This window comes from Bidens hawaiensis, unplaced genomic scaffold, assembly GCF_021521415.1.
Source record: "Bidens hawaiensis isolate Kalapana, Puna unplaced genomic scaffold, B.hawaiensis_p1.1 tig00015193_1, whole genome shotgun sequence".
NCBI classification, from domain to species: domain Eukaryota; kingdom Viridiplantae; phylum Streptophyta; class Magnoliopsida; order Asterales; family Asteraceae; genus Bidens; species Bidens hawaiensis.
This window is the reverse complement of record NW_027492348.1, coordinates 395,027-467,115: the sequence shown is the minus strand read 5'-3', so window position 1 is coordinate 467,115 and position 72,089 is coordinate 395,027.

Genomic DNA, 72,089 nt, shown 5'->3' with positions numbered 1-72,089 from the left:
GAATTGCAAATAACATTCTGTTGCGCATGAATTTGACTGTTGTGAGTTTGCTGTAATGATTTGATTATTTTGAGAAAACTATGTGGAATAAAAATATAATAAAATATGTTCTGGAAACCTAAGACATATATGCTTCTGTGATTATTTTTGGTAAATTAATTGAGATGCTATGATTGGTGGAATAGTACAATCTTTTAAGTAGAATTTCTGTCTCGGTGAAACTAGCTGCTGAGTTTTGTGAAATTGCATGAAACATGATACTTGCTATATAATTGTTATGTTTTGACCAAATTACCCTTGCGGGGAATAATTGCTAATTGATTGTCATAATTTGACCAAATTGCCCTTATGGGGAATAATGGCTAGTTAATTGTCATGATTTGACCAAAATGCCCTTACGGGGAGTAATTGCTAGTGATGTGCTTTATGAATACATGACACGTATATGATTGCTTACACATGTAATGTATCACAAATACATTTGTTAAAGTCACACACGATTCACAAACGAAACACGAAACATGTTATGTGCATAGGTATTATGTGCCGGGTCTAGAGACTCGATAATATTCCGACACTTAGAAAAATCTCTTTGTTGTTTTAGAACGCTAGAGAGAGTTTTTCTGTGACGCGCATCTTGGTGATTTAATTTGGGAATTTCTTCGCAAACAGTGAGTTTCACTTTCCCCTTTTAAACTTTTTAAACGCTTTTCTCTTGGGGGAGATAACATACTCCGAACGCATTTAAGATTTTGTTAATATAGATTATATATCACTTGTAAATACTAAGTGGCAAACGCATAAACTAAAGTCCTTCATAACATCGAACCGGTTAATATTTGGATAATAGCGAGTCACTGTTGAGTAATACTACTGGGTTTGACAAACCCCACCCAACGCTAAACTCGACTGGATGTCGAGCGGGTGTAATCTTGGGTAAACACATACCATGGTCTGGATGACCTGGTGGCAAGGCAAATTGATAAACAGTCAGCTTCGGTGTCGAACACTTAGTAATACTTGCTTTATAGGCTAGCTACCAATAGATATATAATTGACATAACACTATCTGGTAACGCAAAACGCTGTAACGCAAAACGCTTAACGCAAAACGCTGTAACGCATAACGCTGAACGCAAACGCTAAACATTTATTTTCATATAACTTGTGAACTCACCAACCATGTGTTGACACTTTTAGTATGTTATTCTCAGGTAGTCGAGGCGGGCGCGCGGTTTAGGAACATGCATTGCTTGAAAACGCTTTTGTTATGCAAACTTATTTTTAACAGTTATCATTGGTTTTAAGTCGTCCTGCGTGACGCAACTTTTGGTTAAAGGTTTTTACGCTTCCGCATTTAATTAATCGTAAACGTTTTCATGGTATTGAAACCTTATTTTATGGTTTGATTATAACTGATGATTCCGATCCTGTTAGTTCACACCCTCTGACGGTAAAACTCCGTTAGTGGATTTTGAGGGTGTGACATGATTTAAGGCTTTCGGTTATATATTTATAAGATGATGCATGTTTAATGGAGGACCTTAGGGATATCGATGGGTTGAAGATGATTACACGAATTTCTAGGTGGAATCAAGAAGTTCTCGGTTGACTTTGGTTGACCGAAAACCCCATATCTTGACAGAAATCATTGTTCTCGGTCTTGACAAGAACACTCGTTCTCGGTTAAATGTTGACCGAGAACTTATTTTTCGGCTAAATTTTTATTGACTTTTATTGACCCAAAAACCATATGTTGACCGAGAACTCACATGTTTGACCGAGATCCCCCTGCTGGGCCTAATTCTCACTGATTGGGCCAAAACTTTCACTATGGTGTGAATTTGGGCCAGTCTAATGCATTTTGGACTGTCATATAAGTTTTATCTGGGCTCACGTTAATAATGTGATATAAATTTGGATCCGCTACAGTATTATGGACCGTATCGTTTTATAATCCATAAATGTGTTCAAATCATTATCAAATTAGTATATTGGCTATCTAACTTGATCTGTTTGGTGCAGAATGGCTGACCAAAACCCGTTATAGTTTGTGGAAACTCATAACATAGCTGGCCACTTGTATGATCCACCAATGGCTCACAAGGAATTCAAGTCGATGATAGTTGACTCAACACCTGCAGGATCTCTCAAGGTCTTCGGGAGAACCATGTTATTTGTAAGAAGATGGTTACCGACTTTTGGAACAATGCAAAGATCAATTCACAAAGGCCAGATGTTGTCATTTCAATCGACTCCAAAATACAGATGAAGCCGGTTGTTGTTACTAAAGCCATCATTAGAGAGGTGCTCTTGTTTGGGGATCAACCTGACTACCCAAAAATGGGTTATGAAGGCACCTACCCTCCTGCAATCAAGAAATTATTTCACCCGTATTGGAGATACTTACTTCACACGTTCGTTACATGTATCTCGGGAAGAAAGGGAGGTTCGGATGAGATCAGTCACATTCAGATGTCCGCTATTACTGCTCTAATCATGGATTGGAATTAAAATTATTCAAAATTCGTTTTCAATGAAATGATGAGCAATCTAAGAGCAAAGAAGAAAGAGATGTTCCTGATGTATCCGAGTTTCTTACAGATGATCTTTGATTCACATTACACCGACCTGGTTAAATCTGTTGAGACCTTGGACATGAAGTCTATAGGACCCAACTCCTTTGGGTTGATGAAGCAATCAAGAAAGGGAGCCAAAGTGGTTTATCGAGGATTACACACTCTAGTAAAATTCAGACGATTTGCTGAGACAAAAGATGAGCCGGTTTTGACTCAGGTTGCTGATAAGCACGCAACACCAGTTCAACCGTGTGTTTCTACTTTCGAGATTTCCGATGATGAAGATGATGAAACTGAACACCGTTAGTCAAATACCCTTCCTAGTACTGAAAATTTAAGTGCTTTGGAAGCTGTGAAAGCTTTGTTACAGTCAACTGCTCTGAAACCTCCTCAGACTGTTGCTGGAATTGATGAAGAAGACATAGCTGAAGATCCAACTACAGACCTCGGTCCTCGTAAACGAGGAAAGAAAGATCTGAGGCCTGAAGTGCTGATAAATGAGTCTGAAACAAGCGCTACACCAACAACAAACGAAACAACAGCAACACCAACAACAAATGAAACAACCAACCCAGTTCAACATTCCATTCAACCTGTGACACCTGCTCCAGAGACACAAGCTGAACAAGATATACCTGCTGATGAGCCATCATTGATTTATTGACTAGTGAATTTGGTGATGATTTTGACTTTGATACAGATATCCCACAATTCAACACTGGTGAGCTTACCTCCGGTTCATCTGGCCTAGACACTCAGGGTCAGTCAAGCGCTAGTACCTCAGACAAAGTAGACCAGATTCTGGCGATGCAGGAAACTTATCTTCAGAATAAAGGTAAAGGTGTGGTTCTTGAAGATGCTCATGTTGATGTTCATGCATTACAATGTTGGGTTTTTGAACTCGAACAAGATTCGGTAGTCAAAGATGTTCATATTCAGAAATTGGAGGCTGGTAATTCTGATAAAGACTCCAAGATCAAAGAACTACAGTCCAACATGGGAGAATTAACTGCACTATATCTTGACCTCCAAAAAAAGCTATTTCAAAAGTTTGGAGATGAATTTAAAGGCAATGATAGCGTAGCTTCTAAAGTACCCAATGTAGTCCAAGGAAATAGTTCTACTGCTCGTCCCGTTAACAACATTGATGAGTCGGAGTCACTGTGACAGTACATGGATGCCCCTCCCATCTCCAAGGAGAAATCTAACAGAATTAAGAAGAATGTGCTTGAAAAGGGAAAGAAAAAGCTGCTGGTCATGAAAAACTCAAATCAGAATGTCGAATCGTCAGATCATCCAGACAGGTTTTTTATTGAATTTCAAAAGGGTTTTAATAGTAAATATGGTGATCGATCGGGAGTTTTATCATGGGGCTTTGATGCGGATAAAAACATGTGGTGGGTGAAGAGAAAGTCGGGAGTCACCGAAAACTATAAGAAGATGAAAGATTTTGGTTCCTAGACTAAAGTGGATTTAATTGATTTAATCAATTCTCCATTCACCAATCCAACTAATGATAAAAGAGGTATAGACTTCTGGGAATTTCTGAGAAGACAAGTTCATCCAGGCTTCCCGAATATGAAGACTGCCGAATCCTTCCTAAAGAAAGCATCGAGGGTTCAAGATCCGAAGACTGGAAAAACTATGGTTAACGTCATGTGGCCTGCAACAAACAAAGCCACTCACATTCCTGTTCCTGACCATATTCCAGATGGCACCTTGGATAACATGAAATTCTGGATATATGATAGTGTTTCTGCCACTGTCGTTAATAAGCTGGAGAAGGGAATGGGTCAGTACCGATTTGTTGAACCAAGAGACTCATTAAATCTGGGAGAAAGAGACATCCACACTTAGTAATTTTCAAATAGTTGCTGACCTGATTTTCGAAACGGATGCTAAAAAATTCACAAGTATGGTATCCACTATTATTCGCTGCAAGTTCTAGGCAGGTGCTTTGAAGGATGCTGACGTTGATTACATGGAGCAAGATTAGAAGACAAAGCTACAAATCAAGGGGGAGATTGTTGGGTTAGTTTTATGGTTTGAGCTTAGTTTGTATGTAGTTTGGTTTATTTTGGGCTTGGGCTTGGTATGTATGTAAACCGAGAACACCTTTGTGTTCTCGGTGGGCTTCTGTTGGTTTGGGCCGGCCAGTTGGTGGTGTCCCTATATATAGATGTTGTCATGTGTAGGGTTAAGGTTGGTCATTCTTAGTCTTGTGATCAAGTATTTGTAAGTGCTTAAGCACCCGACGTATTCAATAACATACGTGTGTTTTGAAGCAATTCCGTGTTACTTTTCATTGCTATATCGTAATCATGAATCACCGAGTATAGGTATTCCGCTCCTATATTTGTATATTGATATCATAATTGTAGTGATCCAGATTCGGGACATACAATATCATGTGTGGCCAAAACATTCTAAAAGGTTTTCAAACATGGTCAAAGACCTTTTAGCCACACATTTAAGCCGAAGTGTGGCAATTCGCCCAGACCACATGTGTGGCTAAAAGGCGATATTCACGTAATGTGCCGATTTCATGTCAATGTCTGTTGAGTCAAAATTTAACCTAAGAGAAGCATAAGGAAGATTGGAACCTTCTCAACCTCCTCAAAAATGGCTAAGTATTGAATCCTAGCACACTAGGATTCTCGGGCAAGGTTTTCTTACCCTAGCAAGGTATTTTTCCCATCGGGGCAAGGTTATCTTTTAGAACTCTTCTTTAGTGCATATCCAAGCAGGGTTCACTATGTCTAGCAAGATTGTTCTTCATTGCCAAGCAAGGTTTGCCTCCGAGTAAGATCTTGGCTATCCAAGCTCTTGAAGCCAAGTGATTGGAAGATCGGGCAAGGTATTCTTTAAAAAAACAGTGGTCCTAGCATGCTTGATGTAAGTAATGAAATATCTCAAGTAACATCGGGCAAAGTTCAACTCAAGCAGGCTACAGTGTTACCAAGCACACTTTGCTTTGCTAAATAAGCTATTCCTAGCAAGGAGTTGAAAGGACCATTGAAGAATGAGGTTACTCGTAAGGTCATGTCGGGCAAAGTCTGATATGATCATGACTATTGAAGTCTGCTAGGTGAGTATACTCTTTGGAGAATACTCTAAGTAAAGTCAACCCGGAGAACGGTTCCCGAACACACTTCAAGGATACCAGATCTACCCGTAGAGGACAAGAAGGCACAAAGCCTACTCGGTGAAGACAACTTATGCAAAGTCTACCCGGAAGACCTGTTTTTACACTTAGTATAGTTTTGAATATGTAATTTGAATATGTGTTATTTATTTAGGGTTTCTGGTTGGAATGACAGCTATCTGGAGGTTTCAGGCCTGTAAAAGGAATACTTTAGGGCACGCCTCCTACGGACAAGTCAATTAATTCAGAGAGAATATTTGTGAGTGTGACGGCTGTCATAGAATCATATGGATATAACTTTCCAACCAAGAAACCCTAAATCGATTAACATTTGTGTGATTCGTTTATATGAATGGAAATCTTTTGAGTGATTCTTGTGTGTTAGTTACTTTTCATTAATCCTTTAGCAACTACACTATTTGTATCTGATTCCGCCGTTAACAAACAGTTTTCTTTCCAAAAATAGCAACCGTCATTAACTCTCTTGTCGACACATTTATTGTGTGAGTTATGACTTGATTGTGACTGTGAGTGATTATTCAGGACCGACAAGTGGTATCAAATCTTGTTCGTTGCTGATTTGGGTAAAGAATTTGTTGCTGATTGAATATCTGAAGAAGAACAATGACGTAAACAGTACACTGTTTCATTGAAGAGTGACGTCAACTGCTATGTTCTTCATTTCCGTCCAGATCTACATATTACAGGTGTCTTCTTTTACTTATTTTGTTCAAAGTTTTCATATTTATTACTGAATCTTGCTCTAATCGAACCAGACACATCAGATATGAATATTTTCAGAATCTGTTTTTACTGATTAACTGATTCTGCTTTTCAAAAATGTCTGGTTTTGAAGAACAAAAGGTTTCTACTAATAATATTCCTAGACTTTATGGACAGGAGAACTTTACCAAATGGATGGTATTATTTGAGGCTGTCGTGTGTTACAATGATGTTGACAAGTGGAATTCAATCAAGAACGACTCTCAAGATACAGATGGTGCAAATGCAACTGCTGCTCTACGTGAAAGGATGAGGAAAGTTGACGACAGGGCCTTAGCTATGATCAAGCTAGGACTGTCTTGGGAGATCTTAACAAAGGTTTCACATCACACTACAGCCAAGGCTATGTATGATGCAATCCTTGAGATGTATGAAGGTAACACTGAGCTGAAAAACATTAAGAAACAAAGACTCAAACAACAGCTAGAATGGTTCAAGTACAAAGAAGGAGAAAGATTGAAGTCATTCCTAGAGAGATTTATGGCCATTGTGAATGAGCTAAGGACTACTGACTATGTGATGACCGAGTTTGATCTGACCACAAAGCTGCTAAAATCTATGCACAAAGAGTGGTACACAGCTAGCAAATTCATCCTGCAAAAGCCCAACTTGGAAACACTTAAGTTAGATGATGTAATTTGCTTTCTTCAAGCTGCTGAAATAGAGATGATTGAAAATGAAATGATCAAATAAGAGAATCCTTGTTTTCAGGTGTCCAATGCCCTCATTGCACCCTTGGGAAACTTGTCAACCAAAAACAAACAACAGATTCCCATTATTGAAGAACCAATTGAACAAGGTATTGATACACCTAAAGCTTTTTTTGGAGTTAGAACAAGTCACCAAAGAAATCAGTCAAGGTTCAATGTCCAACTCTTGGAAGACAATGACTCAGCCTCTATGGCAAATAGACGCACACCTTATGCTGGTGGAAGCAATGGTCAAGGAAGTGAAACACAGGCTTTGTTTTCAATGTTCACTGAATCATATAAAGCTTTTGTGGAAAAGAACTTGATTCATACCAGTTTCATCCAGGATGTCTTAGAGCAAATTGACGCAGATGATTTGGAGGATATGGATTTGAAAAGGCAAGTTGCCATGTTGGGTTGAGAAGTAAAAGGTTGTTCAACAGGACTGGGAGGTCACTGGTGTCTGACCCTAATGAAAGGATTGGGTTTGACAAGTCAAAGGCAATTTGCTACAATTGCCAACAGCCTGGACAATTTGCAAGAGAGTGCAATCTGCCAAGAAACTTTCAGATGAATCAGTACCAGAATTAACAACCAAGAAACCAGCAGAAATATCAACAAAATCAGCCAACATACAACAGCAACAATCCAAACTACTTCAACAACTATAATCCCAACTTCAACAATTTCCAACAACCTTAAATGAACAATCAACAGGTTGTGACCCAAAATCAAAACTTTCAGAGAACCAACCAAAACAACGAAAGCCTTCAAACAGCTCCAACCAACTCAAACAGAACCAACCAAAATCAACCAAGGAATCAGGGAAATGTAGCTTTAGCTGCACAGCAAGATGGTGATTTTGATTGGAGTAATCATGAAGAGGACATCTCAAGAGCACAAAGTTGCTTTGATGGCTATTGTTGAAAGGGAGTCTGGAACATCATCCCAGGTACACTCTACTCCTACAGTTGATTTACATGAAATTATAAATGAGTTAACTATAAAAGTAGGCAAGCTGGAGGGTAAGTATTTTAGAATACAAAGTATCATCAATGGGTATGAGCCAAGTGATTTGATTAATGAAGAGAAAATAAAGAGTTTGGAAGATGATTGTATGATCAGCTATAGAGCTGAAAAGAGGTATATCACTAAGATAGAAGGATTGAAGAAGATGATTGTTGAGGAGAAAGTGCAGAACACAAAATTAAAAATTAAGATTGAATTTCTGAAGAATTTGGTTTTCACAGGAAACATATGTGGTATCTGAAACCAAGTGAAAGAAGAAGACAAGTACAAAGCTGTTCCACCACCATTCAACAACAAATTTGAACCTAAAGTTGACAAAGAAAAGAGAGATGCATATATACAACAATTCAGAGATGTCTTTCAAGATAAAAAGGAATTTGTTGATCTCTATAAAAATGTTGATGTAAGTGAAGATGGAGAATTTGTGGTCAAAGAAGAAGTTAGAGAAGACAAGTCAATAGGAGTACAAGTCTCTGAAGATGATTTTGATTATGATGATTTGAATGTAGATGACTTAAGTGACTTAAGTGATCAGATCACAGATGAAGAAATTAGAGCTGCAGAAAGGGGAAGCCGATTGAAGAAACCAGAATCAATTGACAAACTTCCATTGTACCCACCTGTAACACCAAGGATGAAGAAACAAAATGAAAGAATGAAGAGACAAAATGTGTCTTTTGACATATGTGAGAAGAAAAAGGTGAACTACAATGCAGTTAGGCCACCATGCAAGGCTGTATTGGAAAGAATAAAAAGTAACAACAAGAAAAGGATGACTGAAACAGTTGATGTTTAATACTTTATCCAAGTTTACCCAGTTTTCTCTAGTCATGAGGTGTTTGATATTGGAGAAGTGGAAACTATGAAAGAATATGAGAAGAGGCAGTCAAGACATAAGGAATGCCTAGATGAAGAACCTTTGATTATTAAGAAAATTGTATTTGTTAAAAGCAAGATTGAAAGACAAGACATCAAGATTGAGGAATTTGTTCATTTCTAAATTGATTTTGATGGTATGAAGAATCAGAAGACAATTGGAGTCAAAGAACCTAGACCTAGTGAAAGGTTCAAGAAAGGAAGTGATCATGAAAAATACAAGGGAAAGGTTTGGTGCAAGAAATGTGATGTGTATGGTTACCACACTGATTCTTGTAATGAGAGATTCAAATTCAAGCATTTTCATGTCCTAGATGAGACAAAGTATGTACAAGAGTTTGTTCTGTACAAGAAAAAGTATGATGCATACCTGGGTAAAGGAAAGGTGTGTGGAAAAGAGACCTAGAGTGAAGATGGTTTGAAAGCTGCAGTAAAGACTAAGAAAGAAAAGAAAGCTAATGAGAAGACAAAGAAACATGTGACTGAATCAGTTAGAAGAAGCAAGTCTCCTAAAAAGTCTGAGAAAGCTGTCAAGAAGAATTTTCAACCATTGAAAATTATCCTCAACCAGACATAAAAATCAGTTAAGTCTGATGATTCTCAAGGATCACCAAGTGGTGAAAAGTCAAGATTCAAAGGTGTCTTTCCTAGAAAGAAACCAATTGAACTAACTGGTGATGAAAAGTTCCTTTTGAAACATGGTTATGAACCTCAAGGATTCCTTTGGAAACCTAAGGTTGACACTAAAGTGGAAGAGATTGCTAATGTATGAGATTACTCAGAAAATAAAGACTATGTTGTTCAAGAATGTGACAGTGTACTAAGGGATTGCAAGAACACAACTTCATTTGTGAAAACTCCAATAGAGTGTGGTTATGAAACTGACAATTCAGATAATCTTGAGTTAACACAGGAAGATCCTGAACCCATAACACTCACACCCAATGCTGCTACTGAACATGAATCTGATGATTTGCAAGTTGAAATAGCTTGCACTTCATCACTTAACTAATCAACTTCCTTTTTTTTATGCAGGAACAGTCCACTCCACTGAATGAAGTGTGGTATATGGATAGTGGATTTTCTAGGCACATGACTTGTGACAAGAGGTCACTTGTTAATTATGAAGAGAAGTTTGAAGGCCTGGTGGCATTTGGCAGTGATGAGAATGGAGGAAAGATAGTTGGAAAGGAAATTTTGACAAATGGAATAGTCTCATTTGATAATGTGTTCTATGTTGAAGGACTAAAATATAACCTTTTGAACATATCCCAGATGTGTGATAAGGGGTATAAAGTTGGTTTTGATGATTCACAATGTTTCATTTTAAGACCTGAATTTGTGATCCCACCTGACATTATTATGATGATGGCACCAAGAATGGCAACTTATATGAGCTTAACATGAAGAAGCTATTTCAAGGGTGGTACATGTTTTGTTTCCAAAGCCACTGAAAATGAGTCAAAATTGTGGCATACGAAATTGTGGCATGTCAATCTGAAGAATATGAACAAGCTTGTGAAGGGTGAGCATGTAATTGGGTTACCTACAAGGGAGTTCAGATTGGATGACAATTGTATTTCATGTTAAAAAGGCAAGCAGCACAAGTATTCTCATAAGACAAAACTCATCAACTCAATTGATCAAGTGCTTGAATTATTTCACATGGATCTTTTTGGTCCTGTGAGTGTCCCAAGCATAGAAAAGAAAAGATATTGTCTAGTGATCATTGATGATTATTTAAGATATACTTGGGTTTATTTTCTGAGTAAAAAAGATAAGACTGCAGTGTTTATCAAGGGTTGTGTGACAAGGATTGAGAACCAACTAGATAAAAGGGTTAAAGTGATTAGAAGTGACAATGGCACTGAGTTCAAAAATGGAGTAATTGAAGAATTTTGTGCTGAAAAGGGTATACTACAACAATTCTCAGCTCCTAGAACTCCTGAACAGAATGGTGTTACAGAAGTAAGAAACAGGACATTCATTGAGGCTGCAAGAACCATGTTAGCTGATGCTTTTCTACATGGCACCATTTGGGCAGAAGCTATTAACACAGCATGCTATGTTCAGAACAGAGTACTTCTCAACAAAAGACATAACAAGACTCCATATGAAATTTTCTTTAATAGAAAACCCTACATCAAGGTTCTCAAGCCTTTTGGATGCAAATGTTCACTCTTGAATACCAAGGACTATTTAAACAAGTTTCAAGCTAAATCCTTGGATTGCTTCTTTGTTAGATATTCTACACACTCAAAATCCTATAGGGTATAAGTGAAAGACCATTTGATTGTCAGTGAATCATCTAACATAATCTTTAATGAGAATCAATTCAACACAGTTGATGGTGCAGCATGGCTGTTTGATCTTGAAAAATTGATAAAGTTATTCAAGATTTATCCTGAAGACTTTGACGACTCATTCTACAAGACCAGTGTAATAGAAAGAAGAGAAAGAAAACATTGGACTTGGAAAAGCTGTGGAAGAAGGTTGCAAGTAAAGAAACTGAATACCTTTTTATAAAAGATCCCACAAGTGCAAATGTTGAGCAAGTTAAAGACAATGATCAAGTGAACACTCAAAGTCCATAACAAGATCATGCAGATAACGTTCAAGACAATCAAGAAGTGCAAAATAATCAAGTTCAAAATAAGGGAAACACAAGCGACCAAACAAGTGTAGAGGAAGCAGTTTCAACAGCAAGGTTTCAAGATCTGTTTGAAAGATTGAATTTGGAAAACAATGGTGCATCCACTTTAAGATAGAATACTGAAGAAGCACCAGAATTTCATGATGCTGAAACTGAATTGATCATTGAGGAACCAGATCTCAATGAATCAAATCTTTACACTAATGTATCTGCTGATGTGATAGTTCAAACCCCTTATGTTGAAAAGAATCATCCTTCTGAAAACATCATTAGAAATATATATGAAAGAGTTACAAGAAGTCATTCTGAATCTGCAAACATCTATTTGTACTCATGCTTTCTATCCCAGATAGAACCAAAGAACATTGTTCCAAGTACTAAAGGACAACAGCTGGGTAGTAGCAATGCAAGAGGAGTTGGCTCAGTTCAGATATCTACATGTTTGGGAGCTTGTGGACAGGCCAAGAAACACATCTGCAATTGTAACAAAATGGGTTTTCAGAAACAAAAGGGATGAGAGGGGTATTGTGATTAAGAATAAAGCCAGACTTGTTGCACTTGGATGCCTGCAAGAAGAAGGGATTGTTTTTGAGGAAGTCTCTGCACCTGTTGCAAGACTAGAAGCCATAAGAATTTTTCTTGCTTATGCTGCTTCAAAGAGTATCAAGGTATTCCAACTTAATGTCAATCTGCATTCCTAAATGGAAAGATTGATGAAGTGGTGTATGTAACTCAACCACCAGGTTTTGAGGATCATGTGTATCCTTACATGGTGTATAGGTTAAACAAAGCCTTGTATGGATTGCATCAAGCTCCAAGAACATGGTATGATGAGTTGTCAAACCATCTGCTTGAAAATGGATTCAAAAGGGGAGCTATTGACAAGACACTCTTATACAAATGGAGAGGATCAGATTTGCTATTGTTACAAGTTTATGTGGATGATATCATCTTGGGGTCAACCAATGAATAAATGTGTATGGAGTTTGAAGAGGTGATGAAATCCAAATATAGTAAGAGCTCTATGGGAGAAATGAACTTCTTTCTAGGACTGCAAGTGCAATAGAAAACTGATGGGATTTTCATCTACCAGACTAAATATGTGCAGGACATTTTGAACAAGTTCAAATGTCATGAATTCAAAACAGCTTCAACTCCAATGGACACAAAAGAAAAGATGTTAGCTGATGAAAAGGGGGAGCCTGTGGATGAACATAAATATGGAGCCAAAATTGGATCCTCGATGTACCTAACTACTACTAGACCTGACATTATGTATGTTGTGTGTGTCCGTGCAAGATTCCAGTCAAGTCCAAAAGTTTCTCACATGAATGCAGTCAAGAAAATTTTTAGATATTTGAAGGGAAGACCGGACTTGGGGATTTGGTATCCAATGAACCAGTCTTTTGATTTGATTGACTACACAGATAGTGATTATGATGGCTGCAACATGAGCAGGAAGTCAACCTCAAGTGGATGTCAATTCTTGGGAGACAGGATAGTATCATGGAAATGCAAGAAGCAGACCATTATGTCAATATCAATAGCAGAAGCTGAATACATTGCTGCATCTGCTTGCTGTGCACAATTTCTCTGGATTTGGAACCAAATGCTAGACTATGGTTTGAATTTCTGAACACCCCAATTTTCATTGATAATATTGCTGCATACTTTACTGTTAAGAATCCAGTACAACATTCTAATACTAAGCACATTGAAATCAGACATCACTTCATAAGAGATTGTAGTGAAAAAGGTTTTATTGAAATGAAAAGAGTTGATACAAGTGACAACTTGGCTGACCTATTCACCAAACCACTTGATAGAACCAGGTTCAACTTTCTCCTGAAAGCCCTGGAGATGATCAACTCTGATAAGTTCTGATTGAGGATGTGTGCTTAACTGTACAAACTGACTATCTTTAGAATACTATCTTGAAAGATGTGTGAATATGTTTGATTATGATACTTTTAAATGTTGACTGATATGTGCTAAGGTGATTGTCTGTGCTGATTTGATATCATTGATGCTTATGTTTGTTTATCAGTTGACTAATAGGATGTTATGATAAGTAGTTTGAATTGTTTAAATTGATTAAATGCTTATCTGATGTCATGATTGTGTGTTTGATTATATGTTTAATCTGATTAGGTGATGTTGTTAGGATTATTTAGACTATGAATTGTGTGAAGACTGCTTGTTTTAATTACATTATTGATGATCATGATTTGAGCATGATATGCTTGTGATTGTGTCAAGATGTGTTTTTGTGTCAAAATGACATGCATGACTGATAATTGTTAACAAACATGTTTGATCAAAATATCTTTTGAATATGCAAGAGCAAGTTGTTAATGGTGTAGAGACATGATAATACTATTCAGTTCAAAGCTTTTTAGAAGCTTAAAAGAAAATTTTCAATGAAAATCCTCAAAGAGTTACTTTTGCTGAAAATTATGTCAGTTGCTCAAGTTGGAAAGGCATATACTTGTATAAGTTAGGTCCTGTCATCTGTTTTAAGATTGAAAGGATAGCCATTAACCTGAAAACTGAAAGCATTTGGGGCAATTGTAACTTGTTTTCTATTCTTTCACTTAAAATTATGTCAACAACTCTGCTTTGAAAGGACATGTACTCACATATATGTTTGGTCCTGTTGACCACTTGAGGTCAAACAGGATTGCCATTTACCTGTCAAATAGGAGATATTGGGGTGTCTGAATTTAAAACTGTTTTGATTTGCGAAATGATAGTACATTGACTACTTAGCCAATCATATGGATTTAATAGGCCAAAAGGGCACTTAGTACAGTCATTAACATGTATGGTTGCTTTCCCATGATGTGTAAAATATAAGGTGATATAAACATAAAGAAACTGCTATTTCTTATGTGGAGTTACATTGATGTCTATGCATGTTCCTATAAATATCTTTCCAAATGATAGGTAGACACGTGATTATCCACTCTTTTTGCGTAGAGTACACTATTCTTCTTACTTTCAGCAAGCCTGATATTTATGTATGTTTGAATATGATGCTTTCTAGCAAGCTTTTATATAGTTAAGACTTTCAAGCATACTTTAGTGATTTGTTTGAAAGTACATCTATTTCTAGCAAACTAGTTGATATGATTGATTGCACTGTTCCCTAACAACCTTTGGTTGATATCTAAACCCTCTAGCAAACTTACCTGTTCTATAGGATGTTTTAAGTTAATATAGCAAGCTTTGTGATTTGCTGTGATACTCTAGCAAGCTTTAGTGATTTTGAACTCTCTAGCACAATTAGTTATTTGTTTATGTTTAAATTCATTTCTAGCAAGCTTCCCGGGCTTGCTAGAAATTATGTGTTTTCGGGCAGACCAAGTTTCCCGGGCGCACTTTATATTTCGGGGACATTATGAATTTTCAAATGCTCCCTTAATATACTTCGTAATTTCAAATTGACTTTCCGAGTAAACTTTGTGTTATGAAATCACTCCTAGCACACTTTGTATTTCTTGAAAGTTTTCGGGCATACTTTTCATCAAAGTATACTTGACTGAATATTGTGAACAATTTTCGTGTAAGGTTTGCGATAGGTTAAATTATTCGAGTAAGGTTAGAAGTATGAGAAACTTATTTAGGCAGCTTAACTGATTACTAGCAAGGTTGCCTACTTGATATTTTATACTTGATTATTCATCTTGTGATTCAGTTCTCAAGCAATCCTGTATTTCAAGTAAGCTTTCTTCATTTTTGTCAAATTTACTTTTAAATTCTTAATTGACTTAATCGAGCAAACTTTGTATAAGTGGAGGAGACCGAGCAAACCTTGTCTAATCTATAATGAACATGTCCGGGCAAGGTTTGATACTTGATCTTTATCAGGTAAGGTTTTTAAGTGTTAAAACTTTTAATGGATAAGATTATTGTATGATAGCTATTAATTCACTAAACGATAAAAAGCATTTAAAACTCACTTTCAAAAGATATATAAGAGGGAGTGAGACGTTTTTTCAACATTATATCTCCCCTCTCTCTCCTTCCACTGTTTGCTCTCTGAAAAAACCTAACCGACTTATTTCATTCATCATAATCCTAACCCTAATTTATCAGCCCTCACAATCTGACTCGGTTATAAACTTGTCAAAGATCAGGTTCTTAATGACCTTTCTCTATTTCTTCTTCAAATTTATAACTTGAAATTAGTTAAAGTTATGAACATTAGGGCTAATTTCTACTTTGAATGTGTTTGATTATGTTTTTCAGATATGGCGGATGATAACCCACCAAGATATATCTTTGAGCACAAGCACAACATGTGTGCCCTGTTGCAAGTCAATACGACTAATGAGGAAGTTGCAGTGATAATAAGACGGCTTCAACGGTCCAACATCAATTTTGCTTTGACACAATGCCCTATTATCTATAGAAATCATTCACTTGATTTTTGGCAATCGGCGAGACAGTTTGATGATGTCAACGGAAGGAGAATAGAAGCAACTGTTGCAAATAAAGAGATACGGATAGACGAAGGAATTATTCGCCCTTGCTTGCAGTTGAATGATGGTAACCCAGAATCACTTCACTTAACAACTGACCAACTTTTTAGGATATTCAGTCAGATGATGGATTATCAGGGAACAGTACATGAAGGACAATTCCAGAAGGGAATGTTCCCCAACTTATATCGATTTTTAATTCATCACATCATTCAGGGTTTTGGCCCTCGAAAAGGCTCATGGACCCTTATGAGTCGGGATCTAGCAAATGCCATAGTTGCTGTACTGTTCAGATATCCTTTCAATTTTTCAAAGATGATATTTGAAGGAGTTGTGAGCAATCCTGTATTTCAAGTTGGAGGAATTACCTGTTATTGGGATCACTCATTTATTACAAGATCTAGATACATACAAGAGGATTGCAACATTGAGTAGTACAAGCAAATTCAATTCGGAAGTCGTGTATGAAGATCTACCATGGCTGATATTGAAATTCCTTGATTGCATGAACTTTTAGCAGAAGAACAGGAAGCGGAGGGTGAGAATGAAGAGGACGAGAGTGATGGAGAAGATGATGATAATGATGTTGATGGGAGTGATGGAGGAGATGATGATTCAGATGATGAAGGGGATGACAATGATGATGATGCAGGTAATGCAGAAGGAGGTGATGCAAATGTTGAACACATTGTAAAACCTCAGGGGGAGCCTATGATTACACAAACACCACCTTCCTCTCCACTACAACATGACCAAACCACCCAGTCCTCACCTACTCAAACACCCATCCTAACCCTAAGCCAAACTGAACCATTACACCAATCTCCACCTCAACCCACAACCTAATCACCACCTCAAACAACAACCCAAACCCCACCTGAAACCACAACACAACCAACATTTACCATCACCCATACTAGAACACTCTTAATTCCAAACATCAATCCCTTACCCTCAATAAGTGAAAACATCTTTGAAGATGCCAACCCAATCATTACACCAATCACCAAACAAGACCAATCTGAACCTGAACCATTTAACATCTCAACTAGCACTACACCTTCCAATATTACCAACATTTACAAAAGAAATTTCGATCTAATAATTGAAGCAGTAAGACTGACAGGTGAAAATGCATATTTGAATAATGAGAATTAGGAGCTAAAAACTCAGTTGGCCCTAGCCAATTCAAGAATTCAAACCCTGGAGAAGGAGGTTGAGAAGACCTCAGCTGCCCCAAAACATGGGGAGAATATTACTATGCCAACTGATGATGTGATTGAGAATGTTATTGTGCCAACACAATATGAGATTGAAGTTGCAGTTGTAAAGACAACTGATGGTTTGGATTGTATTATAAATGCTTATGATGATGATGACAATAGTGAAAGAAGGGTAACTGATGATGAGTATGAGGCTGATGAGTCTGAAAATGATGAGCAGAACTATGATGTCATTAATGAAGTGTTAAATGTTATGAACAGAGATGATAATGAGGTTAGAGGTGAAAAGGAGAAAGAGGATGAAATTGAAAAGATAAACTTGGATGAAAATGTGGCTACTACTAATGTGGCCACTGATATGCAGACTGATGTGTTGACTGATATTTTAAATGCAACAGAAGCTCAAACTGATGTGATATATGATGAGAATGCTGCTACTAAGGAGCTAACACTCACTGAACCTGAAATTGAACAACCATAAAGCTCCAAGAGGGTAGTGCATGATAAAGAAATGGATTAGTTGGATAGAGATATTGATGATTTCCCACCAGAAACCGAGGAAGATTTGAAAAGAAGAATGGATAAGTGAAAAGAAAGGTTAACGAGGATATTGGGGAAGAAGAACCTGTTAAGGCAAATATTGGTAGAGAGGAGGAGGAAGAAGATGAAGCCACTGATGCTTCCAGGAAGTCTTTTGAGTCTGTTATGAGAGAGACAAAGGAAAGGGAAGTAATAGCCCAAACCTTGACTACTGAAGAGCTGGCAGAGAGAGAGTCACTGATTGAGCAAGCCAACATTTCAAAAGTTCTTATTGAAGAGGAGGCTGATGATCAAGTTGTGATTGAAACTTTAATCAATTTGAAAAAAGTTGAGGAAGTTGATAACTCTTTGGCTATGGTAGTAAGTATGTTTGCACAATCCTCAAGCCAACCTCAACAGGAACCTGAAAAGGAACCTGATAAATAAATTGAAGAAACATTTGAGGAAATGATGGCTAAAGCTTCAAAAATTCATGAGAATGTAAGCAGATTTGAGAAGGTTTAATCAAGAAAAAGGAAAACTCATGATCAGGCCGAAAAAGAAAAATCTGCAAAAAGAGGAAAATGTGATGATAAAAATGAATATTATGTTGAAGATATGGAATGCCCCATAAGGCCTGTTTCGCTCAAACTATAAGGCATGAAGATGTACCTAATTTGAAAGATGCTAGATGGAATGATGAATATGAATACTTTGCTGCAAGCCCTGACGATCAGCCAAGTCCAATAAGGCTTGTTCCAATATAGATTTATAGGCCTGAGGATTTACTCAACCCTGATGATGAGAAGTTAGTTGCTGTCAATGAATCCACTGAGAAAGAAGACTCTACTGATGAATCTGATGATGACAATGACAATGAACAGGGTAAAGCTAATGAAAATGCTAATGTTGTGTCCCCACAAGTTACAATAACTAAAGAACAAAGGGAAAACATTCAGCAGAGTTTGATCGATGCTAAAAGGAAAAACCCTTTGGTGATAAAAATTGATGGGTTTTGGTATAAGTTTTGAAAGTTTACCTTCTTTGAATGATGATGAGTTGCAAAGAATATTGGACAAAGAAAGAGATATCATTGACAAACAAATGCAAAAAAAGAACATGGATAGTCAAAGATTCAGAGATTATATGAGAAAACATAATTTCTCTGAGAAATACTTGTCACATTTCAAACTTGAGGATCTTGAAAAGCTTTACAACACAACAAGAGAAGATGTGCTGAGAAAAGAAAAGGAACAACTTGCAGGAGATGCTGAACTGGCTGAAAAGCTTAATGAATTAAGAAAGAAGTATGCTGGAAAGTGTGGATACTTATTGGACAAAGGGATGGAACCGATGGTAAATAGCCTATCAAAGGCTGTTGTTGAGTCACACTATAACAAGCTTAAAAAGAAAGATCAGTTAAAGAGAGTTCAACCTGAGTCATCTATCAGACAATCAAGGGAAGAGCAACAAGAACCCCTAATAAAGAAAAGAAAGATCATGACCCTAATGGAGAAACAAAAGGATCAAATTGAAAAAGAAAAATCAAAAGGAGAAACAACTGATGATACACCAATCACATCGGAAGTGAAACATGAACCTCTTGATGTACCCATAGTTCCATGGGAGAATGAAGAAATGATTCAGATTCTGAGAGGCATAATGGTAAATGAAAAGGGAATGGATGAGAGCGCCTTTGATGCACTTGATAAAGATCAACTGAAGGAACTATTTTATATGCAAAAGGCTGAATGGGAGAAAGTCCTCTTGGAGGGTGAAAATCCCAGGAGTTTCGTTGAGGGGAGATTTATGCCTGTAGGATTAATGAATAATCCAAGGGTAGTTCAAATGATTATAAGACTTTACAAAGATGCATGTGAAAACTTTGAAGATCTGATCATTTGCAGATCTGAAGGAACTACCCTGTTGAAAACTTTGCAGATCTGATCATGTGAAAACTTTGCAGATCTGAAGGAACTACCCTGCTGAATTGATTGAGTCAATGTATAAGAAATCATTTGCAGTATCAAGGCCTAGCAAACCCATGAAGTCTATTCCAACTAGGCCCTCTGCCTCAAGGGTACATCCATCAAGAGTAAGGGGTGAGTCAAGTAGAGCCGGATCCCAAAGAACTACAAGACCACAATCACATGTGGATCTATTAATGACTTTGTTCTATGACTTAGTCTCTCAGTCTCTGAAAGTAATCATGCAAAGTAGACAATTAAGAGACATCATTTTTAAAGATGATTTTGCTGGGTACACAAGAGAACAACTGGAGATAATGACCAATTTCACTTTGTATGACTATCATGACAGCAAAAAACTGGCCGGCAGACAGCAAAAAGACAGCAAAATGATCTATCAAAGTATATGAAATATGAAGCTGAGAAGGGTTTTCCTCTACTGTGTCAAAGGAAGAAATGAGAGATTACCCAGCATGAAAGAACCAGAAGAATAACCCGAATGAGGAAGATAAGGGATGCAGAACATGCTTATTTCTCAGAACTCAGAAAAGCCAATCCTTTGTCTAACTTGAATACTTGTATCAGTATGAGAAGAAGGATGATCAGACCCAACTATGAGGTCCAAAAGAATAGTCGAATAGCTATGCTTGAATACAAGGAAAATGAAGGCCATTACCTGTTACTAAACTCAGATGGACTCATCTTGGACATCATCAAAACTGACAATGATCTGACCTTTCTGCATGAAGAAGATTTGAGGGATGTTGTTGGACTAACAATTCCATAAAACCACCCTCATTATCGAATTTTGTCAATCTTTCAGCAAAGGGCAGGAACGGTTAGAGTGGAGAGAAGACAAGCAGCCTATAATGCAAGAAGAAGATGATCTTTAGAATAGGCTTTGCTTTGTAATATCTATGGACAAAATTTTGAATATGTAATATTTTAACTTTTTATGTGTAAAAGTTTGACTTTGATTTGAATATGTATTTTGACTAAGTGTATGTAACCTTAGAGATGTTTTGGGACAGCTGAGGTGTTCCAAACTAAGGGGAGATTGTTAACTCAATATTTGACCTAAGAAAAGTATAAGGAAGATTGGAATGCGCTCAACCTCCTCAGAAATCGCTAAGTATGGAATCCGAGCACACTTGGATTCCGGGGCAAGGTTTTCTTACCCTGGAAAGGTATTTTGCCCATCGGACAAGGTTATCTTCTTGAACTTTTCTTTGGTGCATATCCGACCAGGGTTCACTATGCCTACAATATTGTTCTTCATTGCCAATCAAGGTTTGCCTCCGAGTAAGCTCTTGGCTATCCAAGCTCTTTAATAAAACAGTGGTCCAAGCATGCTTGATGTAAGTAATGAAATATCTCAAGTAACATCGGGAAAATTTCAACTCAAGAAGGCTACAGTGTTACCAAGCACACTTTGCTTTGCTAAATAAGCTATTCCCATCAAGGAGTTGAATGGACCATTGAAGAACAAGGTTGCTCATAAGGTTATGTTGGGCAAAGTCTGATATGATCAAGAAGATTGAAGTCTGTTAGGTGAGTATACTCTTTGTAGAATACTCTAAGTAAAGTCTACCCGGAGAACTGTTCCCGATCACACTTCAAGGATACCAGGTCTACCCATAGAGGACAAGAAGGCATAAGCCTAGTCAGTGAAGACAACTTATGCAAAGTCTACCCGGAAGACCTGTTTTTACACTTAGTATAGTTTTGAATATGTAATTTTTATTTAGGTTTTCTGGTTGGAAAGATAGCTGTCTGGAGGTGTCAGGCCTATAAAAGGAATATTTTAGGGCATGCCTCCTACGGACAAGCCAATTAATTCAGAGAGTATATTTGTGAGTGTGACGGCTGTCATAGAATCGTACGGATATAACTTTCTAACCAAGAAACCATGTATCGATTAACATTTGTATGATTCGTTTATATGAATGGAAATCTTTTGAGTGATTCTTGTGTGTTAGTTAATTTTCATTAATCCTTTAGCAATTACACTGTTTGTTTCTGATTCCGCAGTTAACAAATAGTTTTCTTTCCAAAAATAGCAACCGTCATTAACTCTTTTGTCGACACATTTATTGTGTGAGTTATGACTTGATTGTGACTGTGAGTGATTATTCGGGACCGACAATGTCATCACCACCATAACTGCTATCAGGAAAGCATATAGATCAAAGTATGAGTTTTTGGGATACCAAATTCCTAGCTTCGGTTGTCCCTTCTGATATCTAAAAATACGTTTAACAACAATTAAATGAGAGTTCAGGGTTATCCTGGAAATGTGCGCATTGACAGACAGCGAACATGATGTCTGGGCAACTGACGATGAGATACATCAGGGATCCGATCATCGATCGATAGTACGTTTGATCTACGAGATTCCCTTCATGATATGAAGAAAAAAAGAGGCCTCTCTGCCATAAGAGTAGTTGCACTCTTGGAATCTTGAAATTAAGATTTTGCAAACATATCTTCAATGTGTTTTCCTTGATGCAGCAAAATCCTCGTCGAACTTTGATGAACCTGCAACCTTAGAAACGTCATCATTTCCCCCAACGAACTCATTTCAAACCTCTTGTACATCACTTCATCAAACTCAGAGCACAACCCAGCACTAGTAGACCCAAAAATAATGTCGTCCACATAAATTTAAACCACAACCAATTCCTTCCTAACAGTTTTAAGGAACAAAGTTTGATCAATGGTCCCTCTTTTATAACCATGACCCAGAAGATGAGCCATTAATGTAGCATACCACGCCCGAGGAGCTTGATGAAGTCCATACAGAGCCTTATCTAACTTGTAGACATGAGTGGGATTCTTAGAGTCTACAAACCCTGGTGGCTGATCCACGTAAATCTCTTCCTTAACTTCTCCATACAGAAACGCGGTTTTAACATCCATGTGATAGACTATAAAACCCATGAATGACGCATAACCCAGAAAAATCCGAATGGATTCGAGTCTAGCTACGGGAGCATAAACATTAGTGTAGCCTAAACCTTCAACCTGACGAAAATCGCGAAACAGTAGTCGTGCCTTGTTTCTAACAATAACCCCCCTATCATCTTGCTTGTTTTGGAAAACCCCTCTCGTATCCAACGCTTTCTTTCCCACCGGCAGTTCAACCAACCTCCAGACCTTTAACTTATCAAACTGATTCAATTCTTTATGCATAGCATCAACCCAGGTAGGTTCTTGAAGAGCCATTTCCACCGACTTTAGCTCAATCTGAGACATAAAACAAGAAAACAAGCAGCTATTTATGTGCCCAGTTTGAATCCTGGTGGACAAGCCTGTTTTAAGAGGACCAATGACATTCTCAATTGGATGATTTCGCTGAATTCTTGATTGAATTGACTGTTCGGGAACAACACCGATAGAAGGTAAGTTTGCTAGATTTTTATCAACCTCAGTGAGGGGATTCTTCCATCTAGAGGCCGCCATACTATGTGAGTACGAGGAGCTTGCAACGTATTCATTCCGAATGACATCGGGAAATAAAGTGCTTCCAAAAATTTGAAAATTAGGACTCTCCCCCTCAATTATTGGAGTATTTTCCGATGAAGTTGGTGAGGACCCAGTTTCAGTAACTTCTTCTTGTTGATTGATAGACACTGCGGAGTGATATCGAGTGATTCTGTGAGATCATCATCCATAACTGGAGTTATATGAGAGACGACATGTAAGATTTCTTTCTCAATATCTACGGTAGCGGCACCCGAGACTTCCATGTCGATGGCGGGAAGTATATTGAAAGCTTTGAAGAGTTCATTGTAATCAAACAACCTGTTGGGACCAACGCGGGCATCGGTCTCGTTTTCTTCTAACCAACGTACACCAAATGATTCAAGTATCTGCTTGGTTGACTTATTCTAGACTCTGTAGGCGGTATTACCAGCATAACCAACAAACTAAAATCATCAGCTTTGGCCCCAAACAATGGAGTTGACTCAAGATTTAGTAGAGTACACGGGCAACCAAACGCTGTGAAATGTGCAACTGTGGGGTTGTGACCATAGACTATCTCATATGGAGTTTTCATTCTACGCTTGTTGATTAGCACCCCATTTTGAACATAACAGGCCGTATTAACAGCTTCTGTCCAGAAGAATAACGGCAGTTTTGAATCACACAACATGCTCCATATAGAGCCTTGTTAAGTTTATATACTCTATTTGGATAATCAGGATCCTCAAAACCTGGAGGTTGAGTGATATACATCTCTTCTTTTATTTTTCCATTTAAGAAAGCATATTTAACATCCAACTGAAACACATTTATATTCTTAGATGCAGCATAGGCCAAGAAGATTCTAATTTCTTCTAGCCTCGCTACAGGAGCAAATACCTTTTCAAAATCAATTCCTTCCTCTTGTAAACATCCAAGTGCAACCAATCTTGCCGTGTTTTTCATTACACTTCATATTTCAACCTTCTTGTTTCTGAAAACCCAGTTGGTGCCTATTGCACACTTTCCACTTGGCTTGTCAACTAGTTCCCAGACTTGCAGTTTTCTGAACTAACCTAACTCTTCTTGCATTGCTTATATCCAATTTTTTTCCTTTAGAGCTTGAACATTGTTCTTAGGTTCTGTTTGAGATAGAAAGCAGGAATACAAACAAATGTTTGCAGTTTCAGAGGCACTTCTAGTCTCTCTTTCATGTAGGTCACCAATGATGTTTTCAACAGGATGATCTTTTTAAACAGAAGAAGTTTGAGTGGAACTTAAATTAGAATCTTGATTTGATTCATTTAGATCAGGTTCTCCAATGATAAAATTTTTTGGTTCATTGTTCATTTCCGCTTCTTCAACATTTTTATTGAATGATGATGCAATACTATTTGACATATTCAACAGTTGAAACAAAGTTTCAAACCTTGATTGTCTGTCATGTTGGTCCTGATCCTGTTGGCTATCTGTTTGATCATCATCCATGTCATGTTTCTCTTGATCTTGGGGGTGATCAAGTTGTTCATTTTGCTCAACCTCATTTACTTCAGAAATCTTCCTGTAAAATCAGAACTCAAGATTTTCCTCAGCAACTTTAGACCATAATTTGTGTAAGTTAATTTTCTTTTCTGATGTTGCTTCAGGAATGCTTGTTCTATAAGAATTTTCATCAATATCTTCAGGACAGATTTTGAAGGATTTGATCAGCTTCCCTAGATCAAACACCCAACTAGCTCCATCAACAATATTAAAATGATTCTTATTGAAACTGATATCAGATGATTCAATCACACTCAATTGATCTTTCACATACACTCTATATGCCTTTGAGTGTGAAGAATATCCAACAAACAAACAGTCTGATGACTATGATTAATACTTGTTCCAGTAATATTTGGTGTTTTACAGAGAGCATTTGCATCCAAAGGGCTTGAGAAACTTGATGTAGTGCTTTCTTTTGTACAAAACCACATAAGGAGTTTTGTTTTTCCTTTTGTTGGGAAGGACTCTATTTTGAACATAACATGCCGTGTTGATTGCCTCTTCCCAAAATGTTAAAAGCAGGTAAGCATCTGCTAGCATGGTCCATGCACCCTCTATTAATGTTCTATTTTTTCTTTCTACAATACCATTTTGTTCTGGAGTTCTAAGGGTACTAAATTGTTGAAATATTCCTTTTGCTTGACAAAACTCAGTTATGATCCCATTATTGAACTCAGATCCATTGTCAGTTCTCATTACTTTAACCCCTTGCATCTAGCTGATTTTCAATCCTGGTTACACAGGTTCTGATCATCTCTGCAGCTTTATCTTTTGAAATTAGAAAGTATACCCATGTGAATCTTGAGTGATCATCTATTATCACCAAACAATACCTCTATTTTCAAATACATAGATTAGGGCTATTCACAAGTCAAGCCCAAGTCAAGCCAGGGTGGTTTTGAGCTCGGGTTGGAAATTAAATGGGGCAACTCAACTAAGACTCTAGCTTGATTTTCAAGTTAAACAAGATTAAGATAGAGCCAACGAGCTAAGCCATTATCGAGCTGAGTCTAGGTCGATTTTGGCTCGATTACAAAAATGAGCCAAATCATCTGAGGATGTTTCAAATCAAGTTTTTCAGCTAGTTTTATTCGAGCTTTTATCGAGCGAGCCACGAGCCTGAGCTTCGAGCCTCAATCTTTTTGAACAGCCCTCTTGGAACACTCACATGACCTAAGAGATCTATTTGTAGCATTTCAAGCACTTGTTCAATGGAGTTTATGAGTTTTGTTTTGTGAGATGATTTATGTTGCTTTCCTTTTTGGCATGAAACACATTTATCATCTAGTTTGAACTCTCTTGTTGGTAAACCAATAATATGTTCACTTCTAACAAGTTTGTTCATGTTCTTGAGATTCACTTGACATAAGTTTCTATGCCACTGTTTAGTTTTATTTTCAGATGCTCTGGAGACAAAGCATGTTCCACCTATAGAAATGGCATCTTTCATTGTTAATTCATATAACTTTGCATTTCTAGGTGCCATCATCAATGTCATATCAGGTGGAATCACAAACTCAGGTTTCAAAATGAAACAGTGAGATTCATCAAATCCACCTTTATAACCTTTATCACAAATTTGTGAGATGCTTGAAAGGTTATATTGGAGACCTTCAACATGAAAAACATTTTCAAAATAGACATTCCCATTTGTGAGGATGCCTTTCCCACAATTATCCCTCCATTCTCATGACTACCTAAAGAAACTAAGCCTTCAAAATTTTCTTCATAGTTGACCAATGATCTCTTATCACAGGTCATACGACTAGAAAATCCACTATCTATATACCATACATCATTCACTTTTGTGGATCGTTCCTGCAAAGTTTAATATAAAGTAATTAGTTAAGTGATGAATCACAAGCTATTTCATCCTGTAACTCATCAGCAACAACATCAGTAGTTGCATTTGGTTTTGGATCCTCATAAAATAATTCACGTAACTCATCAGTCTCATAACCAATTTCCAAAGTAGGGAATTATGCTTTTGCATTCTTCAATTACAGTTTCCCTTTTGATGATTATCATTGTAGCTTCAACTTTTGGCTTCCACAAGAACCCATGTGGTTCATAACCATGTTTCATAAGGATGTTTTCATCACCAGTGAGTTCTTTTCCTTGCTTTCCTTTGAATATTTTCTTCTTCAACTTATATTTCCTTTCATTGGTTATTGACTTTTCAGAATCAAAAGATTTTTTCATAATCTTGAGACTTAACAGGTGGACATCTGTTGAGTTTCTTGGTAATCAACCTCTCTTTCTTCTCAATTGTTTCAACATTATGTAATTGATCATCAACTTTCTTCTTTCCTTTATTCAAGTACTAAGTGTATTTATTCTTGTAAAATGAAAAATCTTGTCCAAACTTGGTGTAGTCTCAAAGATGAAATGGTTCAGAAGAGAACCTTTCTTGACAGGAATCAATGTGATGACCATAGACATCACAAATTTTGCACCATACTTGACCCTTGAAATTTGCACTTGAGTTTCCCCTTTTAAATCTTTTACTTGGTTTTGGGGGATCATTTTCAATGGTCTTTTGATGAGTAATTTGACCATTAAAGTTGATTGAGAAGGGTAAAAATTGTTCAATCTTTTCATATCCTCTTTCCACTGAACTCTTCAAAATGTTTACCTTTTCAAATTTGATTGAACATTCATTCCTTTGACTTTTTGGTCTCAACCATCTTATGGCATAATCTTCCATGCTTTCTGCATCACCCACATCAAATAATTCATGATTGGAGAACACTGGATAGATAGGCATAAACTTATCATCTCTTTCAATAGTTTCTTCAATTTTTTTCCCTTTTTGACCATTTGTTTCTTATAGGACTTTTGGTTTGAATGATTATGATAGTTGTGTTTCCTTCCTTTGGTCTCTTAACAATTGTCAAAAGATTTTTGTTCTCTTCTCCTTTGTTCATGGTGTTTCCTCATTTTTAGAGTAATATTTGGTAACAAAGGAATCTTGTCCTTTGAATTTTTCTTGTTCATCTCTTTACCCTTTAACATCCATAACTTGAGCATTGATCACTTGACATACTAGAGTTATCTTCACTTGACACACCGTACTCTTGATTTTTCACTAAAACTTGAACTTCAACAGATTCTTCAACTTCCTTTTTTTTGTTTCGGCATTTTTAAACACAAATTCTCCTTCCTCATCAACACTAACCATCTTGTAATTTTCAATAAATTCTATCTTTTCTGAAAAATCTTTTGTGAACTGTTCAAGATATTCCCTTTTTTTCTCCTTGTCCACTCTTATTGAATAATTTTCATTAAAGAGTGTTGGAACAACCTTATACTTGTCTTCTTCGTTAATCTTTTTGAGTTTTCCGAAGATATTACCATTCGAAACAACATTTTTCAGAAAGTCAACTTCAAATTGAAGTTTAGTGTTCTTTAGCTTTTCTTCAAGGTAAAACTTTTTCAAACCTTCTATTTTTTGTGGTGTATCTTGATTGTGTTTCCTAATTTTCCATACAATCTTGCTCTAAACCTTTAATTTGGTTTTCATATGTGATTTCACTCATTTCAAACACATTAATTATAATTTTCTGCTTGAAACATTCAGTTTTTAAATGACCAACCTCTTTTCTTAATAATTCATTCATTTTAAGTAATTATGAGATTGAGAGATTTGAATGTGCCTGTGATGTTGAAGATTATGCTTGATCCCAATTTTTCCATGAAAGCAACATTTGCCTTTTCAATATCTCAGCATGATTTCTCCAGTCAAACAAACCATCTTGTGGTAGTTGGGCTACAACAACATTTCCTTGATTTATTGGCTGAGTTGCATTGTTTCTATTCTGATAGGTAGGAGCTTGAGGAGAGATTTGTTGATTTCTCAGAAGATGTTGTTTTTAGGAATGATTTGTTGTTGAAAGTTGTTATACAACTGTCTTTGTTGTTGTCCTTGATTCTAATTCAGATATTGGAACTGATTTCTTTGCTGATTGTTGTTTTTTTGGAATTGTCTTGGTTGGTTGCATTCTCTAGAAAAGTGACCAGGTTATTGACCGTTAAAGCAAATTGCTTTGGATTTATCAAATCCAATCATGTCACTTGGTCCAGAAAATGTAGACCTTCCAGTCCTGTTGTACAATCTCTTTCTTCTCACAACTAACATGGCATGTCACACCCCGACCAAAGGCGGAAGAACATGCCGGGATGCGACGAATTGCCCATAAGCACATGAGACTATTTAAACTGATAATATTTAACAAACTCATTTAAATTTCACAACATACATAACATACTTGTTCAACAGATAAACATAACAAAATATAGCAAATAAATATTGTTCATTTTTGCTAATATCCTAAAGGTCTTGATAACGTTTTCTCCAACTCCATAATCAACCTAAATGCAAACATGTAACGTTTCATAAAATAAAGTTTATCAACACAAAGGTTGGTGAGCAATTCATAGTTTTGAGCATATATGTATATAATAAGAAAAGCCACAATCTTGTATACGAAACAACAAATAAATAGCAATAATTCGGAAAATATGAGGTCACTAATAAGAATACATTAGCGGTACCGTCTATAAGAGAATACCAAATAAATTCGGATTTCATGAGGTCGTTAATAAGAATACATTAACGGCAACGTGCTATAAGAGATACCAGATAGATCATGGATTTATGAATCAACCCTCCAAAGAGATAAAACACGTAATCATATAAACATATAAGCGTAGAACACCAAATCGAGCATTTATTTTAGTAAAGTATACGATAACGTTTGTGGTTTAAGACTCAAGTACAAAACATTTAATTTGAATAGGTATGAAATGTCACCCCCAAAACTAAATATGGAAAACGAGGTATGAATGTACTCACATTCAAGTATAAAACTTGGTCGGTAAAAGACGGGAAAACGGAAGGATGGAGTCTAACGAGCAAGGCCTAAATAAAAATAAAAGCCTTGTATTAGAAAGGTTATTTTATCAAAACTTTAAAATAAAAGTTACGAAATGTAAACAATTAAAGTTTAAGGTTTAAAAAGTAACTACTAAAAAAATTGTAATAATAACCCATTAAAAATGTAAGTTTGCTCGAAACCGGGTTAAAATATCTAACCTTAATATTTACTTAACTATGTTAAGTAATAAGATGGGTAAAAATGCAAGAATGCAAGCCCCTTTAGAATAAAGATACTAAAACGAGTTTTAACGAGTGTTCGGGTTGTTGGCTCGGGTCTTGATAATTGGTCAAACCCAATGTCAACTTTCCAAAATATTAAATTTTATGAGATACCTCATAAAAATATATTAACACTCAACCAAGTATGTAGTTATATTGTTTTAGAACTAAAAACGCACGTTAAGCGAGTGTTCAGTTTTGTCGGTCCAAACTTTTTATAAGATCAAGTTGGATTCAACATTCCATGTACTTTAATAAAATATTTAAAATCAGTTTGTAAAGTATTTTTAAATAAATATACAAGTATTGATAGCTAAAAACACACTTGTGTGTCTTAAGCGAGTGAAAATCGGTTTAGTTTTGTTTGGTTCGGTTTCCATCTCACAATTAGTTGATAGATGGTTTCCACATGCCCAAATATCAAAGAACATGTATAATAACTTATAAATGATGAAACTTAAGTTTAACAACCAAAAAGTTAATAATAAAGTCTTTAAACGAAAGCTCGGTTTTCGGTTCGGATCTAGTTTCGGGTTAAGACCGAGGTTAGAATCTTCAAACCCATAACCTTATAACTTATATTAATTATTTGAAAATTTTAAATCCAACATAAAGCATGTTTAAACAATTATTTAACAAAACTAGTAAACAAAGTTCGGTTTACGGTTTGGAACTATTTACGGTTAAACCAAGGCATAGACTCTTCAAACCCATACCATGAAACTTGATTAGTAAGCATGATAAGTATAAGTTAGCAGGGTTAGTAAGAAATATTAAAGTTATATGGTTAGATGCGGAAAATATGTAACAAAGACCACGAAAGTCCTCCATGTAGCCTTGCCTTACGAGTCCTGAAACTTAACCAACCGGGTCCGGAGAAGTAACTACCAAAGGTAACAAGGGTTGTATTATGTATATGTTGTGCCATATGATTCAAGTATTAAGTTAGACTAAGTTAAGCAAACAAAAATGAAAAACAGCAAAGTTTGACATTGGAAGTCAAACTTGACATAAACTTGAAAATAACCTTGAATGATTCTTGAATTTGAGTGAGGGAAAGAGTTATGAGCAGGGATTTATGTTAGAGAGGACCTTGTGTTTATAGGAAGTGAAAAAAGAGGTTAAACAAGAGGTTTATTGGTTAAAACTTGGATTTTTTGGACAATAAAACAAACAAGGAGACCAAAAGAGACAACCTGGTCTGGGCAACTCGCGCTACGCAACCCTGGGGGGCTCCCCCGTCGCGCGGTGCGGCGGGGTGGAGCTGAAATATTTTTTCTAAGCTTCAAAAATGACATTTTGGCCCCCAAAGTTCGTTTTAAGTGATTTGAACGCGTTTTAAGGCCCATAAAGGATGTTTTCGAGACCCAACAAGTGTAAAACAATATTGTAACACAAAATTCATCATTTTTATTATATCATAAGTTTTGGTTTACAAAACGGGTCGGTTTACATGAAAAACAGATTATATACGAGTACAAACGGGACCCGAATTTGACGAATGTCACATGGCACCTTGCCATTTTAAGGTCCATATATTCAAGGTCATCAGCATCAATTTGTTCCAGGTCATCTTGTACCACACTTGTATGAATCAAAATATTGGCAACAAAGGCATTGTAAGATTCAGTGAACATTGAGAACAAGGCCTGATATTCATTTCCTTGATTTGTGTTTCGTATCACCATCATCTATCATCTGGACATTAAATCTTTGTTGTCAATATTGGCTTGCCACAAACACTCTTGGAGTTTCAGAATTGAATTCACTAGGTTCTTCAATGATGGAAACTTGTTGATTTTTGGTTGACAAGTTTCCTATTGGAGCTATTAGAGTATTAGCCACTTGAAAACTTGGTTTCTCTTCTTTGATCATATGATTCCCAATCATTTCATGCTCAGCTGCTTGAAGAAAATAGATAACATCATCAAGCTTGAAATTGGGAGAATTTGCCTTTTCCTTGATAAACTTGCTAGTTGTGTACCATTCACCAGATAAAAAAGAGGCAACTTCTTGTTCAGATCAAAATTAGTGATAGTAAGATCAGTTGTTCTGATTTCATTAACTATTGCTACAAACTTCTACAACACTGATTTCAACCTTTCTCCTTCTTTGAACTTGTATATGTGAAGCTGTTGTTTCAGCCTATCTTTCTTGATATCCTTTAACTTAGTGTTTCCTTCAAACATCTCTACCACAACCTCATACATGGCTTTGTAGTTGTGTGATGATTCACACTTGTCAATATTTCTCATGACAAACCCAACTTTAACATAAAAAGTGCCTATTCATCATTTTTCTTCATTTGTCTCTCTACAGCTTGGTTGTTGTTTGTACCTTTAGTTGGAAAACAAGGACCATTCTTGATGGAGTACCACATTTCAGTGTCATTGTACCAAACAACAGCCTTAAACAGAACTTTCCACTTGATGTAGTTTTCTTGACTTAACAATCTTGGAATCTTGTTAGTAGACACCTCTTGGTCATTCATTTGTTTAGAAATGTTTTTGGTATTTTTAAATAATCTTTTGAAATGAAAATTACTTAACAATTTCAAAAAACTTTAAAAAACACTTAAATCTGAGGAAACAAAATCCTTAAATCTGATGAAAACAGATGGATTAAACAAAGATCAAGACATAAAACAAACAATAAACAAAGTAAATATGAGATTAGAATACTTTTAAACCTTAGATGATTGTAGATCTGAAAAATGTAGAATAGAACAGCTGACATCACAGCTCAATGAAACAGTGCTCAGCTGACGTCATCATCTTCTTCTTCAAAATCAACTAATATTCAGTAAAAGCTTCTCAATCTGTCCAAACAATAACCAATTGGTCTTCACAAGAGAAACATGTGGCTCTGATACCACTTGTCAGTATTGATTTATCACTATCAACCTCATAACCAACAACTTAATGATGACTAGACGGTTACAAATATGCTTATGTGAAAACCCAATGAATATTAAAGGCGGAATCATTAATATTCAAGATGTTTCTCAAAGAACACAAAGATGAAAAGCACACAAAATACTTCAACTAATATTTAACTCATAATACAAAGAAATGCTTTTAGAGTTTCTAGTTTTGTTTACTAAGAACGTCTAATCAGCCGTTAAATCACCGTATTCTTTGTTCTTTATAAATGTGACCCAAACTTTACTTAAATAGGCACACCTCACGCCTTTTAGAAACCCTAATAATTGTTACGTAACGTATTGAAACATATTCAAAGTATTACAAGTGTAAACAGGTCTTCGAGTAAGCTTTAGTCTTAATCGAACAGACCTTGTAATCCACAAGTGTGCTGGAACAGTTCTCCGAACAAGCTTTACTTAGAATACTTTCCTGCAGACATCAATCTTCATGATAATTTCAAGCTTTGCACGATAATATCCTTTGAGCAAACTCATTCTTCTTGATCTCTTCAACCTTTTGTCGATAACTTATTCTTGCAAGCTAAGTGTGCTGGTGGAACTGTACCTTGTTCGAGGTTGAACCTTGCTCTTAGAAGCCCTTAGTATAGTTTCATCAACTTCCTACAAGTGTGCTTGAGATCACTATTATTGAAACCTTACTCGACCCATCAACTTACTTGGTTTAAGCTTGGTCATGTCAAGGGTTTGCTCTGGAGCAAACCTTGCTCGACTTAAGAACAACCTTGCTTGATGAAATGTAGTTTGCTCAAACTAAACATTTAGAAGAATTTTAGAAGTTAACCTTGCTCGAGATAAGATGTAACACCCCGTAACCGCAACGGAAACGTAAACGGGATGCAACAGACACGTCTGATATCAACAGCATTGCTTATAAAGAAAACACCACTACATTAATTTACAACGTATTACATTGTTCCGAGTTTCGTTACCGTCTAGGCGTTAACACATAAGTTTTACCGATAGTACTTTAACATATTTAATACAAAATAAAGATCCTTAAGCTTCCACAAAATAGCACACATCATCAAGCACGTATCACTCATTCCAATTTGGGTGTACCTAGAAAGCATGTAAAGAAAACGGGTCAACTACGAATAGTTGGTGAGTTTCACTAATTTAATTAAACGATGACAAATCATTATAATAATCATATATTAGCGATGTAATTATGCTGAGCCCACAAGTGAAACCTCTGTTACCCCAGAAACATTTCTAGTGACATCTGGGGACACTGTTAACCCAGTACTGTACCCATTCTGGGGCAATGTTAACCCAGAAACACTTCTAGTGACATCTGGGGACACTGTTAACCCAGCACTGTACCCATTCTGGGGGCAATGTTAACCCAGAACACTGTTGCGAAACCTTACAATATTAGCATCTCAGATAATTACCATCTTAGTACATTTCCGTACGATTCCCGTATGATAAACAATATAAAAATACACGCAATTTCCTTACGTTCAGTATGTACTTAAACATTTTGATAGGAACATGCTTTCCGCCCTGGGAAAATATTTAAAACAATTCAGTAAAAAGGGGCTCGTGAAACTCACCTTTTCGTGAGCAAATATGTAACACTGTGCACGGCTACCGGTCCGGATCTGTAATACGATCCCTAAGTCGTTACTATACAATTTCTATTAATATAACTTAAATTCGTGTTAACCGGTACGTCTGGGGACACTGTTAACCCAGTACCGTACACGATCTGGGGACAATGTTAACCCCGAAACACTTCTCAGGACTTAGATTGTGATATCATTTAGAGTTCTTTAGTCAAAACTACCATTAGTTTGTTTTCCCGTTTTGCGTGCCTAGCACGGTTATCCGTTTTTATGTTTTCAAAAATGAGTTTGGTCACACACGACCCGAAAATAGTTGTTACTGATATTTTAGTTAAAGCCGTGAATTTAGAGCTCGGTTTAGACACCCCGTTTGGCCGCGGGGCCCGTTTCCGTCATTAGTACACCGGAAACTGCTAAATCGGGTAAAGTTACCCAAATCATCCGAATTATTTTCGGATGATTTATTTTTACTTGATTAACTTAGTTTCATGAAAATAGTCCATTTTTAGGGTTTTTATACACCAGTCAGCTCGCTTATGCGAACTTTGCCGGTTTACCGCGTTTTAAGCTTTAAAAGTTTGTTTTTATTTTCTTTTTAGCACAAATAATTATCCGTTTAGTCTCGGATCTTGAAATTTTGAAAAAATCACTTTTTGACAGTGGGGAATTTTATAAAATTATTTCCAGAATTAATTTTTATATTTAACATTTATTTATCTATTTTTAAACGTCATTTAAACACTAAATATGTCGAAAATATCAAACGACCTTAGAAAAATCCCAAATTTTTCCTGGATGGCCCCTGCCATCCCCAAAGTCCCCTGTAATCTTTCCAGAACCAAAATCTCATTTTACATGCCATTTTCACTAAAACCGAACTAGAAAACCCAAGAACTCGTTTTACCGAAAAGCCTACTTAAACTTCCCCAATGGACCCGAAATTTTGTGTGAGACTTTTATATGTTATAAAAAACTTATCTGGAATTTTCCAGAATTTTTCATGATGTTTAACTATTTTTCACCATTTTTAGCCAAAACCGAGCATTAAATTCACCAAATATTCATCCTTTGTCCAAAAATTACCAAATTTTCACAGATCTCATATTTTCATGTGTTGATCATCTCTGTCAAATTTCATGACCCAACTCTAAGTCTATCACAATCTGTCCAAATCATATAAATTATACGAAAAACCGAACTACCTTGTGTTTCTAGCTTTAGATCGCAAAGATCTTGCTTTCTAGCCTTTGCTAGCAACTAGATATAACACCTAAAAGCACAATAACACCACACCAAGCAAGTTACACCCACAATCAAGCCATTTCTTTCATGGTTTCGGTTATGATAAAGCAACAAAGATTTTAACCGTAAAAATTCGTTTTTGACTCTTTTAACTCCTTTCTTGGACCAAGATCCCTTGTATAACTTGTATACATCACTTGATCTTGTAAGAATCGGTTTCATCTCGGGTTTTCACCCATTTTTCACTTGAAACCTCATTTTCTCAAGATTATGGAATTAAAAACCAAGTTTCAACCATAACAACATTTTTATACCTTGTGAATCTTGTTAAAAATCAAAGATTTTTGGTTGAATGTGTGGAGGATGGAGAGAATTTTGAGAGTTGGATTCAAGAAAAAAGAAAATGAATGGCTAAGGGGAGTCCCCCTTGGCCGATCGGTCTAATAAGGAGGGTGGGGTGGGGCCCATACCTCCAATCTTGGCCACAAGCTCAGATTACGCAATCTGGATAATGTTGTGGATAATCTGGTTCAGTTCGTTTTTCGGTTAAACGTTTAATTCGGCTTAAAACGAGGCTAAAACGGTCGTTTTTCGGCTTAAAAATAAAATTTATATAAAACCGATTTAAAACTTTAAAAACTTAAACCATGACATTTATTTACTTGAAACATCATATTATTAATAATTGTGCATCTTTTTCGGCTTGATCGATCATCTCTTGCTTGGTTTGGTATAAAAGATTTCGTTTAACGTACCAACGTACCATTAACTCGAAATTCTTTTCTGTGCTTTATTTCACTTATCCCGAAGCTTTAATACTTCGTAAACATCACTAAACATTATATATTTCGTCTATAATGTAATCCCCGATTTATTCGGGTTTCAATAACCGTCAATCGGTTAACCGTACTTCAAATACGATTAACTGTATAATCGAGTATAATTCGTACCGTGAATCATACATACTCGTATAAATTCATATATTCAGTATTAAATGACACATAAATAGTATATACCGGCTAGGGTATACCTGAATTTGCCGGAATCGTTACATTCTCCCCCCGTTATAAAAATTTCGTCCTCGAAATTTTACGCGTCAACTACTTTCTTTTGAGGAAATAGGTGGGGGTATTTCTTCCGAAATTCGTCCTTTCGTTCCCATGTATATTCTGGGCCTCGTTGCGAATTCCATCTAACTTTGACCAACGAGATCTTATTGTGTCTAAGTTGCTTGATTTTCCCGTCCACTATTTCTATGGGTTCCTCTACGAAATTAAGCTTATCACTTATTTGGACACCCTCTAAGGGTAACACCGATGTCTCATCCGACAGACACCTTTTCAAGTTCGACACGTGAAACACATTGTGAACTGCACTCAGTTCATCAGGCAGTTCTAATCGGTATGCTACAGGACCGATTTTTGCAGTAATGTCGAATGGTCCAATGTATCTATGGGCTAACTTCCCCGCCTTTCCAAATCTGACTACTCCTTTCCAAGGTGATACTTTCAAATACACTTTATCACCTTTCTCAAATGATAACGGTTTTCGACGGGTATCGGCATAACTCTTCTGCCGATCCCGCGCGGCCTTCAGATTGGTCCGAATTTCAAGGATTTTGCTGGTCGTTTCCTGGACCAGGTCCGATCTAATAATCTGTGTATCGCCCACTTCAGTCCAACAGAGTGGTGATCGGCACTTCCGTCCATACAATGCTTCGTAAGGTGCTACCTTTATACTGCTATGGTAACTGTTATTATAGGAAAATTCAACGAGTTGGAGATGTTGATCCCAATTTCCCTTAAAATCCAGTACGCATGCACGAAGCAAATCCTCCAGTGTTTGGATGGTCCTCTCAGACTAACCGTCGGTCTGAGGGTGGTAAGCTGTGCTTAGATCAATACGCGTTCCCAGCGCTTCTTGTACAGCTTGCCAAAGATTGGAGGTGAAATGGCTATCTCGATCGGAGATGATTGAGATGGGTATCCCATGAAGAGACACAATTTCATTTATATAAATCTGCGCAAGTCTCTCGGTGTTATAATTATTTCTAATCGGTATAAAATTTGCCGACTTGGTTAATCGATCCACGATTACCCAAATTGCATCGTGTCCACGGGACGTCTTAGGGAGATGTGTCACAAAATCCATCGTGATTTGCTCCCATTTCCATTCGGGAATTTCCGGTTGTTGTAACATCCCCGAGGGTTTCTGGTGCTCCGCCTTAACCCTCGCACACGTCGTACACTTGCCAACGTATGTGGCTATATCCTTTTTCATACCCGGCCACCGGTAGAACTCCTTCACATCCTTGTACATCTTATCCGATCCCGGATGTATGGAATATTTCGATTTATGCGCTTCGTCCATGATTAATTCACGAAGGTCATGGAGGGTCGGGATCCAAATCCGATTTTTGAAATAGAGAATTTCGTCCACGCGCTGTTCGAAATTCTTCTCGTTACCGTAAAGTCCCTCTTTTTCCAATTGTTCCTCTTTCAACGCCTCGCGTTGAGCGACTCGAACCAGGTCCGAAAGGTTCGACCGGACTATCATCCCCAGCGCTAGCACTCGCAATGGCTTAACCCGATCCTTCCTACTCAAGGCATCGGCTACGACGTTAGCCTTGCCGGGGTGATAACGGATGTCACAGTCATAGTCGCTTAATAACTCGACCCATCTTCGTTGCCTCATATTCAGTTCTTTCTGATCGAATATGTGTTGCAAACTTTTATGATCGGTGAAGATGGTGCACTTTGTACCGTAGAGATAATGTCTCCAGATTTTAAGTGCGAAGATAACTGCTCCCAGTTCTAAGTCATGAGTAGTGTAATTTTTCTCGTGTACTTTTAACTGTCGGGAAGCATAGGCTATGACCTTATTATTCTGCATCAACACGCATCCTAACCCTCTACGTGATGCGTCACAATACACGACAAAACCATCGTCTCCGTCGGGGAGACTTAAGATCGGCGCTTGGCACAATCTTTGTTTTAGCGTTTGAAACGCCGTTTCCTGCTCTTCACCCCATTCATACTTCTGATCCTTTTGGGTCAGAAGGGTTAAAGGTTGGGCGATGCTGGAAAAGTTCTCTATAAATCGACGATAGTATCCAGCTAAGCCTAAGAATTGGCGGATTTCCTTTGGCGATTTAGGCGCTTGCCAATTCTTAACTGCTTCAACCTTACTTGGATCAACGTGTATTCCTTGATGGTTTATAACGTGACCAAGGAATTGCACTTCTTGTAACCAGAAGTTATACTTGGAGAATTTTGCATACAACTTCTCCTGATTTAGAAGCTCTAAAATTAATCTTAAGTGTTGCTCGTGCTCTTCTTTACTCTTCGAGTATATCAAAATATCGTCAATAAACACGATGACGAATTTATCGAGGTAGGGTTTACAGACTCGATTCATGAGATCCATGAACACTGCTGGCGCATTTGTTAGCCCAAAAGGCATAACTAAGAACTCGTAATGGCCGTAGCGAGTCCGGAAGGCGGTTTTTGGGATATCCTCCTCCTGAATTCTAACCTGATGGTATCCCAATCTAAGATCTATTTTTGAGAAGTAGCTCGCACCTTGTAGTTGGTCAAACAGGTCATCAATTCGGGGAAGAGGGTACCTATTTTTGAATGTTAACTTGTTCAATTCCCTGTAATCAATGCACATTCTAAGGCTCCCGTCCTTCTTTTTCACGAATAGTACAGGTGCACCCCACGGGGAATAACTAGGACGTATAAATCCTTTATCCAACAATTCTTGCAACTGATTGGATAGTTCTTGCATCTCAGATGGTGCAAGTCGGTAGGGCGCCTTAGCAACAGGGCCAGCTTGAGGTAATAAATCGATTCTGAATTCGACCTGGCGGGTTGGCTGTAATCCAGGAAGTTCTTCTGGGAAAACTTGTGGAAATTCGCGTACCACTGGAATATCATCCACCCGTTTCTCTTCAGAATCAGTGGCCGTCAAGCTTGCTAGATACGCCACGCATCCCTGGCGTATATATTTTAACACCTTGAGGTGGGATATAAATGGTATCATGGTGCCTGACTTTTCTCCTTGCACTAATACCTCTTCGTCATCCGACACCCGGATCTTGACGATTTTCTTTTCACAGTTTATTTCTACTTTGTTACGTGCTAACCAATCCATTCCCACTATCACGTCAAAACTACCCAATTTTACCGGTAACAAGTCAATCGGAAGGGATTGATCGTTCAGAATAAAAGGGCAATTCCGAACTATTCGATTAACTATCATGGTTTTACCGTTAGCGACTTCTACGGTATAAGGTTCTATGGTTTCACCAATTGGAAGGTTTGCTATCGATAGGAACTTAACGGAGACAAAACTTCTATCGGCGCCCGTATCAAATAATACAGAAGCGTAATGATCAGAGACGAGGAAGGTACCTGTCACTACGCTGGGGTCTTGGCGTGCCTCGCTCGCCCCCATCACGAATGCTCGGCCTCTTGCCGGGTTGGACGACGATGCCTGACCCGCGGTTTGCCGCCCATTTCCTCCCTGGTTCAGTTTCAGACAGTTTCTCTTGAAGTGATCTGTGCTGCCTCATTCAAAGCAAGCACGGCTGGTGGTCATCACTTGATTTCCTTGTGGGTTTTGTTGTCGGGCTGGTTGAGTCCTAACTGGTTGCGCACGGATAGGTTGAGGTTGTCGGTTCAGATTGTTCAGGTCTGTCCTACATCTCGGTGCGTAGTGCCCTTCCCTGCCACACCGATGGCACACTACCCCCCTGCACTCTCCACCATGCTGGTTACAGCATTTCCCACACCTAGGAAACGTCCTTGTCTGCGGTCCCTGCCTTCCGCCTGAACTAGTCATAGCGTAGTTCTGGGCAGCGGGCCTAGCACGTTTACCTTGCTGCTTCTCCTGGATCCTATGGTCATACGTACCCCCGTTTTCCCCCAGCAGACTCTCCTGCCACCTTCAGTGACCCACTCCTCACGAAATCGTAGGTGACGATACCAGCTTGCGTCACCACAACCTCAAACGTCTGGTGTCCCCCAGCGTTGACTATACTCCTCACTCCTGGAGTTAGTCCCCAAATATAACGCTCAACCCTCTTCGACTCCGGGGTGACCAACCATGGTACCAATCGCGACAACTCATTAAACCGGTTTGTATAACCCAAGTGGTCTGCCCCCTGCATCTCCAGGTTCCACAATTCGTTTTCTAATTTCTGCAATTCATTTTTCGGGCAGAAATGTCCCAGTACAAGAGCCTTGAGCTCTGTCCAGGTCAAGCGGTTTGTCGCCGCCTGACCGCGAGTATGCACTATCGTGTTCCACCATGTCAAGGCATGGTCCGTGAATGTGCAGGTAGCATACTTAACAACACAATCCTCGGGGCAGTTGCTGATATTCACAACGGATTCTATTTTCTCGATCCACTTAACCAACCCATTTAGTCCTTCAGACCCGCTAAACTCTAGGGGTTTGCACAACATAAAGTCTTTGATCGAACATCCCCTGGATGCAGGAATCGGTTCAGTACGGTTCGTCTCTACAGTAGGTATAGGGCCATTACTGTCTGTAACGACCACCCTAGGCGGTGCGTCATTTCCCGGAATCGGGTTATCATTCTGTGGGGGATTAGCCTTTTGTTCCCCGTCATTATTGGTGGTCGTTTGATTGCTCGGAGGGGTTGGATTGGTCGAATTGTTAATACTGGCGGCGATGCGCGATACTATATCCGGTATCGCCGCCTCTAACTGTTGAGCAATCAAACGGCTCACATCTACTTCTGACATTTGAGCTGATCGTTTTGGTGCCATTCTACACAACATCAAGAAAATACATATAATTAATACAAGTTCCAATCATAACACACAACCCACATTCCATTCATTAATAAACATCAGTACATATTACATCAATGTCAGTTCACATACTTTCCTGTCATCATTACATAGGTTAAGTTTTCATACATAGTGCCTATGTCGGCATCATCTCGACATAACCCGCAATGGGTCAGTGCTTGAATGATACCCAAAAGTATCTATAATGATATACCCCAAAAGAGACCCCCTAAAGGCCAGTGGTTGTATTATAACTACACAAGATTCACTCTATGTTAGCATCACCACTAACTGCTTACACAGAATATCAAAAAGCGGTCCCTGTCTACTCCCATCCTAACACAACTAAACACGGTGGTATACCAACCCCACCAACACAGCCACCAACACCACCATCACAGCCAACATACCCCGGATCCGCGTTTCCATCCGGTCGAACCTCCACTGGGAGTATGAGCACTCCCTCCTCAACTGGTCAATCGCATACTGGCAATCCAGTATGCGGTCCCCCAGATACATCCTCCTTTGTACTCCCACTGTCAGGGCGGCGGAGTGCTCATTCACCTGCTCGGTGAGCACTCGAAGCCATGCCGCCGCGTCCCTTTCCTGCCTAGGAAGACCCCACACAGGTGGAGTCCCAGGCTTGGGCTGGGAGCGGGAGGACTCGCCCCGACGGGTAGCAGGTCTGGGTGGGGGAGAGGTAGGTGGGACATGCGGGACACTGATCCGCGCCGTGAGGCGGGGTCCGAATCCGGGGGGGATAGGGGTGGCCTGTGGTGCGGGTGGGGTGGGGGATCTGACAATCCTGACTGGGGAGGACTGGCTAGAGCTCCTACGACTAGCCTCGCTAAGCTCAGAGCTGGATGATATGCGTAGACTCCCAGAGTTCCCGGAGCTGACTTCCTCCGGGTCCTCCTCCACCGATAAACTATGAGTTCTCGACATTCTTACCTGCACACAAGTTAATCAAACATATAGTTCTTTCCATAGTGTAAACCATAATCAAATTAATATACACTTACTTATACAACTTGACCACATAACAATATTATCATGTATTTACACATATGTTGCCAATTTTACCTATTAAAGTCCCCCGTGACTTCCCCCGAATTCCCTTGTGCAGACAAGTCTGTTATTATGTTCCGGACCATAATAACTCACTTGTCCTTCCAAGTTCATCCAGATCTCGTCACTATAAATTATTAGTTGATATTCAGATCCTATAATACTTGAGCTACTGATTATATTTTAGGTATCTTTTTAAAGACATCCTAATTCTTTATAACCAATGGCTCTGATACCAAGTTCTGTAACACCCCGTAACCGCAGCGGAAACGTAAACGGGATGCAACAGACACGTCTGATATCAACAGCATTGCTTATAAAGAAAACACCACTACATTAATTTACAACGTATTACATTGTTCCGAGTTTCGTTACCGTCTAGGCGTTAACACATAAGCTTTACCGATAGTACATTAACATATTTAATACAAAATAAAGATCCTTAAGCTTCCACAAAATATCACACATCATCAAGCACGTATCACTCATTCCAATTTGGGTGTACCTAGAAAGCATGTAAAGAAAACGGGTCAACTACGAATATTTGGTGAGTTTCACTAATTTAATTAAACGATGACAAATCATTATAATAATCATATATTAGCGATGTAATTATGCTGAGCCCACAAGTGAAACCTCTGTTACCCCAGAAACATTTCTAGTGACATCTGGGGACACTGATAACCCAGTACTGTACCCATTCTGGGCGCAATGTTAACCCAGAAACACTTCTAGTGACATCTGGGGACACTGTTAACCCAGCACTGTACCCATTCTGGGGGCAATGTTAACCCAGAACACTGTTGCGAACCTTACAATATTAGCATCTCAGATAATTACCATCTTAGTACATTTCCGTACGATTCCCGTATGATAAACAATATAAAAATACACGCAATTTCCATACGTTCAGTATGTACTTAAACATTTTGATAGGAACATGCTTTCCGCCCCGGGAAAATATTTAAAACAATTCAGTAAAAAGGGGCTCGTGAAACTCACCTTTTCGTGAGCAAATATGTAACACTGTGCACGACTACCGGTCCGGATCTGTAATACGATCTCTAAGTCGTTACTATACAATTTCTATTAATATAACTTAAATTCGTGTTAACCGGTACGTCTGGGGACACTGTTAACCCAGTACCGTACACGATCCGGGGACAATGTTAACCCCGAAACATTTCTCAGGACTTAGATTGTGATATCATTTAGAGTTCTTTAGTCAAAACTACCATTAGTTTGTTTTCCCGTTTTGCGTGCCTAGCACGGTTATCCGTTTTTATGTTTTAAAAAATGAGTTTGGTCACACACAGCCCGAAAATAGTTGTTACTGATATTTTAGTTAAAGCCGTGAATTTAGAGCTCGGTTTAGACACCCCGTTTGGCCGCGGGGCCCGTTTCCGTCATTAGTACACCGGAAACTGCTAAATCGGGTAAAGTTACCCAAATCATCCGAATTATTTTCGGATGATTTATTTTTACTTGATTAACTTAGTTTCATGAAAATAGTCCATTTTTAGGGTTTTTATACACCAGTCAGCTCGCTTATGCGAACTTTGCCGGTTTACGCGTTTTAAGCTTTAAAAGTTTGTTTTTATTTTCTTTTTAGCACAAATAATTATCCGTTTAGTCTCGGATCTTGAAATTTTGAACAAATCACTTTTTGACAGTGGGGAATTTTATAAAATTATTTCCAGAATTAATTTTTATATTTAACATTTATTTATCTATTTTTAAACGTCATTTAAACACTAAATATGTCGAAAATATCAAACGACCTTAGAAAAATCCCAAATTTTTCCTGGATGGCCCCTGCCATCCCCAAAGTCCCCTGTAATTTTTCCAGAACTAAAATCTCATTTTACATGCCATTTTCACTAAAACCGAGCTAGAAAACCCTAGAACTCGTTTTACCGAAAAGCCTACTTAGACTTCTCCAATGGACCTGAAATTTTGTGTGTGACTTTTATATGTTATAAAAAACTTATCTGGAATTTTCCAGAATTTTTCATGATGTTTTACTATTTTTCACCATTTTTAGCCAAAACCGAGCATTAAATTCACCAAATATTCATCCTTTGTCCAAAAATTACCAAATTTTCACAGATCTCATATTTTCATGTGTTGATCATCTCTGTCAAATTTCATGATCCAACTCTAAGTCTATCAAAATCTGTCCAAATCATATAAATCATACGAAAAACCGAACTACCTTGTGTTTCTAACTTTAGATCGCAAAGATCTTGCTTTCTAGCCTTTGCTAGCAACTAGATATAACACCTACAAGCACAATAACACCACACCAAGCAAGTTACACCAACAATCAAGCCATTTCTTTCATGGTTTCGGTTATGATAAAGAAACAAAGATTTTAACCGTAAAAATTTGTTTTTGACTCTTTTAACTCCTTTCTTGGACCAAGATCCCTTGTATAACTTGTATACATCACTTGATCATGCAAGAATCAGTTTCATCTCGGGTTTTCACCAATTTTTCACTTGAAACCTCATTTTCTCAAGATTATGGAATTAAAAACCAAGTTTCAACCATAACAACATTTTTATACCTTGTGAATCTTGTTAAAAATCAAAGATTTTTGGTTGAATGTGTGGAGGATGGGGAGAATTTTGAGAGTTGGATTGAAGAAAAAAGAAAATGAATGGCTAAGGGGATTCCCCCTTGGCCGATCGGTCTAATAAGGAGGGTGGGGTGGGGCCCACACCTCCAATCTTTGCCACAAGCTCAGATTACGCAATCTGGATAATGTTGTGGATAATCTGGTTCAGTTCGTTTTTCGGTTAAACGTTTAATTCGGCTTAAAACGAGGCTAAAACGGTCGTTTTTCGGCTTAAAAATAAAATTTATATAAAACCGATTTAAAACTTTAAAAACTTAAACCATGACATTTATTTACTTGAAACATCATATTATTAATAATTGTGCATCTTTTTCGGCTTGATCGATCATCTCTTGTTTGGTTTGGTATAAAAGATTTCGTTTAACGTACCAACGTACCATTAACTAGAAATTCTTTTATGTGCTTTATTTCACTTATCCCGAAGCTTTAATACTTCGTAAACATCACTAAACATTATATATTTTGTCTATAATGTAATCCCCGATTCATTCGGGTTTCTATAACCGTCAATCGGTTAACCGTACTTCCAGTACGATTAACTGTATAATCGAGTATAATTCGTACCGTGAATCATACATTCTCGTATAAATTCATATATTCAGTATTAAATGACACATAAATAGTATATACCGGCTAGGGTATACCTGAATTTGCCGGAATCGTTACATAAGATATCATGCTTGAACAAGTATTAGGCTTGCTTGAAGTGCCTAGTTTGCTCGTATTTCATAGTTAGTCATTTTCTTGAGAAGGTTGAGAAGATTTCAGTATTCCTTAATCAGTTCTTGATCCCAACATATTCATTCATTTTATTTTTAGAGAATGGACATCCATAACAAATTGTTTATTTGCTGGATTTCTCATTCATTTGATATAAGTTATGCATTCATTATTTCAAGCAAATGGTAGCTCATTCGTTGACCAATTTCAGCGAATGAAGCTGATACACTAGCGTATGTTAGCGAATGTAATTTATGATATAAAAAGACTTTTGAGCGAATGACTCCGCATTCGTTCAAACATTGTTACTTGGAAACTCTCTTAAAGCAACGTAACACTGCCAAAAGTTTTCCAAACCTGAATAAGTTTATATTTTTTTGATGTTATTAAAGATGTGTTTGGTTAATTGAATTTTTTAGGGTTTGAACAGTTTATGAGTTCATTCGCAACGTTTCATTTTCCATTTGATGGATTCATTTGTTGGGTTCAAACGCTTAGATGTTAGGCATATGGAATGACTCACCGAATGAATCTTCATTCGCTGCTTAGATGAAGCATATGGATCATGGCTTATCATTAAGCGAATGGCCAATTCACTTATCTTAATTGACAAGGCGAATTTGGGTATTTTGATCATTTTATGATTATTTACATGTGTTAATCATCTTATTTGTACAAAATTGGCAAAACAAGCAGAGAATATTGTACCCGAGGCCCAAACAACACAAACAATGATTCATCATGGCCAAATTATTCAAGAGAAGCAAGTACCAACTCAAGAACAAGATCAAGCTGAAGGGGTACAAATGGTGGCCAATACAAATCATAATTTGTTAGCTTCATGGGCTACTATTATTCTGATCATGATGTATTCATCGGGATTATCTTGTTTTTGAGGCGTTTGAGGATCAATTGTGATATTTCCACCAAATTTCCGGCATTTTATTGTATTATTCGTCCATTTTCAGACACGTCAAGATATGAAGCACCCACAAGATGTATCAACGCAATGATACAAAACCTAAAGATTGTGACACTCCTAAGATTATCCGAGATTATTTACTCTATCACGATAATGACAATAATGTGTATTGTTTTGACAAAGAGTTTCTTCAATGGTTGTCTAGGCGAATCAAGTACAAGAGAATGTGAATGAGTCTTAATACAACAAGGCATTTCTTTGTGAGTAGTACAAGTATCTGATGCTCGTTCGTATTCATTTCATTAGTGAGAGGAGAGCTGGATATGATAAGTGTCGACATTTGTTACAATAAACTATGGTGGCTCTCATCCTTGATATGCCATTTAATTTCCAAGAGATAATCTTTTTTCGCATGATAGAGAACTGCACTGAGAAATTAAACAAGTTCATGATGTTTCCAAGGTTGTTGCAGATGCAAATAAGTCAGTTGCTACCCAACTTGCCCAAAGACCCAACTTCTCCGAATGTTGTTATTGTAATGTATCATATGCAAGTGAATACGATGAATATTATGTTGGTGTATATGGGGGAATTGAAGAAAGCAAGTTGAAGTACAAGAGATTGATTGGCTATTTGAACAATCCTAACTATGTTGCACCTTCTGATGATAAGTGGCGACATAGTGATTCCGATTTTGAAGATGAAGGTGGTGCTGGTGGTTATGGTAGTGATAACTATGAAGGTAATGATGGTGGTAGGAAGGACACAAGGAAAGTTGTGATGACTGAAAACCCGACTAAGGGTGGATTGAAGAAAGCATTGAAAGGCGTTATGATTTCTTATAATCCTGGCCCTTTGATTCCTAATGTTCACCGAAACATTGAAAGACCTACAAAGAAGAAGCAAAAGTCGACAACTATGGTGACTACAACAGGTAAACAAGCCAACCTTCTCTTACTTTGGTCACAAATGCATCTGTGGATCTTCGTTTTTCTTCAATCCCACAGATGAATCTTCAACCAGCTACAACTCCAATCTCTCCTCCTCCAGTAACTGTTTATGCTACCATAGTGACTACGAATGTTGACGTGTTGTCTCCAACTACCCTGCTAAGCATTACAAGACAAAACCAATACCTTCTGGATTCACTACTTTGCCAGTTCAACAACAAATGTTATATCTGTTTATTCTGGTTAATCTACAAGCAAATCAGATGAATGTCGATCGTCTATATGCTGATGAAATGAAGAAAAAATATAAAAAGATGAAGCAGGGCCTGAAGTGTCAAACCCAAAATTGTAAATTTAAACAACGAATGACTTAATTATGCTAATTTAGGCGGTGGCAGTTTTTCTTTAGCCAATAATATTCAAAAGCGAAAATTTATACCAGTTGGACATTTATTTTTAATATAAAAGATTCATGCACGAATTTATATGTACATATTTATTAAACATGTTTTGTCCAACATTTTTGTGTTCAAAGACAACACCGTTTTTCCTACATTCCTTCACAAAACTTCCGTCTCAGTTACCTAGAAAACACGTTTAAAATATATCAACATAAGGTTGGCGAGTTTCAATATTTAAGCTGGATATTTAAATCAAAGCATTTTATTTTATCAATATTTACACCTTACGTCTTTCATTACAAAGGAAAATTTCTAACAATATTTTCTTCGTCCTTATCATCCCAAAGTCAACTTTCGTTTTACTTTCCAAAGCGTAAAAATGTGACCCTTTTAATCCAAAATAAGGGCGTCACCCTAATATATCTATATTTATATGTCCTAACCAAAGGTTAGCGTTTATAAAAGCAGGTATTTCTAATCAAACGAGAGCAATTCTACAGCTACCAGAGCAATTCTACTCAAGCCTGTCTAACTTAACTCATCCCATTTAATACGTATGTAATAATAAAATGAAATTCATAAAACGGGCTCTTCCCCTAAAAATAATTGTAAACATTAAAAAATTTTAAAAGTGGGGATTGTGAGAAACTCACATTTTCCTCAACACAGATAAGACATTCAAGGTGATACATAACCAGTTGATGTCATGATCTTAATAACATTTATCCAATGAAAAATGCATTCCTATCTTTAATACAAAGTATGTTAACACACAAACACATATCCAAATAGGATTGTAACCACACTAAAAGTATTTATCCTCACGTGCCTTGCTAGTGAACTGTTTTGAGTCTCGAGTCTTTGTATTTATCTTTAACATATTTGTCATTTTGATTAATGTAATAAAATATTAAGGTATATTGTAGTTCGCTAAAGTATTAGACTAGTTCGTTAAGGATATTTAGCGAACTAGAATTAAGTTATCTTCCTCCTGATTCGTTAAGGATGTTTAACGAATCAAGATATGATTCGTTATGTTACTTATCTATTTATGCATGTAACGAAGTAGTGTCTAGTTCGCTAGGGAATGTTAGCGAAATAGACCTATCTTCTATTTATAGTGAACTCTGTTCACAATTTATTTATGTTTTGATAGTTAATTAACGAAGTTCTGTCAAAATCTCTCTCGATCTTCATCTTAATATTATACACACATACACATACTAATATTGATAATATATATACTATAACATATAATCAAACGTAACTATTAGCTAGATCCGTATTTAGGATTTACCGTATTCACACAGATCTGAGATCTGGTTATTGATTAAGGATTGATCCAGAAACAAACAAGTGGTATCAAAGCTTTTGGTGCTCTTGATTACGCTTGATTTGACTGATTATAGATATTATTAAGTTGTTTTTGGTTTAAGTTGGAATACAGTTTGAATTTGCTTCAATTTGAGCTTGAATTGGTTGAATTATGGAATGTTTGGATTAGGTTGGTGACTGTTAAGGTATTGGTAAGATTCGGATAATTGGAATTGGATATTGGTTGAGTTTTGGATCGTTTGGTTTGAATTTGAGTTGGCCGAAAAACAGAGAGTGGTTTTTGGTCAATTGGTTATGATTGTGTTTGAATTGGGTTACGAGAATTGTTGATTTGGATTCGTGATTGGTTCGCGAATAGTTTGGTAGTTTATTTGTGCAATTTGGTTACAAATTGAGGTAATATTACGAATCTGAGTTTCTGGGTTTGATGTTCATCGTTTCCATAAAATCTGGAAATCTTCCTTAAAGATTTGAAGATATGAATGATCATGACTGATTCGTTACTTTCAGCATTAATTCGTTATCCAGTCAATTTAATTCGTTAACAAATTTCGTCAATTTCGTTATGAGTTATAATTGATTCGTTTAATCAGTTCATTACTTAATCCGATTCATGTCCAACAAATTCGTGTGACACTTGGTTACCTTGGGATTTGTGTTATAACAACCTTTGCCACGTGGCATTAGGTGTCAAAGTTTGTTACAAACGGTTGTAACAACCTGATTCTCTATAGATTGATTCGCTATCAACTGTAGCTGGTTCGTCATCATATCATTAAGCTTATCTTAGTGGTTCGTTACAGAATACTCTCTAATTCCCTAAGTCTGTACTTTGTGATTCTCTTAGTCAATTGGTTAGTTTGACTGATTCGTTGACTGATTAGTTGACCATATAATTCGTTAATCATCTGATTCGCTTAAATCATTTCTGATTCATTAACATTAATCTTTTCTTCGTTAAGGTTTGGTTCGTTGATTACTGTTCACAGTTCGCTATAACTGTTCACAGTTCGTTACACTGTTTACAGATTCGTTAACTAATTTTAATTTTAATCCTTAAAGTTTCAAACTTTTAGAAAAATGGCTGGTATGTATGCACTAGCTTCTCAAAACATGTTGATGCAACAAATATTGCAACTTGATACCGAGATAGGTTCACATTCGAAATGTCTAAAGTTGATGAAATTTAGTGATTTTGCTAAATGGGAACCTCGTTTTCGTGCTCATTTGGGTTATGTTCACCCTGATTGCTCTTATTGCCTAGATGAGGTATATATTTCACCAATGACTGGGATGACACTACTGGTTTTACTCCCAAAGCTATTTCTCAATATTCACAAGAAGAGAAAAAAGCATTAGAGATCGATATAAAGGCTTATTCTACTCTTACTATGCCATTACCCGAAAATATATTTCATCAAGTGGGTAGAATAAAGAGATGTGCTTCTTTATTCCCACATCTTCGTATGAGAAGTATGGGAAATACATCTGAGAGTAAGAAAGTGATGCTTAAGTTTCAATTTTGGAACTTTAATTTGTTGAAAGGAGAAACAGTTGAAGAAATGACTACAAGGTTCAATCACTTAATTGCTGAGATGGACAAAATGAAACTGAAAATTTCTGAGACTGATAAAATTGACACTATTAAGAGTGTGCTACCAAGTTCTTACTCAACATTTCTAATGGTTTTGAAAGAGAATGATTATTTCTTGAATGATGACTTGACTGCTATGGAATTCTTACAAAATATTGAGGCATGAGATTACGATCTTAAATGTCAAAAATCTTCCAAGGAAAGTCAAGATCCTGCTTTTTATGGTGGTAGTATGCCTCTAAGTTCAACTAGCTCTCCAATAACTGCTTTTCTTACCCAAGCTGCAAGTGAAAAAGAATCAAATATCTTTAATGATCCAAGAGCATGTTTTTACACTGCTGGTAGTTCTGGATCATCTGGTGCTTCTGGAAGTTCAACTACTACTAATCCATTTGCTTCACCACCTAGTGTCAATATGAAGGAAGCTGGACAGAAATTTTCTTTTCTAACAGTCTTTATGTCTTCATATGAAAACTTGGTTAGTAGTAAGATTGCCACAAGTGATCTAACTGATGAGGATTATAATCAAATTGATCCAGATGACTTGGAAATCATGGATTTAAAGTGGAACATGGCTATGATCGTTCGTAAAGTTAAAAGATTCATGCAGAGGACTGGAAAAGATCTTCCGGCCTTAAACAATAAATTGGGATTTGACAAGTTGAAAGTGAAGTGCTATAATTGTCAAGAGTTTGGGCATTTTACAATGGAGTGTGTCAAACCGAAGAAAGAGTACACTGGTCCTCGTGGTCAATATCAAAATTTTTCTACACCACGAGGTAGTGATGCTGAAAAGAAACCATCTACTTTTGGGTCACAGGCAATGTTAGCTGATGGAAATGATTGGTCACAACGACTGTTGTGTAATAATACTCAAGCTAATTTGACTATGTTTGGGTTAACTAAAGACAGTCAAGATGCAAGTGGAAGTGAAATGTCTTCTGACAACAATTCTGGATCTGATTCTGACGACTCTTGTGACAAGACTCCAAAGGTATTTGCTTGCATGGCTAATATCAATGAGGTTAGTCATTCTATCTTTGCTGCTTCATCTGTTAAAGTATCATGTGTTGACTGTGAATCTAACAAACCTAAGTTAGAAGCTTTGAAAACTCATAAGGATAATCTTGTAAGAGAAATTGCTTCTCTGAAGGATACTTATCGACAATCTGTTTAATCTCAATTGCGAGAAAAGATTGAAGCATTGTCGACAAGTAACCACGATCTCAAGGCTGAGATATCTATGAAAATGACAAATAATGACCAAAAGTTTCAACAAATTTTGAAACATCATTCAAAGATAACCAAGCTTGAGAATGAGGTTCTTGAGTTGAAGAACAAATTGGGTAAATTTAGAAATTCTTCTTTTCTGTTGAATGAAATTATTGAAGTGTCTGGAAAACAAAAAGATTCAAAGAAAGGCATCGGTTTTGTTTAAATTTAATCCTTTTTCTAGAAAAGAAGTGGATTTGATTGAAAAAGAATCTGTGATTTCTGAAAAATCTAAACCGGTTAAAACAGAAATTGTTAAAACCCAAGTTTCTCCTCAAAAACCTCATGTTGAAAGCAACAAAGTCTTTGTTGAAAATGCTGAAAAAGTAATTACCGAAGACGTGTTTGAACCTGAGGTAATTCACAAGAATAAGAACATCCCAAGTTCTAATCATATTCTTTGCTAGCCACAAGAATTTGAGGAAGCTGTGTATGGTTCATTCAAGTCTCAAGTGAAAAAGGAAGAAACTGTGAAACCCAAATCAATGAAGGCAAAGAAGTCAGATAAACCAAAGATTTCTGATGAGGACTTAATGCGTTTTATTAATCCTCCTAGTTCTAAGCCATCATCTGCTAGAGTTTTCAAGTTGAAAGGAATTGATACAATGTTTAATGAGAAAGACATTCCAATTAGTATCATTAAACCAGAACTAATTGAGAGTGTATTTCACAATGAAACGTCACGGATTCAAGACCTTGAACGTCTGTATGCTCAAGCAAAAACATCAGCTTCTTTTGATCCATTGACTAAAGCCAAGCAAGTTTTCACACATGCTAAAAAGATTAAATTTGTAAAGTCAACTGGAACAGATACTCTGAAAAGTTTTTCAAATAGCTCTAAATTAGATTTTTACGTGAAAAAGAAATCTGAGTTATCTGATGAGTTTTCTAAGAATATGACCAAACATGTGAGCCATCATCATTATTTTGCATCATTTGCTCCAACTAATTCTCAACATCATCGTGTGGACATACGCAACTGTTTTCTTTGCGGTCAGCATGGTCATGTAGTGATAAAATGTAGTCAAAAGAGCTATCAAAATCTTCATCCTTTTATCAAAGACCATTCCAAACCGGTTCCTTTGGTAAAGAAGATTCTAAAACGACCTGTGTCGTTTGCTGATGATACTCATATTATGTTTTCTAATGTGTATCCTCGAAAGGTGATTCATGTTAATGAGACTCATGGTCAAGTAAAACCCAAGTTTATTCCAACTACACCGTTATGCAAGAATGAAAATTCAAATGTGTTTCAAGCAGCTTACTTAAGACGAAAGTCTAAGAAGCCGGTAACTTATTCACAAGTGGCTGAACAACAGTTGAATTCTGCTAAGTTTAAAATTTCTCAAGAAAACCAAAAGGTGCCCAAGACTGAGGTCTGGGCTGCCTTTTTGAACTAATCACTTTATTTTGTGTGTAGGGTACATCCAAGACCATTTCTGGTGAAAACTCGATTATGGATAGTGGATGTTCTCATCATATTAATGGAAATCTCAACCTATTAACCAACATAAGAAACATTCAATGGGGTTATATAGCGTTTGCTGGGAATTCTTGGGGCATGATCACACAAGAGGGTGAAGTTTCGAATGGGAATATTACTTTTGAGAAAGTTAACTACTATGACAAGGTAGACCATAACTTATTGAGTGTGTCGCAGATTTGCGATAAACAGTACACTACGATATTTATCGACAAAGAGTGTCTTATTTTGAAACCGGGTTATGTGTTTCCCGAGTACATGGTTGTCATGCGATCAGCACGATCGAATGATATTTATATCTTAAATATGAGCTCTAAAGTATCAACGTCGATCGAAACATGTTTTGTCTCGAAAGCAACCGAGAAAGATTCGATTCTATGGCATCGTAGAATGGGTCACATAAATGTTCGAAAGATGAATTATTTAATGGCTAATGACTTAGTTGAGGGTGTGTCGTTGAAGAATTTTAAGTTATCTGATCACTGCATTTCATGTAAAAAGGGCAAGCAGAAGAAGAAGTCACATCCTTCTAAGTTATTAAATTCCATTAATACTCCTCTTGAATGACTTCATGTGGATTTGTTTGGTCCTGTGAATTGTGCGAGTATTTCTTGGGATTGGTATTTTCTTGTGGTGACTGATGATTATTCAATATACTCATGGGTGTTATTTATGAGTTCGAAAGATCAAACACCGGTTTTGGTACAAAACCTTATCACTAAGATCGAATCACTATACAAACAAAAGGTGAGGAGGATCCGAAGTGATAATGGTACTGAATTCAAAAACATTGTATTAGAATTCTTTTGTGTTCAAAAAGGAATTCATCGAGAATATAGTGCACCTTATGTACCTCAACAAAATGGTGTTGCTGAACGAAAGAATAGAACCTTGATTGAAGCTGCATGAACTATGCTCGCTGATTCTAAGCATCCCGTCCAATTCTGGAATGAGGCGGTGAATACAGCTTGCTATAAGCTTAATCAGGTTTTAACAGTAAAACGACTCAAGAAGACGAGTTACGAGCTTTTGAACAATCGAAAGCCTAACTTAAACTACCTGGAACCCTTTGGGTGTCCGTGTACAATGTTAAAGAAGGATGCGGGTAAATTTGAAGAAAAAGCTATCGAAAGGTATTTCTTGGGATATGCATCTCCAAAGAAAAGGGTATTTAACTTCACGTCTGGTTGTGTTGAGGAATGGTACCATGTGGACTGTCAAAAGTACACAACTCCTCCTCAAGGGAAAGGTCCCCACTGGATGTTTGACTATGATAGTTTATTTAATTTATTTACTCCATCGACTGAACACATAGATGAAGATCTGGTTCGGGCAAACTTTGAAGATCATTTGGCCATTCCAAGATTTTCAAGTTCTAATGACGTTGAAGCTCGACCTGATGCTCCAACTGAAAAATCACATGTTACATCTCCAGTTAATGTTGATAATTTATCTTCTTCTGATGATGATCAAGCTGAATATCAAGTTATTGCACTTGACAGTGATAATCTTTCATCTCCCGAGCTTGTTGAACATTATACTAATTTATTTGACAATGTTGTTGTTCCTGATAATCCTACTCTTTGGATTCATGGTTATCATCCACAGGAAAACATCATTGGAGATCTTGATGTGGGCGTTCGTACACGTCATCAAGTTGCTTCGTCAAGTGATAATAACGTATTGTGTGCATATGCTGATTTACATTCATCGGGAATTGTAAATCTTGCAAAATTCACTTGCTTTCTATCTCAAGTTGAGCCAATGATGGCTCTTAAGGCACTTGAAGATCCTTCTTGGGTAGAAGCTATGCAAGAAGAATTACAACAATTTGCACGTTTGGGTGTTTGGGACTTAATCGACAAACCTGCTAGAGTCAAGAAAGCTATTCCGACTAAGTGGGTATTTAAGTGTAAGAAAGACGATCGAGGGGTGATTGTTAGAAACAAAGAACGTCTAGTGGTGCAAGGTTTTTATCAGCAAGAGGATGTTGATTACACAGAAGTATATGCTCCAGTTGCAAGATTAGAGTCGACTCGAATCTTCCTGGCATATGCAGCTAATAAGAATATCATGGTCTATCAAATGGATGTTAAAAGTGTTTTTTTCAATGGTGAACTACATGAGGAAGTGTTTGTTTTACAGCCTCTTGGTTTTGAAGATTCTGATTATCCGGACCGAGTTTACTGATTAAACAAGGAACTGTATGGTCAATATCAAGCCCCGAGAGCTTGGTATGTTACGCTCGCCGACCATCTGACTGATAACGGCTTCATACGAGGGACTGTCGACTGCACTTTATTTCATAAGACTGTTGGTGACGATCTTCTCCTAGTTCAGATCTAGGTCGATGACATTATTTTTGGGTCTACAAACGATACGTTGTGTAAGGAGTTCGAGAAGTCCATGCAAACAAAGTTCGATATGAGCTCGATGGGAGAGATGAATTTCTTCTTATGGTTGCAAGTTCACCAATCTTCTAACAGAATCTTTATTCATCAGAAAAAGTATGTGAACGATGTCTTGAGCCGATTCAAGATATCTGCCGGAAAAATCTCTTCAACTCCTCTCCCTGTGGGTCACAATTTATCACCGGATGAATTGGAGGATACCGTTGATCCTACCCTCTATCGTGCCATGATCGGTTCTTTAATGTATCTAACAGCTTCTCGCCCCGACATTACGTTTGCTGTTTGTCTTTGTGCTAGGTTTCAAGCAAGTCCACGAGTGACTCACCTAGCTAAGGTTAAGAGAATACTTCATTATTTAAGGGGAAATCCAGACATCGGTTTGTGGTACCCCAAGGATAATACTTTTGATCTTACTGCTTATTTAGACTCGGACTATGGAGGTTGCAAGATCAACTTCAAATCAATGACTGCAGGATGTCAATTTTTAGGAAACCGGCTTGTTTCCTGGCAGTGTAAGAAGCAAACAACGGTCTCCACTTCAACCGCCGAAGCTGAGTATGTTGCAGCCTCGAGTTGCTGTTCCCAGGTTTTGTGGATACAACAACATCTTCACGACTACGTTTTGAAGTTTCTTATTACTCCTATTTTGATTGATAATTCTGCTGCAATTTCTATCACAAAGAATCTCGTACAACATTCGAAAACAAAACATATCGAAATTCGATATCACTTTATACGGGATTGCTTTGAGAAGAAGTTGATTGACCTTGAGAAAGTACATACTGACTATCAGAAAGCCGATCTATTTACCAAAGCTTTTTACAAAACGCTTTTTCAATTTTTGCTTGGTTTAAATGGATTGAAGACCCTCGCAGATATCCTTAAACAAGGATGACTATCTATATTTTCTGTTCTTTATTTTTAAAATTTATTTTGGTTTTAGGGGGTGAAAATCTAGAAAATACAAAAAGATTGTGCTTTTCGTTTGTATAGATAAAATCCAAAAACATTTAAAAATTTAGAAAAATCAAAAATATTGTGATTTCTTTTTAATATTAAAATATTTTGAAAAACCAAAAACATTTTAAAATTTGAAAATACAAAAAGATTGTGATTTCAGTTTGTACAAAAAATTTTGAAAATCCAAAAAGATTGTAATTCAGTTTCTACATAAAAATCCGAAAATTCAAAAAGACTATGAAGTTTGTTTTTTTATAAGAAAATTGAAAAAGACAAAAATATTGTGTTTTTAAAGTATGTATAGAGAAAAACCAAAAAGAATTTTGCGTGTGTTTGCTGAAAATTATGTCAATTATCTACATTTGAAGGGCATGTACATGTATATGTTGGTCCAGACATTTACTTGTAAATGATCGGGTCAGCCATTCACCTGATAATGGAAAATAGTTGGGGCATTCGTTATGCGTTTTTAGATTATTTTCTTGCTGAAAATTATGTCGGTTATTTAAGTTTGTGAAGCATGCTTGCATGTCTTGCTCCTGTTATTCACTTGTTAAATTGATAGAACAACCATTTATTTATAGACTTAAGTTAACTAGGGCGATTAAATTTATCTTTATTTTGTTTTATGCTCCTCAAAATTTTGAGTTTTTGAAGCAAAAAGAGAAAATGATAGTACACTGATTATCTTGACTCCAAGTCTAGCAATAAGTAAGCTTAAAAGACTGTGTGCTTAATTGCATTGGTGCATTGGTAGGTATTAAAACAAATAAGTAGAGTAATGTATGTGATATAAACATAAAGAAACGCCAAATTTAAAGGGGTGTTAGTCTCTAGAAAAAGTCTCGGTGAGGATGGCAGAAATGTAATAACCTGTCATACTCAAGCCTTATACTTGTTTGATCAACCAAAAACAAAATAAAGCAAATAACAAGCTTTGAGGTTCTGGACACTGTGAGTCTTTATGCGGCTTAATCATCTGGGTATTCATATGCATGAATATTTCATTCGCTTTTAGAGCAAACCCAAAGTCATTAAACTTGATCACTATTGTACTTCGTACAAATTTCCAAATTACTGACTTGATCAAAATCCGTTGTTAATCATACATTGTTCCTCCCTTGTGCGCGTCTTAATACCATTAAGAAACGGACCCCAGGGGATACAATGCATGTAAGCCGACAGATGGACTCGTGCATATTCACTCATAGTAACAAAAAATCAATGCATTGCTCATAAACTTCTATAAAAACAATTTATGATCAACAATATAATGGTTTAAGTCAAGTTGGGGTGATATGGCAAAAATAAAATTAAGATTGAACCGAGATTAGAGGCAGATAGTTTCTGATATTCTGTGCTCTAATTGAACCAATTAATCATATCACAAAAACACTTGAAAGTTTGTTATAATATTTAAGTGGACAACAATACCAATGACCGACTTAACACCAGTTATAATATTGCTGAAATATAAAACTGTGATGGAAAGACAATTTGGTCAATATGATTCTCTGCTCAAACTCATCAAAAATACCAAAAATATGTACTATTTTTGAAAAACATATAAATAACAAAAAGATTTTATATTTTTTGTTTCGGATTCTTTTCATGAAAATACATTCTTTATATATTACAAAATATCAAAAATATTTTTCATTTCGTTTTTACATATTATTTAAATGATTTATTAATCGGTTTCAAAAAGTAAAATGGTTTTTAAGGTATTCGATTATCGAGAGAAAAGTTCTCGGTGTTTCTTTTAAAATTAATGTAAATGTATTAATTCTTTAATTTATTTTATTTAATTTATTTGATTTATTTATTTATTCATTTAAAATTTAATAATGATTAATTCGTTAATTATGGATAACGAATTAGGTTTTTGTTTTAACAAACTACTTTCTAGTTCGTTCCTCTAATTCGCTTCCGCACTCTGTAACGAAATGCATCCAATTCGTTATGCATATTTAACGAATCAAGACACGATTTGAATTTAATTCGTTATGCTACTTCGTTATACCACGTATTAAAATAAGGTTAACAAATCAGCTGATTCGTTATTTAAAATCTCTAAGGAATCTGTTTTGATTCGTACATAGGGAAACATGTAAGGACTGTGTATAAAGGACAGGTGTGAACCGATTCGTTCTTCACTGTTCTTTCACCTTCCTTATGCCTGAAGAAACCCTGTTCAAATTTTCTCTAATTTGTCAAACTTCAAAATTTATACTTTTTAGTATATCACTGTGTTTGTAAGGTATAGATTATCACTTCTTTGTGATTTTCGTCAAAAATGATACTGTATTGATAGGCTAAATATGCAATATTGTTATAACGGTGTTACTACTTTTGAAACTTTGCTTAATCGATATCATAATGTGTTATTATCGTTTATTTTGGTTTCATTATGGTCGGAATGTGATTCCGAGACCCTTGGTGGACATTAATCAGTGCTTGATTATTGTTTGCCGGGTAAATTGATTGTTTATGGTTTCGGGTGTTTATACTCTGTTAAAACCCCGATTAACCTACTTTATTTCATGTTCATTGCACGCAAAATCACCACCATTTGATGTATATTGTGTTTCCGAGAGTGTTAAACTTGTCGATTCGATTATTCAACGTTTATTATGGGATAATCGAACCTGGATTCAACATGTTGACTCTCCGTGTTCTTGTGTAATTTTGACTTTGACCTGGATTGTCAAAGATTAAGCCTTTATTGGCCATTGTTAACTTTAGCGAATTGGAACTTTTTAGTGTCCAATTCGTTAAAGACTCACACGAACTGGATTAGCGAACCATTTATTTAATGAATCAGACGTGGATTAGTCAAATCATAACGAACTAGAAGTTTAGTTCGTTCCTTTGAAGAGTAATTCTCTAAGTCTATTTCGTTAACTTATTTACTTGATAGCGAATCATGTGATTCGTTATATTTCATTAACGAATCAGTTTGATATTTTTAATGAATGACTTTTCAATTTTATGTTATTTAATTAATTTCATCAACTATTGTAATTAATAAATCTTTGTAAATTAATCAAATATCCCAAAGGTCTAAATTAATCAAATATCACAAAATTAAATACACCATCTATAATACGATACATCAACACGAAATTAATACATTAAATATAGACTTTACTTATAAATGTTAAATGTATATTACATCTTCTCATTACTTATAACCGTTTTTATTTATTTAGTGAAATGGCCTATCAAATGGATCAAGATCCACCCGTTGCTCCTCAAGAACAAGAAAAACCCCAAGATCAAGAACAACCTGAGGAACAAGAAGAATTCCAATTGTTATCCTTTGACAAGAAGCACAGCATCTGTGCTTATGTTGATTCAGACGTTGCTGATGAAGCTCTGTTTGGTGCTATGTTAGCATTTCTACGCCTTTCGGTGATACATTATGCTATAACTGCCAAACCTAAGGTTTATCTGAGTATTATTAGGCAGTTCTGGAATACTGCTGAGTTCGTTGACACTGAGAATCACATTCGAGCAACAATCAATCAAACTCCTATAACTGTGGATGTTGATGTGATTAGGAGGGTGCTTCGGTTTGGGGATAATGATGATAACCCATGTGAGTTTGATAAGAGGTTAATCAAGGGCCTATTTACAAGGGTATTTTATGGTTGAAATATTGACGATTCTATGTTTAACAAGAATGGACTGTGCCCACCTTACAAGTATCTTTTACACGTACTGATTCATTGCATGGGTGGTCGTAAAGGTGGTTTTGATGAATGTCGTATAAGTTTACAGTCGGCAGTTGTGGCTCTTATTCTCAACAAGCCATTCAACTACTAAGAAATGGTTTTCGATCATCTGAATGAAAAAGTTCAGCAGACGGCTCAGAAGAAGAAGTTCTTGATGTATCCCCGATTTCTACAGTTGCTAATTCAAAACCTTATTCCAGACTTGGCGATTGATCGAACGTTACTGAACGATGTGCTTGATCTAGAACACATGAAGGCTGACACGGTGCGTAGAATGATGATTTATAGTAAGGAGAGGCCACGGGACAAACGGATGATTGGTCATATCATTAACTCTGATTATGTATGTCCTCCCGCGGATCGCTGGATCCATGATGACTCGGATTCCGAGCAGGAGGGAGAGGAAGGTGGTAACGATGGTGGTAATGATGGAGGTGATGGTGGTAGTGGAAGAGATGGAGATGGTGGAAATGGTGGAAATGGTGATGCAGCTCTCCGAGAACAACAAGCTGCTGTTGAAGCTGCGTTGGCTGCTACTATTGAAGCTCAACGTGAACATAAACGTAAGGGTAAAGCGCCAGCTTCTGAAGCTCCAGCAAAGAGACCTGTATCTACTGGAGCTGGTGTAATCATTGGTGTTCCACCGTCTCGTCCTGCAATTCCTCAACGCCTGGTAGTGCCAATTACTACTAGCACTCCGGAGATGACTTTGACGACGACGATGGTACCTCACGAGCAGGTGGGTATGATTCCATAATCGGCCATAACTTAAATACCATTTCCGTCTGCTACACTTTCTACTGTTCCTCCAACACCGTCAATGAGGCCTCCTCCACCTAGTGATCTCTCATTTATGAGAATTACAATGCCTCAGGGACCAATCCAGCCTGTCCATCCGTCTTTGTATGCTATGTCACCAAACCGTCAGACAAACATGCCTTTGAATCTTCTTCATTTGTATGAAAACCAAATGTCTGCTGACTGTATGAATCAAGAACGCTTGATGGAGAACCAGAAGAAGCTACTCAGCTGTGTTTCTTTTTGTCAAAAAGAAACCAAAGCCCTACGTGAGATTGTTGAGTCTCAGGGGGTGAAACTTAAATAACAAGAGGACCTGATCTTGCAATTGACTTGCAAAGATGATGCTTTAAAGAAGATCAAGAATGATGAGGAAGATCTTGATGAGTCTGGTGCTGGCGGTGAGACTAAACAAACTCAAGACCCAGCTTCTGGTGCGGGTACGAGTTCTGTTGATAATTCGGGCAAACAAATCATTGTTTATCATGACTATTCAGCTGCCAAACCAATTGAGATGATTTAGGCCGATACGGTTATATTTATGGATGATAAGGGGGTGATTAGAAGAATGGTGAAAGCTGATGAGATAGCAGTGGGGCAGTTTGTTGATAAATCGCTGACGCGAGAGCAGATTGCGATCCTGTTTGGTCTAAATGAAGATTAGATGACCGTGTTAGAGACTGAGCCTGATGTTGAGGTAATCAATGATGACGAGATCTTGAATGATCCTACTGTGGGGATGAGGACGGATTTATTTATGAGAATAAGGAAGTTGAGATGGAGGATATGACTGTTGAGGATTACCCTGATCTATTCAACACACCAATGTTGATCGGGGTGCTCCAGTGTTTAATGAATAAACGGTTAAAAAAGCAGAAGACCATCTTAAGAAGAATTCCAAAGGCAAGAATGTCTATTCTGATTCGCTTCTCGACCGATCTCTTGAGGAGATTAATAGTTGGTTCAGTAATAAGAAATTTGGCAAGATTATCAAGGCGTATCGGTATGTTGATCAAGAACGGAAAGATGAAGCTGCAACTTGGGTCAAAGCAAACCAGAAGACCTCATTTAAGGCCGTGTCAAAGGTGCAAGGTAATATTATTTCTTGAATGTTTGAGTCTGATCTTAAAGTGTGTGTTGTCAAAGGGGAGAAAGGCGTCCAGTACTACGAAAGGATGTCTGATGTTTTTTCATTACCAAGATGGGACGTACGTACTCTGGCGTACCTTCCATTCATTAATAGAGGTGGGAATAAACATCCAAGTTGGTTTCACCAACACCTGTTGTTTGAAGTGAACCAAGGGTTCAAATTTTTCAAACCACCGATTCCATTCCGCAAGCGTCTCAATGAGATTGACCCAAAGATAGGTTGGAAGAAGTTGGTTCATAAAGTAAAGCCGCCGAAGACGATGAAGCAGGTGCCAGTGAAGACAATGAACCAACACATGCATCTATCCTTCAACCGGCTGGTACTACGATAATCGTACTGGCGAGGCCGTCATTGTGTTGGGAAAGGGTTTGAAGACCGAGCTGATTAAGATCATTGACCCAATGTGGTTGGTGAATTTAACCGAGACCGACAATGATGTGCTACACAAGAACAGGATTCTGTTTGAGCGCAATGAAGACTATGACCTGGCTATGCAATTCCATCGCGTTGTTCGTGTTTGTTATGAAAACGAAATTCATAGTTGTAGAGACTGGCAGTCTAAGCGCTTCAAGTAATTTAAAGACAAAGAGCTCAAGACGAGGGGTTGTCTGTTAGTGCACGGTTTTGCTTCTCGAGTCTTTGTATTTATCTTTAACGTATTTGTCGTTTTGATTAATGTAATAAAATATTAAGTTATATTGTAGTTCGATAAAATATTAGACTAGTTCGCTAAGGATGTTTAGCGAACTAGAATTAAGTTAGCTTCCTCCTGATTCGTTAATGATGTTTAACGAATCAAGAGATGATTCGTTATGTTATTTATCTATTTATGTATGTACCGAAGTAGTGTCTAGTTCGTTAGGGAATGTTAGCGAACTAGACCTATCTTCTATTTATAGTGAACTCTATTCACAATTTATTTAAGTTTTGAGAGTTAATTAACGAAGTTCTGTCAAAATATCTCTCGATCTTCATCTTAATATTATACACACATGCACATACTAATAATGATAATATATATACTATAACATATAATCAAACGTAACTATTAGCTAGATCCGTATTTAGGATTAACCGTATTCACACAGATCTGAGATCTGGTTATTGATTAAGGATTGATCCAGGAACAAACATGCCTTATTATCATAATTATATAATGAAATTACGAACTTCTATTGTTTTAGAAAATCGTAACTGAATCAAATATTTCAAAATATCATATACTTATATTTGAACAACTTGGTTCCAAATATTCGTTGTAAAACTAATATACGTTTTCAAAATTAAACTTGGGCGTTATTTATTAGAGGGTATATGTTTATACTAAATATAATATTCATTTATTAATCAATGAACAGAAAAAAGTGTTTTCGTTTAGCCAACGTATAATATTTGTACAACATAAATATATATATGATATCATCGAAGTCTCGATTGTACCTTTTTTAACACTCGATATTAACTAACGGTTCTCTAAATAAATATTAACAACATTGTCGTTGTCCAAATTATTTCTGATCATTATATTTATACTAATCTCTCGTTATCTAACATTTTCAATACTTAAAGATATAAATATTTAGTTCCTCGGTTACGGTTCAAAACAAGAAATCTGCTAAAAAACCGCTTGCAAAACGTGTTCATTTTTGCATGAAAAACATGTCAATAGTCTCGGATCGTCCGTACAGAAACTCAAAACCTACATGCAAGTCGTTTTAAGAAACTATTTTCGTTCTAGAATCTGACTAGTAACTTACAATGCTTTTAGCATTCCATCAAGACATCTAATCATTGATTCCTTTGGATACATCAAATATATATATATATGTATGTCAGCAAGGTTCACCTAAAATTTTCGGTCGATCCGACCGTCGGATCTCCGAGCATTTGCAATTTTTTAGAGTTGCGTTTTCAAAATCCGCCCACTATTTGAACACTAAAAAGGGTCTAGAAACCAAACTTAAACTAGAACGATCCTCATACCCGCCGTTCAAAATGATTATTATGTGTTATGACCCCTCTGTATCAAAATCAACATGATCGGACTGTTAGAACACGCTCTTTGAAATTACGCAACTCTAGAATAATTTATCCAGATTTTAAAACTCATTTATAACAAGTTTAAGCTTAGATTTAGGATGATAGGATATTACCATCATGTTCGGGACATAGAGAAACTACTCTGGAGAGAAAACAGGATTTGGCAGTCGCTCACCACCGTGCTGGACCAGCGCCGCCACCTCCCCGGAGCACTAGGACCACCACGTCCGCAGACGGAAAAACCTCCAGTCCCCCCCCCCCCACTAGTCTATCTCTCTATATTTCGTAACCATGAAGAAATATGGAGGTGACCCATTGTTTATAGTCATGAATATCCCCCCACGGTCTCCATTTTCTTGTTGATTCTTCGGTACGTGTAATTTTAACGACTTTGTTCGAAAATACTAATTTGCATTTTCCCGCTTCATTATAACTCATAATTGGTTCATATTTTCACATTCTCTCTCGGTTTATCCAATCTAATACAATATTCTAATGGAATCATCAAAGAACATCGAGTTGGATATTCCCATGTTTAACCCAAAATGCTCCTTTCTTGATAACTTATCACAAAAATTCCTTTGTTAGGTCTAGCTTCGCACGCGTTTTCCTTTAAATATATTTCCTTATCTCACAATAAAATAATATTTTTCACTTATGGGTCTTAAATCTTATTAGTTCATGATTTGTTATCTGCGGCTGATCGAATAAGTTAATGGTAGCTTAGTCTCTAGGCTACGTTGTAATATGGTCAATTCACTATGGATTGTATATTGAATGGGGTCCATTCGTTAGAAAGCTCATTGTAACACCCCGTAACCGCAGCGGAAACGTACACGGGATGCAACAGACACATCTGATATCAACAGCATTGCTTATAAAGAAAATACCACTACATTAATTTATAACATATTACATTGTTGCGAGTTTCATTACTGTCTAGGTGTTACACACATATTTTACGGATAAGACATTAATAAATTCATTACAAAACATAGAGCAGCAAGCTTCCAACAGGTAGCACAGATAGTTAAGCACATATCAATCATTCCAACTTGGGCATACCTAGAAAACATGTAAAGAAAACGGGTCAACTACGAATAGTTGGTGAGTTTCACTAATTTAAATAAACACTGACAAATCATTTTAATAATCATTTATTAACAATATAATCATGCTGGGAACTATGTTACCCCAGGACATTTCCATTAACTTTCTGGGAACTATGTTACCCCAGAACAAAAATAACCCCTGGGAACTACGTTACCCCAGAACAATAATAACCCCTGGGAACTATGTTACCCCAGAACAATAATAACCCCTGGGAACTATGTTACCCCAGAACAATAATAACCCCTGGGAACTTTGTTACCCCAGAACAATAATAACCCCTGGGAACTATGTTACCCCAGAACAATAATAACCCCTGGGAACTATGTTACCCCAGAACAATAATAACCCCTGGGAACTATGTTACCCCAGAACAATAATAACCCCTGGGAACTATGTTACCCCAGAACAATAATAACCCCTGGGAACTATGTTACCCCAGAACAATAATAACCCCTGGGAACTATGTTACCCCAGAACAATAATAACCCCTGGGAACTATGTTACCCCAGAACAATAATAACCCCTGGGAACTATGTTACCCCAGAACAATAATAACCCCTGGGAACTATGTTACCCCAGAACAATAATAACCCCTGGGAACTATGTTACCCCAGAACAATAACACATGATAAACATTTTGTATATTCTGTGCATCAGACCATATATATATAAATGTACAAGTATTTCCATACGATCGGTATGTACTTAAATACTTAAATAAGACATGTTTTCCGCCCCGGGAAAATATAATTAAAACAATTCATTAAAAGGGGCTCGTGAAAACTCACCTTTTTGTGAGTCGGTGAGTAATATAAGGAACAGCTACGTGCCTGGATCTGTAATATAATATCTAGTCGTTACTATATAATTCCCATAACTTAAATACGTATCAATCGGTACATCTGGGAACATTGTTAACCCAGTACTGTACTCGATTCGGGGACAATGTTAACCCCGTGACACTTCTAAGGACTCAGATTGTGACATTGCTTAGAGTTTGACAGTCAATTTAGTTAAAGTGATGAAATTATAGCTCGGTTTGACACCCCGTTTGGCCGCGGGGCCCGTTTCCGGTATTTCGGTGCCGGAAACGGTAAAATCGGGTAAAATTACCCAAATCATCCGAATTATTTTCGGATGATCTATTTTTACTTGATTTACTTAGATTTATGAAAATAGTCCATTTTTAAAGTTTTCGTGTACCAGTCAGCTCGCTTATGCGAACTTTGCCGGTTTACACGTTTTAAGCTTTAAAAACTTGTTTTTATGTTCTTTTTAGCACAAATAATTACCCGATTAGTCTCGGGTCTTGAAATTTTGCACAAAACTTAATTTGACAGTAAGGAATTTTGTAAAATTTTTCCAGATTTATTTTCCTATATTTACATTTATTTATCTATTTTTAAATCTTATTAAAACACTAAATATATCAAAAATACCAAAACACTTTAGAAAAATCCCAAATTTTTCTGGGATGATCTCTATCATCCTCATAACTTCCTGGAATTTTTCCAGATTTATTTTCCTATATTTACATTTATTTATCTATTTTTAAATCTTATTAAAACACTAAATATATCAAAAATACCAAAACACTTTAGAAAAATCCCAAATTTTTCTGGGATGATCTCTATCATCCTCATAACTTTCTGGAATTTTTCCAGATTTTAAAACTTATTTTTCAAGCCATTTTCACCCAAAACCGAGCTAGAAAGCCCTAGAACTCGTTTCACCGAAAAGCCTACTTAGACTTTTCCAACTGAGCTCAAATTTTGTGGGTGACTTTTATATGTTATAAAAAGCTTATCTTAAATTTTCCGGAATTTTTCATCATGTTTTGCTATTTTTCACTATTTTTGGCCAAAACCGAGCATTAAATTCACCAAATATTCATCTTTTATCCAAAAATTACCAAAAGTTCACAGAACTCATATTTTCATGTGTAGATCATCTCTGTGAAATTTCGTGACCCGACTCTAAGCACACGGAAATCTGTCCAAATTTCATAAACACTCGAAAACCGAACTATCTTGTGTTTTCTAGCTTTAGATCGCAAGGATCTCGGTTTCTAGCCTTTGCTAGCCGCTAGATACAACACTTACAAGCACAATAACACTATACCAAGCAAACTATACCAACAATCAAACCATTTCTTTCAAAGTGTCGGTTTTTATATAAAAACAAAGGTTTTAACCGTAAAAATCCGTTCTCGGCTCTTTTTACTCATTTCTTGGACCAAGATCCCTTATATAACATGTATACATCTCTTGATCATGCAAGAGTCGGTTTCATCTCGGGTTTTCACCCATCTTTCACTTGGAAACTCATTTTAACAAGATTTTAACCGTAAAAATTCGTTATAAACTCTTTTAACTCATCACTTGGATCAAGATCCTTTGTATAACTTGTATACATCACTTGATCATGCGAGAATCGGTTTCAACTCGGGTTTTCACCCATTTTTACATTTGAAACCTCCTTTTCTCAAGATCATGAAGTTAGAAAACAAAATTCAAGCTTAAAAACATATGTTATACCTTCAAATCTTGGTTAGAACTTGGGTTTTTGGATGAACTTTGAAGGGTTTAGAGAGTTGAGAGAGTTTTGATGTGTAGAAAAAAGAAAAATGAATTGATTATGGATGTAAAGGGACCGATCGGTCCACCATATGGGTGGGGGGGTGGGTCTAACAAATCCATTCTAAGCCACATATTCGGATTACGCAATCCGGATAATGTTGTGGATAATCTGGTTCAGTTCGTTTCTCGTTTAAACTCGTAATTCGGCTTAAAACAAGCCTAAAATGGTTGTTTTTCGGGTTAAAAATAAAATTTACCTAAAACTGATTTAAAAACTTTAAAAACTTAACCCATGACATTAAAACATCATATTATTAATAATTAAGCATCTTTTTCGGCTTGATTGATCGTCTCATGCTTGGTTTGGTGTTAAAGGTTTCGTTTATCGTACCGACGTACTAATAAATCGAAATCCTTTTTCTGTGCTATAATTTACTTATCCCGAAGCATTAATACCTCGTAAATATCACTAAACATTATATACTTCGTCTATAATGTAATTCCCGATTCGTTCGGGTTTCAATAACCGATCATTGATTAATTGTAATTCCAATACGATTCACTATATAATTGAGTATGATTCACACTGTGAACCATATATATTCGTATCAATGTGCTATAACTTATATAATCAATATTAAATAGCACGTAAATAGTATATACCGGCTAGGGTATACCTGGATTTGCCGGAATCGTTACACTCATTTTTTTAGTTAGAGAGCTCATTCGCTAAAATATTTAGCGGATGAAGGCTCATTCGTTAAAGTAATACTCATTCGCTAAGGATGTTTAGCGATGGGAGACCGCTCGTTATGGGATCACCTCATTCGTTAGTGTTACATAGCGAATGAGACGTGGGACTATAAATAGGCTGATCATGTTCATTTGGTATAAGAGATCCGTGTCTAATGTATTCAAATAACGTTATGCTGCCAGATTCTCACTACGATTAAACGTATGTAATGTATTAATGTATTTTTTCAATTAAGTATTCCTTAATGTATCCGTCTCATAAATCATTGATATATCCAACAGCGACTAGATCTGGGCTCGTATAATGTATTATAATGTTTTCACAAATCTCGCATAACCCAGTTTAGACATATCTTAATCTCGATTATGAAATATTATAATACTTTTTATTTTGTGGGTTGTCACGTTCTACCCTCCTAATTTGAATCTCGACCGCGAGATTTGATTGAACATAGTGGGTGCAACCGTAATGTTTTGCTTTATCCTGCTAGCTTGCTTGTACTTTACCGTCCTTTACGTTTTCGGATTCTTTATTATCACTAGGTGTGTATTAACGACAATATCTTTCCTTGACCGCAAGGTAATATTCCTTAAGACAATAGTATTAGTTACTTCATTAGAAACTTATTACGATATAAGCTTTTCTATCGAGATCCTTTATTAACTCCTGATCATAAGTCAATTACTTGAGTGGAACCGAGGCCGCTGGAAGTTGTTAGCTAATAAACTTACGGAATTCACTGAGATTGACTTTAGATATCGCATTTCCGGTATAGCATTTACTGTTCGATATTTCCGGGTTATCTTTTTGAGTGAAACTATGCTGTGCCTAAACGCATATTATATTTCATTGTGTAAGAAAACACCCAAATTTTGATAAGACTACCAAAGTAAACTACTATCTTTTGCCAGTAATTTAAACCCTATTTCTTCTTTGTTAATCTTGTCTCTGACATGAGGAAGACTTTAACTTGTCCATGCATGCATCCATATATACCATCTATCTATTTTTGGCTTGTTGAAAACAACATAACGGGTTTTTAGACGGATTGTTGTGATTTTGTGCGTTTCGTGTCTTGAAAAGAGTTTCATGCGAACACCTTCTTTTTATAATTCTTCTTTCTAAGATGAGTAATAAAATATTTTTTTCCAAAAATTATATCTTAGAGTCTAAGGGATCTATTTCACTAGAAGCACAAACATTCCTTCAATATGACATAAGTACTAAACGCCATCAAACAGAAGTACCTAAATTTTTAGTATTTATTTACCATAAAGGTGGGTACATAACAACTAGTGAAATCAAATAGAATGACAATGAAGTCACAATATGGTCAATGAATTAGTAGACAAAGCTACAACAATACTTAAAGTTCCTAGATTTTGTGGTTGCAAACAATAAACAATATTCAAAGAACAATGGGATTGATAAATATATGAGGATAGCATCTTTACACTATCTTTTATTGACAAGAAGATGTTAACTTATTAAAGTTTTCGACGAATGCTATCCAAACTGGTTAAGTTGGAACGTGTGTCTAACACACAGTTCAACATCACTATGTACAGTTTGGCGTGACTGTTCTTAAGAAGATGGATCGTATATATGGTTTACTAGTGAATTATACACCTAATATTTTGACTACTTGGATTTGTGTGGGAACTACTATCACCCTTTGCTATAAAAAGAGTACTAGGTGTAAATTTAGATACTTGATAATACATGCATTTCCATTATTACTATAACCGTCGCGAGGTTTGGCTCTGACATTACACTTAACCATTACGACGATAAATTATTAAAAAATACTTGGACTTCTAATTCTTCAAATACGTAATTTCCTAGGAAACATAAGTCGATCAATTCATCTATGAACACTATACCGATAACACATTCATGACGGATTAATTAACGTTTCTATAGCTAAGGACTAAGTCAACCTAGCATAGAACGATAATAAGAATCACAATTATCTTTTTGTTAAATTTTAAGTCTTACAAGAATATACTCCTCTTTAATTTCATGGAAGCTTCGATAAAATGAGACGTTGATCCATCATTATAACAAAAACCATTGTTATTTATTGAAGTGTCAACACTGTGATGTCATATGAGGGTATGAAAAAAATTGTGTGCATATGCAACAAAACTAAAATAGTAGATTCAATGGAGTCTAATAGTAACAAGGATGTGGTCCATTTACATGACCAGCTTATTCATTGATAGATATAAAATTAACGAGTGTTTCCTTCTTTAAACACAAAACTAGTGTATCGTGTGAAAAAGAGTGAGCATTAGTATGGATATGCATGACGTGTGTCATGTAACTATTGATCTAAATTAAGGTTAGAATGTAATCGAAATAATATGTTGAAGGTCAAACTACTCATTCTAATTGAGGAACTTGTGTGTTAGTCATCATTACTAAAGGAATAAAATAACGAAATCAGAGGTGACAAATTCCAAATGAAA